Source organism: Cryptotermes secundus, unplaced genomic scaffold, assembly GCF_002891405.2.
Source record: "Cryptotermes secundus unplaced genomic scaffold, Csec_1.0 scaffold401, whole genome shotgun sequence".
Lineage (NCBI taxonomy): Eukaryota > Metazoa > Arthropoda > Insecta > Blattodea > Kalotermitidae > Cryptotermes > Cryptotermes secundus.
The window spans coordinates 975,567-1,044,348 of NW_019731223.1; the positions used below are offsets into that span (position 1 = coordinate 975,567).

Genomic DNA, 68,782 nt, shown 5'->3' on the forward strand with positions numbered 1-68,782 from the left:
GTGTTTCTCACCCTTAACTTCCCACTCTGATATAAATTGTCTGATATAAAAGGTTATGATTATTTATTTTAAACTAATCTGTAAAAGCTTGTTTGCTTTCTGCATTCAATTAGGAAAAAAAAAAAATCAGACATAGTTTGTGTGACAGAAGGAGTTTTTGCCCCCTCCTAAGTATGGTACTGCAATAACACCCTTCCTTATAATCATCAGTGATAATAATTATGACAACTGTAGGCAATGATTGCAAAATATGCAACTATACAACAGCCATTGTTAAGTAACAGCTCCGCAAACAAGCATGTTTCCATGGCAAACAAGAGAATACAGTAATAACAGAAGTAACGTTTCCTATGCAGTCCGTGAACAGATGTTACAAGCAGTAGTAGTCAGAGAACTGCTGAGGTTCAGTCGTTGTGATCTGTTGCTGTTAAGAGGCTGGTAGCTACTGCTGGGGACCATTCAGGAACCCAGAACATCATCTCTGGTCAGCATCCATTTCAATTGACCTCAGTGGTGTGATGAAGTTCTGGGAGGGAACTTTAAACTCCAACTACAAATGGGGTCCACTGATTCCCATGATGGATATTGTAGGCTTCTTATCTCTTTTGTCGGCGTTGTCTGTCCATTTCCACTTTCATCTTTTTTGCTCGTGGAATTACTCGATGGATGGAGATGCAGAACTGTGGTCTTGGCTGTTTCCCCTTTGGCAGCACTCTCTTTGAGGACTGCCGTCAAGTTGTATAGCATCTCTGTGTATGCTCTATACAGAGTGCTATACAGCTATACACCTGAACACATTCAATATATTAAACTGCCTTTTTTTTAACCGAATGCCATTTACTATCATTAACCAATTATAACGCTGATAAATTTTTAATTATGACACGAAAAGGCATAACTAGGACTTTCGACAACTTTATCCCTGTACATATTTTGTAGTTTTGTCATCTCACAATCAAAATCATAATAATTATTTCTAGTTCTGGCAAAACATTCCACTTATTTTTAAAATACGTCCTTCTTTGTAAATTCTGCCATTCTATTTCCTCCTTTGTAAACTCTCTCATTCTATTCCTTTCTTTGCAAACTATGCCATCCTAATCCCTTCCACACTTCAGACTTGTATTCGGGGGGTGCTTCATTTAAATTATCACCTAGGACCTCACTTATCTTGACTGACAATTTCCATGGTCTTCCTCCATTCAGCCACTCAAATGCTGCAATAGCATCTCAATTATGCGACAGTTTCTTCCTTCCAAATCCATTCCAATTCATTATTCATTAATCAGCCTACTACCCAATTATGCAGTGTGCTACTGATGGTGCCATAAAACAAATCACACAGCAAAAAATCCTTCCAGCCATGTATCCTTTACCAACTCTGTTGGAAATATGTATAGCTTACTGCACACCTTCTACTGATTTTCTTTTCTGCTTCACTGTGTATCCGGTCTTATTTTTCACATATAACAAACACATGCATTGTATTTATAAAAAATAACGTGTAATCACACTCTACTCATTAAATATAGGATACATGGTGTAAATGGCAGGAGCCCAAGAATCACATATTTTGTACAAGAAAGGTATGGCTGAGATGCACATTTATACATGGACCTATATAGTACGTACTATAATGCATCATACAATTTACTTATATATAGCGATTTTGATTCTTCACAAAAGGAATACCCTGTTAGAAGTGTAAATTAATAGCCAAAACTGTAAAAAACTAACTGCCCATAATATTTTAATTTATACCTAGCTGCAATTTTACCATAAAATTTTAACACAATAATTTATAAAATTAATTACATCAACAATTATCAGAACAATTTACTTACTGGGAAGTACATGTAAATTAAATAAAATTTAGGAACCATGTAAGTGCTAAAGATGTAACATGAAGATTTAAGTTATCAGTTCTCAATGTAAACAAGTACTGCACACTTTCTGCAGTTTAGCTGCATAAAATATTGATATATCAATGAAGCAGATGTTCAACAAACAACATTATGCAAAGATTTATGAACTATACACACTATATACATTTATATATAAAATTCCACTAAAACAGTCAAAATGAGGAAAAATGTATGTGTAATGAAACTGAATCAAACCATACACACAATACAAAATTAGCCATTACACAAAACAGAAATACTCAAAATACAGTCAATCAACCAACAGCATAAAACTTTTTATGTTACAAAAAACAGTTGTTTGCTTAATGACAGGATATAGAAGTAGGTCCTCATGTAGGAATCTTCTTAGATAGTTAGAGATCTTACCATTGAAATCTCAATATATATATTCAATCCTGCTTTTTGTTTTAAAGAATAGGAATTTTTTTATTACTAACTACAATAGGCAGAATGTACAGACAAGACAATGTGAAAATTTATATTTTCCTACTTCCTCTCTAATATTATATCAAAATGGCGTTTACTACACTGGTATTAAAATTTTTAATAAATTACCACTTGAATTAAAAGAGCTTGTACAGACGCCTAAAATTTTTAAGAGTTCCTTAAGAAGATATCTTGTTTTGCATTGTTTTTATAAACTGGAGGAATTTTGTTGTATAAATGGTTAATACATTTTTCATTTGCTTCATTTTTTTGTAATCATATCCATTTATGTTCTATGTCTGTGTTACGTATACTTCATATTATGTTACCTAGACTTGTTCCAATGATTAATTGGAACATTTGTTCTGATATGTGACACATTCTATATCCAATGGTTTGTGAAGCTACTTCTCAACCTGTACCTGGATCTGCTTAAATTTGAAATAAAAGAACAAGAACAGCATTTAACCTGCATTCTCATTTCAGGTGAATCAAGCCCCACATACATCTCATTCAACAGTGCAGTGCCTGCTCACATCATACATTGGGCCACACTTGAATGACACATCTGCACTAGGATCAATCTTAAAATCTTAATTGGAAAATGGCTAGGTTCACGTTAGTTTTACAGTATCATCTACCTATTGCACTCTTCTATCACAAGTTGAGCACTAATTGGTATTTAACCCTCAAATTACTCCTTCTAAACAACTAGCATGCTGGTTTACATAAGAAACCACCTTCAGTGGGTTGACTACAGAACTCAACATTCACCTAAAATTAAATATCTTCATGAGTGTCCAACATAAATTTGTGTCATATTACCTATGAAACAAAGCTTACTTTAAAAAATTAATGTATGTTCCTAAGAGGTAAGAAAAGTTCACAGACTGCTCAACATACTTGAGAATTAGTGCAGGAAGAAATCAAATATAGGTTGAAATAACCATGTAAAGTAATTCCTCTGGTTGAAACACAAAGAGAACACATACAATACATGTTTAAATATCTACCACCATGAAGCACGGTGCCACATTTAACTCACTGATAACCAACGTGAACTCAAAATACATTTGAGGAAAAGGGTCAAGTGTGTTACCCTATGTTTTGAAATACTGGCATGTTACAAGAGAGTAAACTAGTCATTGTCAAATATTTCAGTTCTCAGGATGCTTATCACTGCAGAAATGTATAAAAAGATATATTTAGGATGAAGTGATCTTATCAAGATACAAGACACAATGACTTGAGTAGCTGCTTCCTAGGCTTAGTGTCAATGGAAATTCTACAGCCACCTGATGAGAAACAGACAGACAAATATTCGCATCTCCAGTTCCAGAAGATGCTGACTGGTTTCCTGAAGCACAAAGTTTCGGAAAACAGACACGACTGTTACCTCCAGTCAATGATTCACTGTGGGCACCAGACCTCATCAAACATAAAGCAGAACCACACTCCAAACCTCCACCACTATGTTTATTGATAGCATTGCCACTTGTGATATTATCTTGCACAGATAATCTGCTGCTACAGTTAATGTCAAAATCATTTTCATAATTGACATCATTTGTACCATAGTGACTATGTTTAATAACAGTGCTGCCAACTCTGCAACCAGTAGGATGTTTCAATACTGGGTTTGTAGACCTGTGGTGGTGGTAATGGTGGAAGTGATGACGATGAAGACTTCGAGAGATGTGGTGGTGGTGATTTGTTCTAATCAGAGGGCGACGATAATTAATCTCAATCAGCATCAACTGATCAAATCGTCATAAGTCAGGAAACCTATGCAAATGAAAACATTACAAATTAGTAATGGAACCTCCAAAAGAACAACATAAATGAGGACCCATAAGAGAATTAATCCAGATTATTAAGTTGGTATTAGCTTGAACATATAGAGTGAAACATGTCTGCAAACCCTGTGCTGTTCCTGTAAATTTATTTTACATACATTCCAGAAGACACTTTCAAAACCTGTGGTAAACTGCACCTGACAACACATTTCTTCATACCTAACACAAAATGACAAATTTTTGTATCACACCAAAATAAAGTAATTACTGAAAATCTTTACAGAAACACCTTAGTCATTCCTGTAGAAGTTATAATAACACAGAAACTGCTTACCAGAATGTTTGGACACACAGAACTATCATTAAATGCATCCACTATCCTTTGAAGCTTATACTGAACATCACTTATTTATATACCATTTCCTCATTATGATGCTTATGAAAATGGTGCCATGTTAATAAAATGCAATGTAACATAAGCTCCTACTACTTTTCCGAGACAATCCTAAAACAAGTTTGGAACAACTTGGAAAGAAAGAAACCTCATAAAAACAAACAAAAATGAATGGGACACATAATGATATGATATATAATTTCCAGCTGAATCATTCAAAATACATGCATCTTGAATAAAATGATACAGTATGACTGCTGTGGGAAGATGCTTGACAACACAAAGCACAGCACATCTCAGCTGTCTCCCTACAAAATATCTAGCTAAAACTTGAGTATTTCTCACAACATCTTGGTCATCAAGCAATTCTCAGATGAATCAATATCATATATTTATACAGGGTGTTCAACAGAGATGGAAACGTACTGCTTGTGATAGTTCACGGCATGAAAGTAGTGGCAACAGTGCAGGATTTCTCCCTACATGCGATGGCACTGGCTTTCAATCAATTTCTATATTTACATAACACTCTGTAACTAAGTACACTAAAAGGCAACAAAACCTCACCACATTTTATAAGACATGGTGGAAGTGAGCCCTTTCTGCCTTCAGGGATTCCTCACACTGTGCAAATAAGCTCTGTGACATTTTCTGAAATGCATTCTCAGAAACTGTAGCAATAAACACATGATATTTTGATCTGGGGAGCTTTGTTGGGACAAGGATTATCTGTCAATTGGGCCCAACTGGGTAGGTTTTACTTGAAGATGGAGACAGAATCCACCAGTCTCCAAAATATTGTTTTAAATAAAAACAGGACAATAGATAATGTCCAGGAACACATTATTTGTCACGTTTACCTCGCTGAAGTACAGTGTCTTTCTGTTGTAAGCTGGTTGAAGAAGGTATTCAATATATTGTTCATGTACTGACCTAAATTCAGTTGGGGGCAACTTTCAAACCTACATTTCTGAAACATCTAAGCATCCACGATAACCTAGGATAACAGTGAGAAGTGAAAGAAGTAACAACCAGACTTTAACCATACAATAGTATATGTGATCTACGCGACAACAAACAAGATATAACATAATCCCCCCCCCCTTCAACATACCAGTTGAAATAGAACATACAATTAATTTTTATGCCATTTATATTTTTAATATTTCTATTTTCACATTTTCATTTTATCCTAATTTTTTTAATCATATCATAACATGAATTGTATACTAAACTGTCGATATATACCTCATATATAAATATATATTTACTAGCAATGCAACCATCAGTTGCAAGAATACGAATCCCTATTATAACCAATTTTAATCCCTTGAGTTATGTTCATGAGCGCCTGATGATGACCTAATTATACGGTCAAAACATGTAGCACAGTTACGTTTATACTAAACACGTATTGTCTTGATTGAATATATTCCCATATTACTTGTGTTGACGGTCATAATACAAGCAATTAAACAAGAGCAATGAAGTCAGACCTTATGACCTGAGAAAGCAGGACCTTCAATCATTACCACACTGATCACAATATGTTTGTTTGCACAAATGACTCATCATATCAGCAAGTTACATAGTGATTACAGATGAAATACCTGCTACATTCACTGTGTTGGTATGTTTCCTTCTCATTTGAACTCTCTGTATTTTAATTTTTTAACTTGTAAGTTATATAAGTTTCTAAGATTTTTTAAAACATGAACTCATGAGTCAGGTTTTAACAAATAATTATTTTAATCTTTCACAAAAGACAAAATTCAATATGCATAAATAAATTAACAAGTATATCAGTGATACACCTTAAAAAGCACATTCAGTAGCATGCTGCCAGAATGTGAATGGAACATATGATGTGAAGATTGTACAAAGTGCATTACAGCAAAATTACTACTTACACAGTGTGAAGTGGGTTCAGGTGAATGATATGCCTTTAAATGAACAGAGTAATAGGAGTACTCTTGTCTTTATAAAAAAAGGTGAAGCACCACAGTGAATATAAAAAGAAACCCCAGTTCTACCCCAGTACAAAAATTCTAATGTCATATGTGAAAGCATGAACAGTAATAAACTTGCTAGTACAATTATATATGTATATATACTGTATCACTTCAAATACAAAATGCCCCCGAATTTAAGACACATTCAGCTTTTGGGGTGTAGGTTTTAGGAAAAAAAATTAGAAAGGTGCACATTACTCAAATTTAACACATGTTTCAATTTTTCAACATGAAAAAATATGTAAAATGTGCTTCTTATATTTGAAGTAATATGATACATATTCATACTACAAAGAATTTAAAGTTAGTGTGCATAATAAAACATGTTACTTTTAATGAAGTACATACAACAGAACCTTTACAGGCTCACAGAAATTCTATCAGAGTGCTGTGCCTTGAAAAGGAAACTAAATCAATTTAAAATAATACTTCATATGTTATCATTCAGAAGCTACAGGCATGTGAGACAGCAGAAATAAAAAAAAAGTGTATAGGTCTTTCTTTTGTAGCGAAAATTTGTCAACGCCATCACATGGAGCACCAAGGAGAAGGGAGAAAAATATTAAAACGAAACTTTGATAAACAAGGTTTTGAATTTATGAAAGGAACCCAATCAGAATTTGGTACAAAGTTTAATTTTCATGTTGGCAGAGATAGATCTTCCGGCTTTATTACCGGAAAGAGCGTGAAAGAATTCAAGGATAACTTCTGAGAGAGAACAAAACTGATGAGCTGAACCACTACCACTCCACATTCATTAAACTACACACAATTCTTTCATGTTCTACTGATTTAAAACAACACTAGCTAACTTTATCATTCCATTTCATGGTCAATTAAAATATTCATCCCTCTTATATCACAGGCTGCTAAATTCCAGTTTCAACACATCAATTACTTGCTTAATCATCTACAATTAGTCCTAGTGACTATAAAAAAAGTCAATTCAGTTTTATGATAATGCTGTAGAGGTAATACTATATGACCATCTTTCTGTTAAAGGACAAATAAACTGGACATGCACATGGCAACTACAAGCATGCATATACATATAATATACACTTCACAGGACAATTCCAATCTCATGCAAAACCCCTCTCCAAAGGCAAGCAAACCTACATGTAAGCAACCAACCTTGTGGTTATATATTCATGCAATTTCAGTCTGCCATGTTCACACACAGATAGAATTCAGAACATTAAAAATATCACCAACCCCAATCACATATTTCTGTTGTACCTGATTTACAGACTATGTCAGCAAAACTGAATATAAAGATTCCAGATGAAAAACCCGAACACATTTAATATAACAATATAAACCTTCAATACAATATCCAGGATATCAATTCAACCAAGTCAATCAGACACCCTCAAAATACTGGTCATTGGGCTGCAATGTACTAACTCCAGTATGTGCTCTTCCACAGCAGTGGGCCATTGTGCTACATGTTCTTGATTATATGGAATAATTATTCTTCCTGTTTCTCATAATTTCTTGTATCATTAAAGGCTTTCCTGTTCAGGATTTGGTACTTTAGAACACATTTACGGCATTCAATAACGACCACCCCACTGTTACGGTCACAGAATCCATAAATGTAATGGATATCTGCTCATTCAGTGGGACTGATCAATTGATACATTTTTCAAAACATGCTTGCTGGTACCACAACAAATGTGATGGCTATCAGCATATTCAGTGAGAGTGGACCAATGATTCATTTCGTTAAAACAGGCAAGAAGATGATAAGATTCTGACCGTCATAATGCAACACCATGTTTGACTCAGTACAGATCAGAAGAAAGGTGGCAAGAAATAACAGAGAATCAGCAGTGGTTATAATCCAATTGCAATTATTACCAGTGTTACCATCTACTGAATTTCAAAGAAGTTAACTGAAACTGTCACCAGGGTTTCCATGTACTGAATCACAAGTGTAGGCATCTGTCATTTTCAGCTTTTATAACACTAGTAACTCCACAATTGTTGGAAATGGGACCAATGTTGTATTAATGTTTATTACTTAACATTACTTCCCAAACTAGGGCAGACCAGCTGTGAAACATCCTGCAAACTGAAGCAACAGAACTAACACAGCAGCTGTGCACAGAACATGAACCTCTGCTACATTAAACAGGGATAAGTCATAATGATCCATCTTGTGCATAGACAATTGCTAGATAAGAGAGGACACAATGAATACCACTGTACAATGCATACTGCAGTAACCAACTTCAAAATGTTTTCTGAACTGTATGAAGAACAAATGTAAAATCTCGGTATCGTGATATTTTAGGAAATAAATTCTTGAGTTTCTTATGACAGGTTTTCTTCTATAGATTATATTCCACACAGAGTTGTATTGTATGTTCCCTGGATCAAGGATTTCTTTGTTATATTGAGGTCTTCATTATATAAACTCTTTTCAATGTCTTTGTCTGCAGGGCAAGCACATTTATGTATGCATTACATAAAGTAAGCATAAGCTTTACATAAAGTTTCTGTATTGGATTTTGGGATGTTTTTTGTTGTCACTCAGCAAAGCAAACTCTCCATTACCAGCATGTATAGGGAATGGGCTGTGTTTGTTGCATGAAAAAATCTATTACAGAAACCCAGTAACAAGTCAAAACAACATACATCCTATTTCCACTTTAATGCTTGCATAGAAGTCTTCCTAGATGTCAAAGCAAACTGAAGAGTGAAAGATTTTGGATACATACATTGTAACATGAAAACAAATTCCATTAGACTCTACTGTAATGGTACCCACATGAGGAAGGATGGGTAGCACCACTAGTAGCAGTTGAGAGAACTATCGCCAGGTGAGCAAACATACATATCATGAATTTGGTTTTGAATAACTTTACATAAGCAGTAAATTCTCTTTTAAACTTCTGCCAGTTGGACAAGAATTCTGAATGCCTGAATACAGGACAACTTACAGTTTACTGTATATACAAAGAATAAGATCTTACCATGACATCAAAATCATACACTGAACTGTCCAAAGCTGTACAAATTAATACAAGTATTATGTAAGATAGCTTACTGAACTGTGCAGGCTACAGAAAAGCCATCAATTCAGTGTGCAATCTCGCTATTATCTACTGTCCCTGACGAACATTATTTGCAGATTTGTCAGGGGGGAAAAATATTTGAAAAAATTGATCCTGACCACACCTATCTGTGAGCCATCTGTATTGAGGCATTTGAGTCTAAGACTTCTTTGGCTAGGTGAGCCTGCTTCCTTCCTGCTTATCTGCCTGACACACTTCCCATGTTAACCCATACCCCTTGTGATAACATGATATGGGGTGATGTGTCAACCAATCATCCTGTTTCGCCCTACACATGGGAGACCAAAATATTTCTGGGGTAAGCGTAACCTAGCATCTTGGACTCTTGCTTCTTTGATAATGTGGCAGATACAGTGAAATTCAGTTCCAAACCCTTTCAGTTGTACTATTTTGTTATTTTTCCAAATTCAGTTTAAACCATTTATGTCCCACCCAAGTCAAGGCAGCATGGGCCTTTGTCATGCTATCAGGTATACACAAGTATAAATGTTTATTTGGTTTATTGCTCAGCAAGGAAAAAATTTCTTGTTCTTGATTTTCTGCATTTAAGGTAAGAGTGATCTTATTTGACTTGATCAAGGAAACTTGAGCTGGCTGTCCTAGGACAATTTATTTATTGTAATTCAAGTTAATTTTGTGCATGTATTTTGCCTGTGTATTAATTTTTTGTACATGTTATGTAACTCTCCTCCTTTTGCATCAAGTAATACTATCCTTACACCTACTCAATTCCATACAAGGCTTTGGGCTTTGTGTGTTGGCAGATACTAACATATCGCCTTCCTTCTCTAGCTTGTATTTGGCTATCCCTGTCCTCGTTGAGAGCACTTAAAACCAAAAATTAAATCAGATGTGACTTGGATGTGCCTCTCCATTCTTCAGGCCAAGTTTACCCCTTAAGGTAAAAACAGAGAGTGGGGTATGTTTCATCTGTTATTATATGCTGATGGATAACCTGTAACTGTGCCTTCAAATAATGGATCCAGAAGGAACTGTGTTACATACCAAAGAAAAAATCTTTGCTCACAAAAAAATGTCACTTCAAGAGTCTAAAATTATGCAAACAATTCACAATATGTAGCACAAATCGACGACTTAAGTATTTCTTTGCATAAGGCATTACTTTGAATTACACTGACCATTATTTGAACAGGGAATTTTAAATCCAGTGGTACTATGGTACTAGTGGGTGGATTTCAACTTGGGAGTAATGGTACCATTATTGCAAAAAAGAAACATTTGGCTAGCTGGACAGTGTGCAATGTACAACCCCCTTCAATACTAAGTGTAAACAAAACAAATGCTGAAGAAATCAGTCTTCTGGGATGTGGTGCCGTGTAGATATTGAGTTAACCAACGTTTTGGAGCAACGTATTGCCTCCATCTTCAGAGTAGATGGAAAGAAGAAATCTGTGAGAGAACCAGCATAAGCAGGTGTAACAGACTTCTTTTTATCTACCCTAAAGATGGAAGCGATACATTCCTCCGAAACATTGCTTAACACAATATCTACACGGCGCCACATCCCAGAAGACTGCTTTCTTCATAGTCACCACTGTGAAAACCTCAAATCTTACAAAACAAATGCTCTTTGCTTTCAACTTGCAATACCCTCCCCTAATCATATGAAAATATTTACTTCATATCATGTGACAAACCACATAACGAAGCTCCTCATTATGCAATTTTCTCCATCTCCATGTTATAAGAAAAATTGCACTTAATATGATGTATTTGACAAATGAGATTCTGAATGAAAACTGATGCACAGGGACTAACTAAATTGCAATTAAGAAACAGAAAAAGTACACTTAGAGAATTAGTGTATCAGAGACAAGACCTCCCTCCACAAATCCAGGACAATGATGACATGACATCCTATCTACAAGGTTAAGAAAGGTAAGGTAACACTGTACCTAAGAGCATGCTTTTCATATGCACAAGGGGCATGTAGGGTATGCTGAACATTTTCTCAGACCTCAGTACTAATTTCATGTTCTGGTTGCCTTTACCTCTGAGGAAAGATCTCCACCATCTGGTACCCATCGGACAGGAGGGTATGTGCATCCCAAAGCCATCCCGAAGATGCTGGTGAAAAGAAAATTTCCCAGCACCTCTAAGGAATTTGAGCCCCAACCATCAAGTTTGTGACCAGTCACAATACTGGGCAAGCTACATTCTCTATTACAACTGCAGAATTCAAATTTTTACAGTGCTGAAATCACCCTTGTCACACATGAGTGTCATTCAGCCATTTCCTTTCGTTCCCCTCAATTATCAAACACAAATGGATATATTTTCATTTTGACTCATTTAACTAAAAAAGCAAATGATGATGATGAAACTGTTACAAACTCATCATCATCATCATCATCATCATCATCACAATCAACAACTCTCAACATGCAAACATATTCCAATGCAAGTGGCAATACATGTCTACTGCAGTCAGTATGATCAGCAGAAGGCACTGTGTGTCATATGGATGTTGAGTTCAGATCCATTGTTACCAGTAAACGTAGTTTCTAACATAAGCAAAGAAGACAACCTCTGCCTGACAAACCAATTTGTCACAATTTTTCTAATACATGAGGATGCATTCTGAAGCTAAAATTGTAAGGAAGACCATGCACTTCTGATGTGTGTGTGTAATACATAAAGCAATCTGTTTACGAGCCAAAAACAACTTATCACTTGTTGCGGTTTGCTATTTAATATACACAAAATGTACTGAATATGCAATTGGAATTACACACATGTACTTGTAAAATGAAATCAGCATTACTAATTGTCCGAATGAGTCATACTGACAGATTTTGTTTCAAGAAATTGATAATCATGAAGGGTTCTTAAGATAAAACAATTTTTATAAAAGCACTGCTTCATATTAATGGCCACATCAACTGTTACAGCTACTGAATTTGGTCAGTTCATCTGCGACACCCTGATGTGAATATGTGGTGTGGACGACTTCATGACAATGTGATAGGGTCTTTCTCTTTATGCAAAGAAACCATTACTGGCAACATTTACACTGACACGGTTGTCATTTATACATGGACAAATGACACTGTACATGAAAATGTAACTCAGTATATTTTCTAACTATATCATCTCATTTCTGTCTTCATGATCAGTGTGCTCTGAATTCTAAATTTGCTAATGAATAGACTGCAAGAAGTCAAGATCACTGGATCCTTCCAAATGAGGATACGTGAAGAACACTGTATATGTTGCGAAAATCCAATTATCTATGACAGATACTGGATGCAGCTGTAATGGCAATCATACTAAACATGCTTTATCTTTACTGTTTGCATCCTGTTGTACATCATGATTTGTGGTATCCTGGCCGTTAACTGCCTGAAGATGGTCCAAAATGTGGATAGAAACATGTCTGTCTATCTTTATTCCTACTGCTTCCTAAAATTCCTACAAAAATCCATCTCAGCACATGGTAAAATTAATATACAATTGCTGGTCTCTAAATGGAAATGAGGGTAAAACTGTAGCAAAGTCCTAAGTCACTGACACTTAAATTATACATACAAAGCGAAGAAACTCCATGCAGTATACAGGCCTGTCACTAATGTCTTAAAAGTAGTGTGAATTAAACAGTAAGTTTATTATTTCCTGTCAAATAATTAAATAAAAATTATATATGTCAGACTTTATAATAAACTGACAAATTTGGGTAAAACTAAAAATTTAAATAGACAAAAACATTCATTAAATATGTAAAGCCAGGCTGTACAGGGGTCTGTAATTGATTCTCTAAAATAATACAAATAAAGTGAGATGATCACAAGGCTTTTTTGTAAGTGTTAATGATATATTAAGTTTAGTACAAATCCTATCAAGTACATGCAGAAACACACTTCTTCACCCAGGATATGGTTGCATCGCAAACAAAGCAGCTTAAAGCCACTCATCGATTAAAGTCCTGCAATAAACACAACCCTTCTGCACTTAAGAACCATGAACTCTTATGTAGGCAGCAACTCTTATTAAGAAAATTACAAGTTTATGGCAGCTTCTCGGTACCTACATACCTTCTCTTTACAAAACAAGCGATTTATGTCTATGTGTATACTATATTATATTTACGCATTCTGTTACATTTCAAACTTCTATATGTATAATATAAACTCTGTCGCAAATGTAACACATTATTGTAGTTCTTGTTCCCCTTCTTTCACACTAAATGTTTCGGCCACAACTGGCCATCATCAGGTGTATCTCACTTCACATAGCTGTCACACTGCACTCAATATTAATATTTAAACTCCAGACTGACAATTGTTCATTGCTCTGTCATCAATTTGTATCTGATATCCGATATTCCAGAATTTGACAAAGGGAATTCTGGAATATCGGATACCGACTGACGACAGAGCAACGAACAATTGACAATCTGGAGTTTAAATATTAATATTGAGTGCAGTGTGACAGCTACATGACGTGAAATACACCTGATGATGGTCAGTTGCGGCCGAAACATGTAGTATGAAAGAAGGGGAACAAGAACTACAATAAAGTGTTAGATTTGCGATGGAGTTTGTATTATACATATAGAAGTATGTGTATACATCTAAAGCAGTTTGCACCTATCTAAAATACCAAAAATTTTAAAGAAGGAACAACACTCAAACTAAGAAATTAAAGTTTACTTATGTAATTAAAAAGAAATAGAAGAAACGGGTCACATCACATCCAAAAACATTACTGCAATACTTGCTGATCATTTCAAAACCCACTGACTCTTGCATGTATTAGCAAGAGTAGAGAGTAAATTCCATAATATTTTGGGGGGTCCTCTATTAGGTCTACATAAGGAAACAAGAGGAAGAATACACAGAATATTAACATTTTTATTTTAGGGTATAATTTTAGTACCTTCTAATTTTAATTAATTACTTTTCCTCATGAACATGTATAGAAAGAACACACACAACTGTTGAAGTATGGTGCAATTCTGTAAATACATTTAAAACTACAATAAAAAATCCACCATATTTATGAGTTACTTAATTCACCACAGATTTTATAATTCTGTGGAAATAATGACATTATACATAAATACAACATTTCTGAATAACAAGTATTTACAACTGTAAGAATGTAATTTTATAAGATTTATCTTTAATTTATCTTAAACAGTTATAGGTGCAAACTGGTAGATACTCCCAGGTTCTGTGCTATCATGCTGTGGATATGATAAAACACAAGCAATGTGTTATAGGACCAGGAGCTTAGCTTCGTCTTGTTTTCCTGAGGTAGTAATGAAATATCCAACTTTTAAGTTAGCATGGTGCCTATAGGGTAGTAAAGAAATTCAACTAATTAGCTTATTAATAACATTTTAAGCAATGAAGACTTGATGTGAATAGATATGAAACTCATAGGAAGGTAGTTATTTTCATGAACCCTACCACAATAATTCATAAGAATGAAATAAAACCAGAAATGGTGTTCAAAATTACTATATTCAGTACAAAAACACAATTCTAAAATGCTCAAACATAGTGAGTTGGGTATACTGTCATGTGTATGAATCATTACAGATGGGATTTGAATGGATAATTTGATTTATTGAACACTTACTGATTGTAAATGCAAGTTACATGTTGCATGTGTACAGGCCATTACCTAGCAACAAGTATATATGCTACAATACTATGTATTATTTTTATGCTAAATACAAGTTATTCACTATTCAATTCACAATCTCTGTTCTTTGAACACACTAACCAATGTCTCTAAAATCTTCCTTAAACCTTCTTTGCTTTACATTCACACACAAGAGCAGTAAGTCAATATTTATGTGCAATAAAGCAGTAATATAATGGATAGAAAGGAACACTAAACTTAAAATACCTTTCCCTACTTTCTTCTACTTTCCTAAACCATTAAAAAGAACATTTAAGAATTCTTTACAATATCAATTTGCTTATATTTTATTTAATATAGTCCCTCACCACAACTTAAATGCAGGCTTTTCCTTTACTTGAATTAAAAGAACTGATATTATTATTAAGATTATCGTCTTCTGTAATGCAGTGCTGAGTAGCTTGACAAATAACTATCAGTGTTTCAAAGGAATATGCTGTCTCTTTTTTCAGGGAACCCAACCTCCAGTCATCTCAAGATGTGGACGCAGCAAGTCCCTCCAAAGTGTACAAGCTATCCCTGTCACAGTCTGTGAAGGCCCACGGGGTTGTGAGACATTGAGGCTCCCACATTTTCTCTAGACAATCAGCTCGGAGATTGTGGTTAGGTTGTCAGCCTTATGCACCAGCTGTCCTTAACAGCCCAGTATGAATACACAATCCTGATTTCGGTGCAACAGCAATTCTTCTGATCTTACTTACCTCCAATATCTACTGTATAAGACACTTAAATAGAGCACACAACAGTTCAAAATGTGTTGTAATCAATATCAGAATCTATAAATCATCCTTCTCTAGTGTAATCTCTATGACAGTATGACACAGTACGTCACAGATATTTTATGCTGACTGAAAATAAACACAAGAGGAAGAATGTAAAATAGAATTTCCTGTGGCAAAGTTATTTCTATGTGCAAATGATCAGATTTCTTCTTTGCCCACTTTCTTGTATGGAAGTAGTTTATCATCATCATCATCATCATCATCATCATATTGCTTTTGTGTGGGTACAGTATGCTGCATTCTTGTTACCACATTTTATAAGTGAATATGCCTACAGATTAATATACACATGACACAATAGGAGAACTACCCATCACCACAGGACACATGGGTGCATAGATGAGCCCATACTCCAAAAACCTGAACTTACAGATGGAAGCATAGCAGTGTCGTCAGCAATTTTAGAGACACCTGACGATGACTGAGGTTGCATGAAACACGTAGTGTGCCTAAGCCACTGACGCAGAAGAGATTTTAATGCTCAAAATTTTTAAAGGTTTAAAAAAGAAAGTTGCATATAAGGTGGATAATAACGGGAATAAATAAGTGATGTGTAACAGGATGCTACAATAAAATATCTCTTCAATGTATTACAATTCCCAATACTGCATGTGCATTATGCTTAGGCAATGCTGGGTAATCACCTAGTTCTTAATAATCTATTCTTAGAACACTGAAATGCTTAACAGATTCCAAAAATTAGAAAAATTTCCTTCAATATTTCATATTCTACAAAGCCTTACAACACTCTTGTGTAATAAGACTCAGACCATACATAACAGCATTTACGCCATTACTCTACGCAACATATAAGACTTTAATTACTACATGATCAAAATTTAGCACCTACAGCATAAATATGGGTCTTTGCATGAGGCTGAGATACAATTATAGTATTTACTGCAACTCCCTCTGGACGATGTTGTATTGGGAAAGAAAAATGTCACATAATCCTTACCACCACAGTAAATTTCAACATTGAAAACAATACATAAAGTTAAGGAAAGTCAATAACCACGATGCAAGTACAAATAATTCTAAAAGCAGCATTTTACTTCATAATGTGATAGAGTGAACTGTAACTATTAACTGAAAATTATTAAGCAAAAATTTCAAATTAAAATAAAATTTGTCTAAAGTGCTAAATTAACTGACATACACATACAGCAAAACTGCAGTTAGAAAAGGTAAGCATTTGATATTACACAAAAATTCCCATCTTGCTCAGAATTACTGAATTTTTGGACTTTATACATCAGCCAGTATTCTAAAAACTAGGATACAACATTCTGGAGACTCGATCTGTTTCTGTCCTCTGGTGAGGGGGGAAACATCTACTCTGCTGGTTCCCTTAGAAAGAGTTAACCTCAATCACTGGACTGGGGTCAGCTCCTTTTAGAGGACTCAACAGAGTAGGTGTCTCTCCCCTCACCTGATGATGGAAACAGATCCAGTTCCCAAAAACTGTTTCCTAGATTTCAGAATACCGGACAATGGACAAAGTCTCAAAAACCAGTAATTCTGAGTGTTATACAGCATTCTCAGAACCCTTTAGAATTGAATTCCCATCTTACCTTGTTGGATCTTCTATATAATGTGCTGGGATTTCAAAGAGCTCAGCCTTGATATCATTCCGAAACGCAAATTCTTGGAATGTGATTTTAGCTGTGACAGTGGGTAGAATAGGAATATCTAGAACAAAACAAAACTATATAAAATTAGTAAATACATATTGTCTGCAGTGATGACATCCTTGTTATATAAATATGCTTCATTCCATTGAAATGAGGTAGGAAGTTGTGTGAAAGTGGTGACCTGAAAAATGGCATGTCTTGAAACACAGTCTTAGAACAGTTCTGCAGTAACCCTGTTTTGTGTGTGTGTGTGTGTGTGTGTGGGGGGGGTGCATGTGGGAATGGGAGTTCACTGTTCCGAAACATCTGCATCCATATTGCAAATGTCAGCCAATAAATCCTCGGAATATTTTGGTGAGAAAGTTATGACATTATTCCTGTGTTCAGTTTCTGGAGGTAAAGTTACAGAATAATATGTGTGGAAGAATTTGCAGCTTCAACAAATAATATCTGAATACAGGATTAAATGTTCAGTTGGAATCAAAGGACAGTACAACTTTTTAAGATTTACTATACTACCATGTACAGCTGACTCAGCCTCTAACAGAAATAAGTACCAGGAATCTTCTTGGGGCTAAAGGAAGGCCAGCATGCTGACAACCTCACTGCCATCTATGAGCCGACTGTCTAGAAAATGTGGGAACCCTGACATCTCACAATCCTATGGGCATATAGAGCTTATTAGAGAGATAGTTTTACCACTTTTCCCCCTGTATGTACCCGTTTAATTAACTATGTATTACTATTTTCTCTGTTCTCAGCTTTTAAATTTCCGTACATTGCTAACATCTTTCTTCCTTTGGGGATACAAAGATGCAAGTACAATAAATAAATAAATAAATATTAATTCTGTGAGACACCAGTATAACAGCATGTATAGGTTACAACCTAAGAAACTGTGTGAAGCTCATAAAGATGCAGCACAAGAAAATTCATGGTGATGTATCACTGGGAGCAGCTCGGCCTTGAATAGGCAAATTCACAGATGAGACATGACTGTATATGAACTCCATCTTTCCCATTATAGCCACCTGCACAAATGAATTCTTCAGTTCTTCTTGAATTGTCTCTCACCACAAACTGAACATGCTGAAATGGCAGTGGTAATTTTTTTACAAGCTCATTAAAATCACTCAGCACATGTCATACATGTCAACAGCTTTCTTTACATTCTGAAATGTCTTACACCGCCACTAACATCAGTACACCCATGCACCAGTGTCATACCTACTTCTACAGCAGCCTTGGATATTATGTGACATGATCAACAAATAGGGCACTTTTAGTCCAACAGCTGACAGCACTTGTGAAAACAGCAGCTCCATTTGTACAGCCCATCTGGGTAGTAAGACAACATCAGCCTAGAGTATTTGCCTTGCCTACTGGTTCTACCATTGTATTTTACACTTTCATTTGTAGCAAAGGCACATGTGAGAATGATTTGCAATAAATATGGACCCAGGCAAAACCTTCATTGCCCAGTTGTGCCATCTGAAGCCCACGTGGCTCACACTCGTGGGTACTCACCATATTGCAACCTCAGCTAGATGGTGCAACCATGAAAGATGGTTGCTTCATGGAAATTTGGTCAGCTGAAAATGAGGACCCCACTACATAATGCAAATGGATATCTATAAATGATTCTACAAATTCACTTCTGTAAGATTTGTTCTTCATGTAGGAGTTCACAGTGAATGCCAGCTGTCAAATTATATACCTCACTGTAAGAGTAAGGGGGTTCAGAATTTAATACAAAAAAAAAATGAGAGCAAGCGAAACCTTCAATTATTACCATACCTGTCACAAATTGTTCACAGTGCAAGTGGCTCATCATCATACTGGCAAGTCACACAGTGACTGCAGAACAAAACATCTGCTGTATTCACAGTGCTGCCAAGTTTCCTTTTCAATTAACTTTCTTACAAAACAGCAACTCTCCATAATATTCAAGGTCTGGCATGTGTCTTCTTCCTAAGGAACTGTAAGAATGTCTTCCTTCAGTGCACATCTTGAAGTTTTCTCTATGTATTATTGTACAACCTCTGTTACAGGCATACACTCACACCCACACCAGAGACTGAACCTCTATTAAATTACTGAAGAGTCCACCTCCTAGGATGTGATGCTAAGAAGTCTGGTAGAAGTTCATCCACTGAAACCCACCTCCACATGTACTTTAGTTCCCACCACCACCCATCCACTGAGCAACATAAGCAAGCAATGCTTTGCACCATGGTGCTTAGGGACAGAGCTCTGTGCAATGGGGACAGCCTACAAGATGTATTAGATTCTCTCAAGGTCACTTTCAGACAGAACAGCTTCCACTGGTCAATCAAGGGTGACCCAGGTTTGAAGGCACCACGAATACACAGGATCACTCATATGATCAGGTACACACTGAGCACAGAGGCCATTGATACCAAGATCAACGAGTGTATCAGTAACCACCTGGAAAAATCAGTTGTGCTGGGACATAGCATTCACAGTATCCACCTGGGATACTGTATCCAGCTCCAGAGCACCAGTATCTTCTCTACCAAATCTGGATCCATGGATTGCATCATCAGGCAGGCAAATGAGACTGAGCTCCATCCCAGAAACATAAAGAGGGAGGATGGCTTCTGCCTAAGCAAGTCATTGAAACTTCTCATATACCCCACAAAAAACACAGAAATCTCCTTAAGGGTTATCATGAAGGGATTCTCCAACCAGGATGTCAAGACCTCCTTCTATTCAAACTGACCACTAGAGTCTCATTCCTTTCCTCTTCTGCTTTTCATTCCCCTATACACAATCCCTCCAGGCCCAATTAATCATCTCTCTTCTCCTGCTGACATAGTGCTGTCCTTCTTCCATTCTATGTCTGTACTCTGCCTTCAGTTCTGGAGAGCGCCACGTGTCCTCCTGTCCATGACAGGGCTCTCTTTCCTCCTTTGCATTCTCTTTGTCCCTTTCCATACTCCACCTAATGTCCTCCTTACTCTCTGTGCCTACCTGCATCTACCACTGGTCATTTGAGATTCATTTCTCCCATCTCCCTCTAGGGATGAAAAACAGCCCTTATAAGGTCTCCCATTCCTTCTCTCTTTCCCATTTTCTTACCTTGCTCTGGGCTTCTACCCTGGCCTGTACCATTACTTTCATGCTTGGCATACTTGGCATACTCTGCTTGCTTGGCTTACTTTTTGACTCTGAAGATGAAGCCAGTACGTTACTCCAAACTCTTAGTGAACTTCTACCAGAATATGCAGCGTCATATTCCAGAAGACAGTGTACTCTTTACAGTCACCACTGTGAGAAACTAAAATTTCATGTGTAGAATTACTGTTTATAAATTATATATAGCAGTATAGCAGATGATTAAACATATGATGTTGAGTCAAATGAAAAATGTAAAAAATTTTTAAAATTTAATTTACTGAATGAAAGCAGCACACAACTATATCATGTTTCTACATAGTCTCCAATTCATTCAATACAGGTCCTCCAGCATTTACAGTTTGTATGGATTCCTCTAGAAAAAAATTCTTGTGGTTGTCTGCACAAGCACTCATGCACCGCCTGCTGTACCTCTTCATCAGAACAGAGCTTCTTTCCTTCCATCGCCTCTTTGAGTGGTCCAAACATGTGGTAATCACTTTGGGCTAGGTCTGGTGGGTATGGTGGAAGTGGAAGACACTCAAAGTGCAAGTCTCAGATTGTTGCATCTGTTGCACGGGCAGTATGGGGCCGAGCATTGTCATGTTCCAAAAGGACACCTCTAGTAAAAAGTCCACGTCTCTTTGATCTGACTGCTGGTTGAAGATGATTCTTCAAGAGATCTGAATATGAGGCATGTAGTGCTCCAAGAGTACGCCTTGTTCATCCCAAAAGAGTCAGCATAATCTTCCCTGCAGATGACTGCGTCCGGAACTTCTTGGATTTTGGTGAGGAGGAATAACACCATTCCTTGCTCATTCTTTTGTTTGCGGTTGATGGTAGTGCACCCAAGTTTCATCGCCAGTAACGATTCTCGAAAAGAAGCCATCACCTTCTGCTTCAAAGCACCGCAGAAGTTCTTCACAGGCGTCAACATGTTGTTTCAATTCTGGAGTCAGCTGCCATGGCATCCACCTTGCAGACACTTTGTGAGACTGGAGCACATCATGAATGACATGATGTGCTGATCCGTGACTCATGTTAAGAATTTCGGCTAATTCATCCACTGACACTCTGTGATCCTCCATCACTAGGCCTTCAACTGCTGCAATAGACTCAGGGGTCACAAATCTGTGCACCTGGCCTGGGCAAGGAGCATCTGCCACAGACGTCATTCTCTTTATAGCATTGGTAACATGTCTGCCAACTTATAGGACAATGGTGTGATATTTCAAATTTTTATCTCAGTTTTACGGTTTTCATTTGACTCACCTATGTATTTGTGGGGACCACTGGGTGGTATAAAGCAAAGATACATCAAGATACAAAACATTTATGCATGTGGTACACAAAATTAACTGAACATTTTGCAATAAACATCTCAAACATATCAAAGAATAATTTTGTAGGTATACTATTTCTGTTGTCTAGTAAGCATTCTGACTTTCATGCGATTTTTTACAGCAACACCATACAAGTCACTAAACATGTCACAGCCATCAAAGTATGCTAACTGGTAAAATTAAAAATATAGAACTTTTGCTTACCTATCTTGACTGGAAAGCCTGGAGGTAGTTTCATAAGAACAAACTCCCTCAGCTTACTAAAATGTTTGAAAGGAGCAATCACTTCCAGCACATTCAGTAACATATCCACAGAGAGTGGGAAGTCAGGACTCTGAAAGTTTACATAACATACTTTCATCAGCGGCTGACATATTCATCACACAGACACAAAAAACACGCAAGGAAAGGTCATTCAAATATCAGCAACCATGTATGCTGAAAAGGTTTTTTTCCCAGTGTTTCATGATAATTTTTAACTCTCGCATGGGCATGTATTACATGGTGGAGAAAAACCAACTGATTATTTCATGAATAATTTCAAATGTTATCAGAAAATGTACTGTGGAACATAAAACTGTTCAAGGAAGTAAATTCCATGACAGTGGCTGGTAAGGATGTGAAACTCCCTTTCAACAGATTACACATTCAGGAGTAAGACAGTTTTCATAATTGCAATCAAGACTTCTGTGACAAAGAGCAAGCTAAACGTTTTCATCCTCATTATCTTCATTTGTAGCCACTGGGTTTAAGCAATTAAAAATTCAAAAAATGAGCCAGCAATCACTATCAGATGGATGACATCAGAAGGTGTTGTAGGCAACAGTCTATAGAAAGAGATGTAAATGCAGCAGGGAGATTGTTAACGGGAAGTTGAGGAGCTTCAAACTTGCTGTATTACACTTGGGATAGAAAACCCTCACATAATGAATATGGAACACATCTGCATCATGGATTGTTAATTTTCTATACTAAATCTGCCTCACTGATTTTGTAAGGTGACATTAACCTTCCTGTAACATTCAGTTACCCCTTTTGTGTCAAAATGGGAGGAGACTACAAATCATACTCACACTGGTTTGCTTGGGGCTCTTAACCCAGCTGTCTCTCTCCCTGTAGCCATACCACATTTGCCTATGCTTGGACTTACCCACGTTTCTAAAGTTATTCAAAAACAAATGTACATTACTCCTATGTTCACCCGTCATGCAGTAGTCTCCCAGCCACCATAAGCAGCACCACTGATCATCCTCCTTCATGGAGATGCTATTATAGTAAAATATGTGTACATATTACAGTATCAAGCAAATAAAAGATTGATGTAACTGGCAAATCTCAATCCCCATATATGGTGGACAATGGACAGTGTACCATACTAACAATAAGCCATTACATATAAAATAGAACTCACTAAAACACAACACAGTGTAATCTCAAAATGAAAATATCTACAAAATATAATTTATTAAAAAATACGATTTCCAAAACTGTCTACTAGCAAAACCAGCAGAAGCTTCAAAGTTAAATATAAAGAACACACACACTATAAAGCACAGCAATGATAAGCTGATCTATGCAAAGTATATAGTGGACACACAACATGCATATGGGAAAAGAGAACAAATTAATGAAAGAAAAAGAAGAAACAACCTGATACATTCTTCAGTGCTATACCCTATATAAATACAACAAAGAAGTTGCAATTAGTGAATAACATGTAAGTGATGATACTGAATTACTTCATTCAATAACATAATGCTATGACTTTACAATGGTTGACATTTGTAAGTTACAAATATCCAGATGATGATAGTCTTACATATCTGTCACAGAAGCAATAGTAATACTCTTCACAAACAGGCAAGAAACATCTTAGCAACTACATATACATAATGCCTGTAAATCTATGTGACCAAATGAAATGGTGAACACAAAATAAGAATAATAGGATAAGACTCACGAGTGGCCATGACTGAGTCAGCAAGAACAACATATCTGAGTGAAAGTGTCGTCACTTGGAAGTAATTTAATCCAAGTTTCACACAGACAATACATCGTTAAGAACTGAGCAAATGAGAGATCATGCTATTCAATGAGGTTTGAAAGTTGTAGGACCATAGCAGGCATTTTACTTAGTTTAAATGTTGTTATGGCAGGTGTTGGGAATCGTGGACTCAGCGCAACGTGATAACGCATGCGTTGCAGGTAAACCATTCCCTGTGATGACATAACAGCATAGGCTAGGGGCAACAGGCCAATATACACTTCCCTGCAGTGACGCAACAGCAGAGGAGCTGTGCTAGGCAATGAGATGGTAAACACTTCCCCGCTGTGACATAACAGTGGGCGCTGCTGCTAGGGCAACAGGGAACAGTATAAGACGCTAGCTGAGGACCGAGCGGAGGGAGAGTGTGCCAACAGAAGACAGTGGTAGCCAACAGTGAGTTGTGTTGAGAGAAGCAGTGTATGTCCAGTGTGTATTGAGAGAAGACAGTGGAAGCTGACAGAAAACAGTGTGTGTGTGTGTTGACAGAAGCCAGTGGCTAGCCAGCACAGAGAGTTCGACAGTTTTACATTCTAGTGAGAGTTGTTAATACGAAACGAGTGACATTTGTGTTATAGTTATGTTGAATTGTAGTTATGGCATTGAGTCATAAAGTGATGTCATAAGACTACTCCTCGAGGTCTTGCTTCACGACAACTCTGAAGGTTACTTAACACATAAACTACAGTCATCTATATCTGCTTTAACTAGTCTTTGCTCAAGTAACAGATCTCAATAATGGCTAGGCCTATACAATGCCTTCACTATCTGTTTCCTGGCAATGGATTTTAACACAGAAGCTATCACTTCAAATCACTAGGAAGTCTTCTTGCCATTTCTTGTTCAGTCACTTTGGTATGACGACCCTCCAGAACTCCACCCAATTCTCCAGTCCTAATTCTCTCTCTCTCAAATTCATTGTACAACTGGAATCTCCTGGTCCAAATTCGCTACTGAATTGCCAGTTATTCTGGACCCTCATTATATAGCTGCAGCACAGATCACACAGAAAACCTCTTCTTTTATTGTAGAGATGAATATATTATGCAACTGCCTAGCACCAGTAGAAAAGTAAAGTAAAAAGTAAAGCCATCCCTGTAACAGGCCATGAAGGCCCACAGAGTTGTGAGATGTTGAGGGTCCCACATTATCTAGACAATCGGCTCAAAGATGGCGGTAAGGTTGTCAGTCTTATGCACCGGCCGCGCTTTACTCCCCAGGAAAATTATTTATTTAATTCCTGGTACTCATTTCTGTTAGAGGCTGAGTGAACCCCAGGGCCATAGTGCGGCCAGAAGGATTAGGTCAACTGAAAAAATCCAATGACCTCGTTGGTATTTGAACCCACGACCTTCCGAATTGTAGCATAGTGCCTTAACCACTATGCTACTGCGTGCACCTGCCTAGCACCAGTCTCAACACATATTGTTATAACAGTAGACTCCTTCTTATTGTCATGCAATAACAGGGGAAGGCGTTTACTGGCCACTTCATTGAAACAGCAGTTCTTCTATTGTTGCCTGCATATTTGTTGCCACGAGAATGTGTTTAGCGACCCGTTGCCTGGCAGTGCATCGTAATATCTCAGTAACGATCTTTTAGGGAATGGAAAAGTCACCCCTGTACTTAATTGAGCACACCATGAAGGCATATGAGACAGCGGAGACTCAACTAACACATGCTTACATTGGCACTAGACATAGTTAAGTAGTCAGCTTCATGCCTCATTAATTTACTCCTCAGGAAAGAATACCAGCATCCTTTGCATAGGATACTGCATGGAAAAGAAGAACACCTACTCGTGCTGAGAGCTGAACCCTAATTCCCCACAGATTCAGCTCACAGCCTAATCCTATAATGAACGGTATACAGAAAAGCTCTAGAGAGAGAAAATCAAAGAAGTACAGCACAGAAAATTTCAGAGTTGCAGAATGACAAATGAATTGTCTATAGGGGTGTCAAAATGTCTATGTGCATGTGTGTATCTCTGTATTTATTCTTGCATGTGTGCGCAAGAATATGGTATTTATGTATGACTTTCTCTACTTTCTACATAAATACAAGAATGATCTAAAAGAGGGAAGCCAAAAACAAGTAATGTGGGACATAAACCAAAGCATATAATAACACACATTTCTTTTCACTTACCATAGCAACAGTAGCCTTGAAAGCTTTACTGGTTTCTTTGTACACTAGATTTCGTCCTAATGTTGGATGGTTTCCTGGTTCACTTCCTATGTACTCCTCCCATGATACTTTGCTCTCAGGAGGGGGTGACAATGACAGCCTCCTTACAGGCTGCAATCCAACAATGAAAGTTCAAAAACTTAGAAGAGTAATCTCTCAAATGATTACTTAGAATGGTATCACAGCTTTCAAATCTATCATACATAATGCACAAAATTCCACTAACACAAAGCCCACCATTAATTGGCAACAGAAACTTATCACATTCCAAGAGTGGCTAACTCCATGGCATAGGTTTTGCATCAGCAGTCAATAATGATTTAACCCTTCAAGAAACTCCTTATTTAAAACCTGATACCGCCACAAAACCCTAACAATGAGATGCAGGCTTCAAGGTCTCTTTGAGCAAATGACAAATGGCATGCAAGTAGTGAATTTATCTGCATGGAAGATAACCTGAAATCTATGACAACCTCCCACTAAGAAACATATCTGCACATAAATTGAGACTTCCTATATTAATTTCACAAAACTGTTAAAAGCAAATATGTGAAAGATAGTAAACACATGAAAACATAAATCATCATCTCCTTTCTCACATTTTCTGTCTTCACCATTTCCACCTTCATCTCTCCGTGTGGAATTATAGCTTCCGATTCAGAACTCCAGTGTTTCTTTGGACAAATTCACTGTACCTCATTAACTACTACCATTGAAACTATACATGTCCCATTTTCTCACTTCATATGCTGCCAGCATGGTCAGAATTTGCTGCATTTTAGAAACTTAACCCACTAAAAGCCTAAACTGTATAAAAAATTAACACATTGAAGAGTTCTATCTTCTGGAATAGAATAATACTATGCGGTCTGGCAAACATCAAATAACTTTTCAGAGCATACCATGGCCTCCATTTTCAGGGTCAAGAATAAGATAAGCAAGACACTGCATAAAGCAGAGACTCAAATCCATCAAACAACATATTTTCATATGCATATATATCTCCAAAAATGAGAGGCAGAGGAATCTAATGCTCCATTTGGGTAAATATGACACTGAATCACAATACAGATTTCATGTTAGGGTTAGACTCTTGTTCACTAAATAAGGATACAATGCTAAACATAAAACACTAAATTGGGAAACATTATTAGTAAGTGGCTTTGGCTGGTATCATAAAATATGAACATGAAATTGAAGATATCTTGGATCAAGAAATCTTATATCGGGATTCTACTGAATACACATGGTAAGGTAACATTGTCCCTGTGCTTAACCAATTAAGTACTATGCCATGAAGGTGTATGGGGAGTGGATGTATAGATCCACATTTTCTTGACCTCAGCACTAGCTGGATGTGAGTGGTCAGCTTCACACCCCAGTCTCTTTACCCCCAGGGAAACAGCCCAGAGTACCCAGTGAATAGGAGATTGAGTGGGCCCCAGAGCCGGTCTCGAAGACATGCAGAAGAGAAAATTTTTGACCCTACCACTACTTCAACTCTGACCCCTGGGTCATCCAGCCTGTAGCCAGCCATTATACTGACTATACTGAATAAGTACACCCAATGAGAATTAACAAAATGCAGTTAAAGGAAGAAACTGTAATGCAGTCACAACAACTATACTTGTACCTCTCCATTATTATCGAAACCTTGTGTGTTGCCTTTGGTAAAGCTTTCCATAATGGCTTTGTTCTTTTGGAGGTCCTCTTCTGATAGATGTTCTCGTCGTTTCCTTGACTCAAGGAGCATACCATTGATGACATAAAATTCTGAATGGAATGGCCCAACCATTTCCTGCAAAGTTTACAGTATTCTTTTTCAAAACTGAAATAATCAGGTTTGTAATGATGTTGAACAACATGCATTACATACAATTTTGTATCTTATGCTGGGAAAATGGACATGATATTTTACAGTCATTTTCTTAAGATCATACTGCTAGTAAAAGAAATGTGTGCTTCACTAGGGAAACATCCACAACACCCACCATCTGAAAACAGTATCTACTGCAACAGCCATTATAACAGTCCAAGGTCTGTGGATGAATAGCTGAAAATAAAGACACTCTTCTCTGGTCATGCTTTCTCAAACATGAATGCCAACAAGGTTGGCCAAGGACAGCCCCCCCAAAAAAACTGGGAAAAGTGAAAGCATCTTCTTCCAAAAGAGGAATAACAGTATAATGGTAAAACAAAAGGTTGCTACCACAAGACCTTTTACAACTGAAATGAACAATGTGACATCAAAATTCCCAACAAGATACAACTTCAAAGCCAAGCTGTCCTCAGCTACACAGAGCACATGAATGGATTGGGCAGAATTAATCACATCACAGCATCCTATCAATTTATGAAGCAAACAAAAAGTGTTTTAAAAGGTGTTTTCCAGATCCATTGGGTGGTAAACATCAATTTGTACCTATAATATAGGACTCTTCAGGAGCAGCAGCAGAAGTCACCACACTCTGACAAACATTATCAACAGTGCCAAGCTGAGGAACACTGATGAACAGAAAGGTGACTTCGGGAAACATAAGGAAGAGGAACTGTGGACGACCATGCCAGGAACCACCAGAGTAGCTAAACCAGAAACAGCACTCATCAGGAAGTAGGAAAAGGGTTCAATGAGGTGTCTGTGTGCTGCAAGGAAACTGAACAGAGAAATAATATGCTACTGTAAAACAAGCATAACATACACCCATCCTTTCCACATAACTCCTGCTCTGAAGTATTATCACACCCTGCAAAATAACTAAATTTGTATTTTACCAACTAATTTCTTCATTCTTTATATGCACACAGAAAGCATGAAACCATAAACTCACATATTAAAGCATGGAACCATAAACTCATATATTTAAGCATGAAACCATTAATTCACATATTTATTTTATAACAGTATTTCACAACTTTAATTTTAGACCTAAAAATAGTAAGGATTAATCATATCACACTAACATTTAACTTTGTAGTGCAATCATGACTACAAATACTCTCTGTGCTCCATAGTACATACCATTTCATACCATTCATTAATATTAGAATTTGAATCATATATTTAGGTTCCGGGGCCCATCCCACGAGACTCCCCTTTCAGAATTTTATACTAGGCTGAGTTGTAGTTTACCTCCTGAATGCATCCAAACAGTTCAATCTATTCCTAATACACAATATTAGGTGAAATTTCTCAGTCATGTTTCACCATTCCCAATTGAACCACAGTGACTATCAAACTTTTAATTAATTGTATAAATCACAATCACCAAAGGAAGAGAATGGTCCCTATATCAAACTTTTTTATTCAAATAAAATATAAGAATATAGGCCTATTATATACAGAATGTCCAGCCTCAAATGTCAATAAAATAAAATATTATATATGAGAAATGACAGCAGACATTAAGCTGTAAGTATTTTTGTGCAGTGTGGTAACTCTCCAAGTATTTTTTTCCTCCCTGCTTGGTCAAGTCACCTTCTATGCGCATGCCTGTTCGGAGCAGCTCCATCTTGTTTTGTTTCTGTTGAAGAGAAGATGCACTCCCTGTGGCAGAAAGTGGATTGCATTCTATGGTTGGCAGAGTTTAAATCATACACCCATGTTTGATGCAAGTTTAATCAGGTGGACCTGAACCAAGCAGCATCGATTTACAGATCTCTGATGCAATGGGATGAGCATCTGAAAGAGATGGAGTGTCTTGTGACAAAACAGACCTCTTTATCACATGGTGTTCCATGACAATGTCAAATGCATATGTAAAACACTTCCAAGGAACCCTCACAAGTCTGTTCACTATGCAAGTTTAGAATTAGACCTGCATCATTCAACTGTGCATGATTATTGGCACAAGAGAGTAAAACTGCATGCTTACAAGCTTCAGTTGGTCCAGAAAACGAGTACAGATCAGGATTAAAAAAAACTGTCTGCTTCAGAAATGCTTTCCTACAATGAGCTCTGCCTCAACAGAATATGAATGGCTAACAGATACAGTTCCTATCTGCAGAGGAGCAACAATCCTCATGAAGTTATTGAACATGAGCATGATTCACGAGAGCTCAACATGTGGTGACCTGTGACGAAAAATAAAACTTTGGACCTCTTATTTTTTTATGAAACTACAGTGACTAATGAAAAGTTGCTAGCTACCACAGAGGACACTACTTTGCGTCAGATTCCAGCAGAAACAGTTTTGCAGTTAAATGGTGACCCAAATCACTCCTCCTCATGTGTCTGTGCCTCTCTAGACAAGGAGTCTCCTGATCACTGGTTACAAAGAGGAAGTCCACTTCCCTGGCCCCTCATTCTCCAGATCTCACTCCTTCAGGTTTCTGCTTTGAGGGGGGGGGGATTGTAAAAGACAATGTTTATTAAAAAAAGACATATGAGACATGTGAAAGTACTGTTGGGGCTCACACTGTCTTACCAACGATGTTCTCACCAATACCTGGTAAGAAAGTTAATATCAGTTGAAGTGTGTCACATCTCTAATGGTGCGCCTAAGCACGTAAGAAGTTTGGTGAGGTGAGGTGCAGAATCTGAAAATGTATCAGTTACTCCAAAATGCTTAGTGACGAAAGCTACATAATATTAAATTTTACTGACATTTAGGGCTGGACACCCTACATATATAAGTAAGGTTATGTTTTCTGAATAGATTAATACCATGAGTACAAAAGTGATGAATATTTAAACTTATTTATATAATGGGACAGGAGATGTTTTTAATAATTTGTGCCTAGTACAGAATACATGCTGACAATGTTACATATCAGGTTCATTGCTGAGCCCGTTCCTTTCTTTATTTTCAACTATGTCAACATCCAACATCCCTAGTTCACACATACAGGTCATACACAGCAGTAGCAGTAAAAATCTGTCTTACATAACAATGCAAGCTCTTTTCCAGTCATAATTCAAAACGATGATAAATTTCATGTTGCAGAATCCTTTTTCATGGAAAATGAAGAATTAAGCTACAACAGTTAATTTTGTTGTTCAAATGTAAAGCTCAATTCAATTACTGATTCAGGGCTTCCAAAAGCAAAATTCTTTTATTCAAAAATCTGTCTTAATAATTTTCAAATATCTCTTTTGGACAGTAATAACAAACTTTCACACAAAGGAATATTCTGCAGGCCTATGGCAGAAATTATTTCAAGCAATTTGGCATTGTCTTCGTTAACATTTTTTAAGTGCTGCATCACTGTCGGGAACATTCAGCACTTGAAATTTTTGGATCCTTGGATAGATATATTCTGCAGCTGAAATGCATTACCACCTTTTTCTTGTAGTTTCTGTTTTTTTCCTTATAAAATCAAGTTTGGTTTATTAAGGACTGAGATGTCACCAGCTAAGTAAATTGTAAAATTGACCATGCCACTACAAATGATGCGATACAAAATCCAAAGGGGTTATTTCTTGCCCCTGTTACTGAAGAAGTTCTTCAGGTTAGTAGTAAACTAAAAACGAAAATCTCAGTGGGTTATGATGAGATCCCAGATATGATAGTTAAATAATGTATCCAAACCACAAAAAAGCCTTTGACTTTTATATTTAATCTGTCACTAAATTCTGGCATCTTTCCAAATCAAATGAAGATTGCAAAAGTTTGATCTATTTTTAAAAAAGGTCAGAAACAAAATATTGCAAATTATAGACCAATCTCAATTTCGTCTGTTTTTTTTAAATTCTTGAAACAATGATGTACAATAGAGTTGTAAATTTCTTAAATAAATTCAATCTGATATCAAATGCTCAAAATGGTTTTAGATAAAATAAATCCACATTTACATCAATTCAAACTTTCGTTGGAGAAATTCAGAAAACTCTAGATAATAAACAACTGGCCTTTGGTATGTTTTTGAATCTATCAAAGGCTTTTGATGTCATTAATCATAACTTGCTGCTCACAAAGTTGGAACCATATGGACTGAGAGGAATATCTAATGCATGGATGAGATTGTATCTTACAGACGGATCACAGTTAGTTGAAATTCACTATATGGATCAAAAGACTACTAAAGACAGTTACCTCTTCCCTTAAAGCAATTAAATATGGTGTACCTCAAGGTTCTGTTTAGGGACCCCTTTCATTCCTATTATTTATAAATTTGCTGACAATACAAATATATTGATTACTGGAAAAAATATCTTATCATTAAATGAAAAAATTCAAAATGTAAAGAATCAATTAGAAAATTGGTTTTATGAAAATCGTTTAATAATAAACACGGATAAGTCAAAGGTTATATTTTTTTCAGGGAAGTAGATCTATTCCAAGTACCAGAGCCCTTTCTTATATAAATAATAAGGAGGTGGTTTGTTCAGTGGATGTAAAATTTTTGGGTATTTGCATTACCGAAGATTTACGTTGGGCAACCCACACCCAATATGTGGGTCAAAAACTTAGCGAGACTATCTATTTGATAAAATCCCTACGGGACTCAGTGAGCCAAACTGTTTTAAGAAGTGTGCATCTTGCAAAATTTGAGTCCGTGTTGAAATACGGTATTATTTTTTGTGGTGGGGTGCAAAAGGACTCTGAAACTCTATTTAAACTGCAGAAAAAATATGTAAGGGTGGTAAAAGGTGTTAAAAATAAAGTTTCCTGTAGAAATTTGTTCCATGAATTAAAGATTTTAACTGTTACTTCCTTATATATTTTTCAGATCCTATGTTTTATAATGAAAATTAAGATTTATACCACTCAGTATTCTGATGTTCATGGCTATAACACTATTCATAAACGCAATTTGTATGTACAATTTTGTAATACTGAGTGTAGCAAGAGAGGGGTGATTAGTATGGGAACCAAAATATTTAATGGCCTTCCAACTGAATTAAAGAATGTAATAAATTTTAATGTTCTTAAGAAGAAACTTAAGAATCATTTGTTGTGTAATGCCTTCTATTATCTTCAAGAATTTTTTAATAATTGTTGACATGGACTGCTTGTTGATAAATCTATTTTTATGTCTTTTTTGGAGTATTTACTACTATTAATAATTGCAGACATAGACTGCTTGTTAATAAATCTGTCTATATGTTTAAAATATTTATTGTTATGTCTCATTTGGTGTATTTATTATTCTTAAATTAAGTTAAAAAAGTACTTTGAAATGTATTGCTATATTATAGTGATAAATCACTGTGTGAATGTTATGTTATTTTTGACGTGAAGTTGTTATTATTTTATATGTCCAATTGTAATTCTCTACAGCTATGGATGAAATAAATAATAATAAAAAGTATGCCAACTTTATTATCCAACAGTTATCAGAGAAATTCACTACTCTCCCTAATATTGTATTTAAGCATCCTGTTGTATTTCTATAACATTCACATAGAATATTTATATCACAGTTCTGTCAACAATGCAACCACTTTATTCCTTAGAATTTTCACTTTTTATGTGTTTCGGCCCCTAAACAGTTTTGGCAAATTAAAGTATGTGACGATGACTGGTTGGGGCCGAAACATGTAAAAAGTGAAAATTCTAAGGAATAAAGTGGTTGCATTGTTGACAGAACAGTAACATAAATATTCTATGTGAATATTACTCTCTTTAAACCTAGAAAATGTTAATATATTTCAGTGTTTCTAAATTCTAGTTAGTACACCCCTTGTGACAACAAACAACCTTCAATACAATGAAGTAAATGTGCATGATTTGCTTAAATTTCAGAACATAGTATTTTAAAACCCCTGATTTTCACAAAGCACAAAACAATGACCCCAAACATCAAAATAACTGGTTGCCTCAAATAATCATTCAACAATGCTACTATGTCTTTCTATCACATGTCCAGCACCACAGCTGGTAATTCCTTCCAAATTAAGATCAGTTTAACTTACGCTATTCAATATGGATTCTTCTGTTGTGAATGCTAATCAAGTTGAGTTTCATGGTAAATTTAAACAATTCAGCAAATCTTCCATAAAATCGCCTTGCCATACATGTCTCACATGCTGTATAACTTGAGATATCAGTGCTCTCATCAAGTTGGAGAGCAATATCAGTATGAGGCTGAACCAAGCACTGGGCACTGTTTATAAATGTTCTGCAACAGCAGGCCCTGTGTCAAGATACTGTGTTATCACTAAGAGGCATAATTTTTAATTTTTCATAAATTTATCAACGAAAATTGTACACACCATATCCATACAAGCTGGAAAAATATTTTTTTCAGAAATTGTACACGCCATTCATTTCTCTTTTGCTACATGATACACAACCGCATATGGTGACAGAGTGGGATCATACAGATTTGTCTAGTAGCAATGCTTTAGATGTGTATGTTTGGTTTGATCCTTGATCAGGACACCAACTGTCCTGACTGAGATTTACTGTGGTTTACCTCAGCGCCTCCTGCTAAATGCTGGAATACAATAGTGATCAGGCCAGCACCACCTCCTTTCAAACCTTTTCCAATTCAAGATTTTAGAAATCATTCTACCAATCAACACTATACTAGCTACTAAAACCATCATAAAATAACCCATAGGAAAAACGCAGTGGGGCTTTACCAAAAAGAAGCTTTAATATGACAATACTACATTGGTAACTTTTAAATCTTGTTTCCTTCTCTGAGTATACTCAAGAGGTATATCACTAATTTCAGCAAGAGCTGTCTCTAAATGTCTTTAATTCTGATGTTTTAAACTATTCTTGGCAAGAGCTCTTACATATCATGCACTAAAGCTTGGCATTTTTGTTTTATCTGTCCAACCAACAAAACCATGTTTGAAACATCTTCATTAAACACAGCCTTATGTTCATTTCTCGGCCCACTCTCTTGAGAGTACCATTCTGTGTATTCTCCATTTCAACTTTCGAACTAGCGGACTTATTTCCCTTTTAGTATAAAAAAATAACATCAGACACATTAATCCCTGAGATTAGAGCAACACTGAAACCCTTTAATTTACGGTCCTGAAATGAGCTTGAGAAACTGAGAGAGAAAATAAAGCTCTCAAAGGAAAAGAGTGTAAATTATTATGAATGGAAAAGCATGAGACATGGTCAATGAAGGATGTTCAAAATTGTTACACCAAAGCAAACAAACCAAACTGCAATGATTACAGGATCAGGGACAAATAAATTGAGACATGAAGCTAGAAGATATTTCTGGAACAAAACTGGGTGATATCTGAAAGATAAAATTAATTCGCTTGTAACACACAGCAAAATATCAGAGATTTATATTGAGGTGTAATTAATTTAAGAAGGGTTACCAATCTAAAACTAACTTTCAAGAGATGAAAAGAGAGGTCTGCTTGCAGATTTCCATAACATTTTGTACAGGGGGAAGAATTATTCTTCTCTGCTACTGATTGTACATAGGTCTAGTGATGTCAGACAGACAAAAATACATACAGCTAAACCATTCATGTCTCATGCTTGTCCTTTCGAGGTACATACTGCTACTGAAAAGTTGAATAGGTATAAAATGCAAGGTACTGACAAAATTCTGACAGATCTGATCCAAGCAGGAGGTGAAGCATTGTGTTCGAAGATCCATAACCTCATTAATTCCATTTGGAATAAGGAAAAATTACCTCAGCAGTGGAAGAAGTCAATTACTTTGCCTATTTATAAGGAGGGTGATAAAACTGACTGTAGATATTACTGAGACATATCACTGTTACTAATTTCATAAAAAACTTTATGCATTATCCTTCCTTCAAGGTTAACTCCATATTGGCCAATTACCACCTAAACCTATCCTCCGACAAGATGGGGTGCCACCACATTTCTGCCACCATGTTAGGAATCAACTGGACAGAGACGTCTGGGAGATGGATCAACAGAGGTGGACCAATTGCTTGGCTTCCTAGATCGCCACATTTAACACAGCTGGATTTTTTCTTGTGGGGTTATCTGAAGAACACTGTCTTATCAGGTTAAGATCAACAACCTTCAACAGGTGAATGCCCACATAAGGGACACTGTGGTATTGGTAACACCAAACATGCTTCAAGTAATGCGGAGAACAAGATTAAATATAGTCTGGATATTTGTTGTGCCACCAAGGGAGCCCACATTGAAATTTACTGAGAAAGTTGTATACTAAGAAAAAACTTTGATAGCTTCCCTATGTAATGGTGTAACCCATAAATGTGTATAATAAATGTTTTCTGAGATATAATTATTTTATTTTTGATACCTTTCATCCAGACACTCTGTATAGGTATTGGTGTGATGTAAATTGCTTCATGTGTTATGTCACTCAAGTCTGATCAATAATTCAATGTGTTTATTCTCACCCATATCCACGTGCAGCAAAGTATTCGTTGAATGTGGGTTAAACTGTGCATGCACAGCAAATTATGATCAGAATGAGTGATCAGTGTTTGTGGGTTGGCGAGTGGGACTTTTCTTGTAAAGAACAGCTCCTAATTATCAGTCAATTGTGAACAGAAGAGGTTATGAGCATGTAAGAAAATACTTAAAGTCTTAAGTTCAGATACTAATGTTAATTATGACAATAGTGTTAAATAATTCTTCCTTATTTTCATATGCCCATGATACCAACTTCAAAGCAGAAAGAATACTGTAGTACCTGCAGTATTATTTAAACATTAGTGTCATATCATATTACATGTGCAAAAAGAAGTTTGGGAATGGGTTTATAGTTACATATTTCAATCCTTTTTGGATATGAGTGCCCATTCTAATGAGGATTTTTATGAATTTTATATATATATTCATAATATCAACACTGTACTGCACTTTCTATTTTATATTTTTATCTCTGACAGTAAAAAGAAAAGTAAAGTAAAGTAAAGCTATCCTTGTAACAGGCTGTGAAGGCCCATAGGGTTGTGAGACGTTGAGGGTCCCACATTATCTAGACAATCGGCTCAAAGATGGCGGTAAGGTTGTCAGGCTTACGCGCCATCCGCTCTTTATTCCCCAAAAAAATGATTCAATTAATTCCTGGTACTCATTTCTGTTAGAGGCTGAGTCGACCCCAGGGCCATAGTGCGGCTGGAAGGTTTAGGTCAACTGAAAAAAATCCAATGACCTCATTGGAACTTGAACCCACAATCTTCCAGCTTGCAGCATAGTGCCTCAACCAACTACGCTACCGCGTGCCCCTTTATCTCTGACAGTTGAGGGCAAATTTACTTTTTTTTAAAGAAGTCACAGTTTTAATTATATGCCACCATTTAATGTGGGCTGTGGGATTCAAATCTGATAAAATAAGGGTTAAGCAGTAAGTTTTAATCACACAAGTCTAACATAAATATATCCTTATAAGAGAGATGACGATCAGTATATGCTACTATACCTTTCTATCCTCCCTGAATATCCATCCTGTCTGTGCCCTTGTGAAAGTTATGGACTTCGTAGACATCTGTGCTGCCATGATATCACTGCTCATTAGGATATCCACTTCATCCTCTATTTCTACCTCTGTTTCCTAAAGAACATAAATGTTAAAAATGTTTAATAATGAATTCAGTCATTCTTTACCCCGGCTACTCTACTGAGACCATGCCCTGCAAAAATAACCTCACTGTAATATCACAAATTTTAAACACTGAGAACGTTATTATATGAGGGTAAAAATGGGTGAAGCTGTATGTGACACACAACGTAACACTTGTGCAACCTCTTACGTAACCGCTGATAACCGAAGACCTACGCTGTATCTTATATTGAAGGTTATATGTAAATGAAAGAATAGAGACTGGTCTATCCAAAAATAATATTTATTTTATTCCCAAAATAAAATTGTACATTGTCCAAACAATTACCCAAAACATGTAATAATTTTCCTAATTTTACAGACTTTCAACTGACTGTTATGGCTAAACAATAGGTGGTGGATCAGACATATTGCAAGTTAAATGCAAGCTTCTCAAAAATGCAATCCGTTTTGGTGCATCTCTAGTACCTTTTCAGTATTTCCTGGATTCTGCATTCGGTTTCCGTCTTCTGACTTCTGTCCTGGTTATATCTGTCAGGCGGCCGTGGTAGTAGACAGTCCCCCGTAGGGTTCCATTCCACTCTTTAGAGATCGCATCACATAAGGAACCATTGTAATTACCATGGTAACCATACCTGCCTAGTGAACTGTTTTCACAGAAATACGTGTTCAGTGCTATGTGTTGGAGTTTGAACATGTTTAACCAACCCTTACTTAGGAATTGCAGACTTCACTGTGGGAATGATATATCTGTTGGGCGGCTGTGATAGCAGCCCAGCAGGGTTCCAGCCTGCACTTCTGAGATCATGTCACATCAGGAACCACTGTAATTACCATGGTAACTGTAACTGCTTAGTGAACTGTTGTTGCAGAAAGCATGTTGGGTACTATGCGTTGGAGGTGTACACATTTAGCCATCCGTTACTCAGCAATGGGTGACTTCACTGTGGGAACAATGTTTACGCAGCCATTGGCTGATACATATAGTAATACTTCAATAAAACTTCAATTTTAATGTACAAAATTCATTTATACCAATAAAAATCCCAATTCAATGTTAATCCTGGAAACCAAGTTTCCCCAATCATTTTTATTAGAAAATCTAACAGTTGAAACAGACTACAATTTGTAACAGTGCAAGTTTAACATTTACGTAGTAATAAAAATGGACAAAAACTAAGCACACTCTTTCTTATGATTAGAAGCCAAACCAACTAATTTTGAGTTTTAAGTCTGCAGTGTATTATCTTATTAAACTCTTTCCATGATGCTATTTTTTATACGAGGAACCTGGTTCTGTTAGAGCATTCCCATGCTAATGTACAATTTCTAATGTTAAAAAAATACTTAAAATTAATTATTCAGACATGGCTAGGACACCTCTCATGTATCTCAAACACAAAAACAAATCCAGTCTATAAGGGTCAGTTTTTATGATATACCTTATTCATCAACAAGGAAAGGGTTAATATTTTATGTGTGCCTTGCACTTTAAATATGGAGAACTGATAATTCTTTTACTTGGCCATGTATTTTGCTCACATTTTTCTAATTTTCCACTGCATCATATATCACATACAGCACAGGGTAAGTCTTGCACACTAACATTAACACTTGTAAGTAAGATAACCACTGCAACAATGACATAGATCTACCTTATTTCAGAAGCAACATATGCCAAATATGTGACAAGAGACAGTTACTGAGAAGTTTTGAGAAGTTCCATGATCACGGGCAGATAATTAGTGACACATTACCTCGTATCGTACACGCTGAAAAAGCTCAGCCTTGTTGTCCAGGACTGTTAAGGAAAGATTAGGTTTCCGATCTCCATTGAATAGGAATGAGATATCACCACGCTCCCACCTCATATCATTGAAGTCGACCAGTGTGGTATCAAGGCGAATAGATGATCCACGTTTGTGAATTCTACAAATGTCTGACGGAAGAATCCTTGATACTAGTGGTACTGCAATAGAAGATTAAAATTCTATAATAATTATATGAAGTTAATACTGGTATTTGTACAAGCTTGGGAAGTTACTTTTCACACATCTAGAACTGTTAAAAATACACATTTATCTGGTGCAATTACGTTCATGTTCAAGTACTGGAATATCCACAAAAAAGCTACAACAGATATTCTTCAGTGAATTACAACAACATATTCGTTATTAAAACCATCACAACACAACTATATTAAGGTCAGTGCCAAGTGTGGCTCTGCTACATGTTTCGGCTACTGAAAGCCATCATCAGGCAAATACATGGCCAACATATATATATACCACTGAACTGCAGTACTAGTAAAATTGTATACAATAATATTAATTACATTAAAATACTTGGCATAAAAGTAAAATAAACTAGACTATATAAAATGAAAGTTATAGTATAAAACAAGATTAAAATTCTTCAAGTGATGCTTTACATCACCGAGTCAGTTGTTGGTTTTTGCTATTTTGTTGTGTTCACACGGACAAATTGGAGTATTCTGTATTTTTTTTTGTGTATATATTATACACTGTTTTGGAGACTCGTGATGTAGATGTAGTAATATAATGTTAATTATTTAGTCAGTGCCTCATTTAACAAAGTATTGTCCGTTCTGGAGGGAATGTAAACAATGTCGTTCTTTTATGCTTCCAACGAGTACATAAAGAGGGGAGCAGCTGCTAACAGCAACTCAGGAAAATAAGCTGGAAAGAAGAGGAATAATGGAACTGGAGCTTTTAGTATGTTTACAGTGGAAGTATGTATAAAGTGGAATCTCCATTTAATGTTCACCAGTTTAGGAATTTTCCCTATGTATGGCCATATGTGCAAGGCCTCATGTATGTGGAGTTCTGTAGTGTTTGTCGTAACACCTACTCATAGTTTATGTTGTGCTTGGTTTTATACCCTGTCTTGTGTTGGTTCTGTTTTTCTACTGACTGAGCCCAAGTGACTAGGATTTTTATCTGAGGATGGAGACAGAGTCCAGTCTACAAAATGTTATTTTTAAATAAAAAAAAAGACAAAAAGCCAATAACTATTAATATAGCACTTTCACGAACGTTTAGATCTTATGTAATATTTTGTTTTATGTAAGTGGGATCTGTGTTTGTATGAAACTCATGAATTTTCATGACCCTTAGGGTTTCCTTACAAGCAAATTTTACTCTTGGGTGTGCACATGTGCACACAAGTGTGAGAGAGAGACTGTAGGTGGGGATTTTGATATTCTGATTCTTTTAGAAAGGGTCCATAGGTATCAATTTGCATATAAATTTCACACAATAGCCATTATCTCAAGCATGAGTTCATACAATGAAATAATGCATAGAGAGTAGTAATGCTCACCCCAACTTTGGAAGTCCCATTTGAGTTCCATGTAAAAATCACCCATCTGATTGAGAGCTGATACAAGGTTTGGTCTCCTTTCCTCCATTTGTTCTCTTGCCTGCTGTTTTAGTTTGCGCACAAGTGATGAAACTGTAGATTTAGAAAATACGAAATATTATAAACGTAATATTCCACTGGAGTAGAATATACCATTGTTCAGCTTCTGGTAAAACAACAATCATTAGTCATAAAAGAAATGTATTACATCTATATATTACACAGTATACACTATCAATAACTACACACTAAACTTGTCTTTTTACTTTTAATTTTTAATCTTGAGCTTTACATTTATATTCTGATTTGCATTACTCATATATGTCACTTTAAGGGGCAGCATGTGATACAGTTAGATCTGTGTCATGCATCAGCAATACTGATACTCTCAAATCAATTTTGTTTTGCCTGTTTTCACTTTATCAGGTAGTATGTGATAATTTATGGACAATTCATCTGAGAGCAAAAGCAAAAAGAAATTATATTACGAAAGAAAATCATTACAATTACAGTGGGTGAAAAAACTACAAATTTGCGTAAAGGTCCATTTAAGAGATCAGAGATCTTATCTCTTCCATGTGAGTATATATTTTCATTAACGATCTTCATTGTACATAGCCAAGAACACTTTCAGACTAATTCAGCTGTTGACAGTCTTAACACAAAGAACAACCATCTTCATAACAGACTGTCAACTTCTCGTGTTTTCAGTAGAGTGCATATTATGCCAGCACCAAGATTTTCAACAATCTACCATCTAGTCTCAAAAGTGTTATGAATGAAAAGGCCCAAATGGAGGAGGAGGAGGAGGAGAGGTAGTGAAATACACACCGATTTTGTTCTGTTGATGAATTCGTCATCCAAAAATGACAATCTACTGTGGAAAATGCTGGTGTTGCCGTACATGCATGGATCTATTTGAAGCATCTGAACACCTTATACGAACCCTCTGTTTAACTCATGTTTTTATTTTTTATGTGAAAGCTTCAGCTGTATTAAACATATGTTTCATGTTTTTACGGCATATTCCACATCCTAAAGTCGTTTTTGACTTACTCTGAATGCAATATATGCAAGCATACATGTATGACTATCTTGTATGCGCCAATCCAGAATGTTTACAAAACCAGTAAGTATAAATCCTTCTAAACATAGTGTGACATGTTACGCAACGGAGGACCCCTACCTCCCCAGTGGCACGTGGCGGTAACGTAGCGCTCCCTCCCCCCCTCCGCGGTGACATAAGACGGCGCGAGGTAACAGCGTTGCTAGGCACCACTTCCTACTGTGACGTGGCGGGTGACCCTAGCAACAGTGAACGGAATAAAAGCCGGCTGAGCAGCAAGCGAGAGTCAGTGTGTTATCAACAGTTCTCAAGGTAGCAGCCTGCAAGTGTGCGATAACTAAGAAGTCAGCGAGTGGAAGACTTATTGTGTGCTTTCGAGATTTAGTGAGTGCTGTAGTACAGTTATATTTGGAGTGTGTAATTCAGGGAGATTTGTATAGCTCCCGCGTTATTAGTACGTGAAGACTTTGGTTGTAGGGTTTGAAAGTGTGGAAACCCGCAACTGTGTTATAATTAATTGTAGCCGTTTCTTGTAGATTGTTGAACAAACCAATTAACGATCTCTATGGCGTATTCTGTAACGAAACACGTTACAATATCATTCAAAAAATGCTTACTTGTCTGTCTGTCACCATAACTGATAGCTTCAGCGAGGGGACTCCAACCTGCAAGATTCTTGACTTTGACAGGCGCTCCGTGTGCAAGTAATAAATGGACACATTCTGAAAAAAGTAGCACATTCACTTCCTACATTACATACTGGTATGTGTACAGCGGACTAACAGAGTTGTTTTAAACACAAAGAAATATATTGAGATGTCATATTAGAAATATTATGAGTAATATTATCATCAACTGTTGAGTCAAGTTCCTTCTTCAAAAAAAAAATCAATCCAATGAACAATATAAACAGAATTCTACTAGTCAGGCTTCAAATCCTACAGTTACAGGATACAGCAAATTCCTGCAATATAGAAACCCAAACATAAGAACATGATACCAGGGTAATTCAGTGAAACACAAATGTTGTCTAAAAACTGGTTTACTGAAAAATCACAAAACTTCAACTGTTTTCCCGCATAGTCTCCCTTAACATTTATTCACTTTTACGTCTTATTACTAGGGTTCATATTTTAATGGTAAAGAACTGTTCAGCTTGGTGCCAGAGCAAATCTTTTTTACTTCATCATTATTCACAAGATGCTTTCCATATAACGCTTTTTTGACAAAAAAAAATCACAGTGAGGTAGTGCTTCCCAGCCCACTTCCATAATATTTTCGTTAATTACGTGCTATGAGGACAGGCATTAACCACCAGCAAAACAACTCCTACTTGGAGTACAGGATGCCTGTGGAGTGACAGGGGCTTGATTTTGTTCTTTACGATATCAGAATAACAACTAATGATAGAATTTTGACCCTCCAAATAACTGCAACACCAGGCCCTAACATATCTAAAAAAATCATAAGCATAACCTTACAAACAGTTAGTCTTGTTTTGAATTTCTTTTCTGCCACTGACTGTGGTTGTTTCCATTTCATACTTTCTCTCTCTGACTTAGGATCAAAATGGAGAACCAAGTTTCATCTCAAGCTATAGTATGGGCAAAACAAGCCTCGTTTTCAATTAAATGGCGATTTTTCAGTAACTGGAAAAATTCTGAGTCTGTCAGCCTTATGGTCAGCTGTCAATGCCCTTGGTACCACCTGTACACATCTTTATTTTTTTTTTTAATTCAGCTCATTTTGAGTGACTCAACATACTGACCAGACACTTGCCAAAAACATCTCTACAGTTTGCCTCAAATTTGCCCAGTGATTTCCTCAAATCATTTGCTCAGTACGATCTTGGAGCTGGTGAGTGGAGACTTTAACTGGTATGCCTGAACACCGTTCATCACTGACATTGCTACAAACATCTTTAACCCTTGGATCCAGTTCTACATGCTTCTGCAATTTATGCAGCCACTACTATACTGATCCACCACAAGACTGTAGTCATGTGAGGTGGGCACAGGGGGATGGGAGTGTCTGCAGGCACCTATCTTTCAGGAAACTTCAATACTCCTCCCCCTTCTCCCAGATTGTTCCAAAGTACATAGGTTATAACATGTATAAAACCATGGCTGCAGGGCCAGAAGACGGTTCAGACACAGCCTTAGTTGAGCGTGGACAGCCAGGGTGGCCGTGTGTTGAAGTAGATGTGAAACAGTGGAACTGCAGTAAATGACAAGTTAGTTCTGTGCAAGATGGAAGACGTGGATAGTGCAGCAGCATACAGAGAAAAAGCAATTGACAAGAAAGAAGACACGTCAAGATCAAAAGTGATGAATCCATTGGCGAGGCCATAACTGTCTCAAACGAAACTGAATGTTACAATACATTTACAAGTGAAACACCTTCAGAAGTAAAAGATCTAATTACAAATCTTCTAATGAAGCCATCATCATTAAAACTAATGCTGTGTGTGAATCACTAACAAACAATTGATACAGGGACAGGCAGGTTGCAGACTGCATGATTAACAATGTTGCTAACTTTTACCACAGAATTACATCCACCTCTAAGAGATCCTCAGGGAAAAAATAATTTCAGGTTAACCTTGAACCATCTTTGTATCCAGCATTTATGATAGATTAGGCAATTATCTGTATCATCAACATATCAAATCATGTGATAAGAAGTTAATCTTTCTTCTTACAAAATCTGTATGCAATAAGAAGTATGCATAAATGATACACAAATTAATAGCTTTATACTTGTAAACAGTCCCTACTCTCTGTCAATGGTGGCTGGCCAATATCAAAGTGTATTTGTTTCAAGAAAAACACACAATTCTGCCTCCCTAATTGTTTATACAAAATATGACTGCAAACTACCGAAAGCACTCAAACTCACTCACACCACAACATTTTCTTTGCTGCATCCTGTGGTGTGAAATCTTGACTACACCGACTATTTGTCCCATTTTCTAAATTGGGACAATTACCTCAAGTGATGAACTCTGAAGCGGATCTCAGACTGTCAACATCTTTCCAGCAACATGAAGCTAGCTCATTATGATGACTGGATCATTTCAAACCAGTATCCAAGTTGCTTTGGATATTAACAGAACTGGGATCCTTGCTCACTTAATCTCAACTCACATGACTATGTTCTGTAAGGACATGTGAAAAATCAGAGCTATGCAAAGAACTCCTCACCATGGATGAACCAAAAAAATGCTACGATTGAGTCAGTAAACAGGTCACAAATGGATATACAATGTAGAACATGTGATATTCAAACGTGGAAATAACATACTCATATCTTCCACCAACACTGATACACTTGTCCCATCGCTTTCCCAGTGCATCAAAACCCGCAGCATTGAGATCTTTTGACTGCTGCCTCAGTCACTTCCACACCTGGTCAAGCATCATTTGCGATTTTCAAACATACTTCAGAGAACTTCTTGACACAGATGTGAACCGCTTTGCATGACAAACAACTCCCACCATAAACATGGAACATTCCTGTATGAATATCCTTTGCACTGAGTCCTTTTGCCCACAAAAAACACACAACAGAATGCTGCTCTCCAGTAGGACACACCTCAAGCATGATTGCCATTTTGACTACTGAAATCAACCTCTGAACATGCGCAGGTGCATCTCTACCTAGACTGAAATGACGCTAGACTAAGCTGCTACCAACTGATATTAATAAAAACCTTCTTATGTCCATTACAGGTGTTTTACTTCAATTTGTGACCTATTTACTGACTCTCCTTCATATCATTGATGCTATGAGAACATAACTGTCAAAATGTAGTAAGTGGCTGTACAAAATTTCATAGTGGTGACTGCACAACAGGAAGGTGAAAACACTGAAAATGTGTTCACATAGAAAAAATACCTGACTTTGGATAGTATTTAACATACTTTTCAATAAAAATACCTTTCTTTGGAAACAATCAGCATTTTAAAATTTGAGTGTCTTCTGAAAAATAATGTACAATGTCAGTAAGAACTGCACAAAAATTACTACTGATTCAAATAATGAAAAATTACCTTTCCTGCCCAGCATAACTGCCAAATGTAATGCTGTGTTACCTGAAAAGAAATATGAAAAACAGTCAACACATAAGATAATGCATGCATTTATGGTATGCATGTAAACTTTAACAAATTCGCCCTGACCATTCTAACGCTCTTCTCTGCAGATACAGAGAACCAACATGTTACAAGACAAGCCATTTCCTTTTCTGTTCCTTCTCAATGTCCTTACCATATGGAGTTTAGTAAATTTCATGCAACAAAATGTTGCAAATTAGCAGCTTAACATTTTTGTGTACAAACCAAGTTGGATGCAAGAAAATGCACATGAAGTCTACTGATATACATGACGATATATACAAAATGTTCATTTAGTAAGTATCCCCAAATGCACATGCAACCATATGCACAGAACCTCCCTAATGTTTTCATGACTTGCCTGGCCTTCATCATTCAGTTGTCTTTAACACTAATGGCACCAACATGACTGCACTGCTTGCAACATGCACCAAAGAAAAGCAGTGAGCAGTGATTCAACTTTCATGGGCTGAAGTTCTAAGAATGCGATAATGTACTGAAGATTATCAGCACAATATAGTGACAGTATTCTGCTGCGGTGACGCATGTACAAATGGACAGACACGTTCAAAAATAGCAGAATAAGTGTCACTGATGAACAGTCAGTATGCACATCAACTGCTAAAGGGGACAGTGAACAAGTCCACAAACAAATCCTTGATAACATTGTGCCCATCAATAATACGGCAAACAAATGCAGATTAATCATGGTTCTGCCTTAATCATCCACCACAGGCTTCAGTTCCATTAGGTTTGTGAGGCTGATTCCAAAACAAATCGCAGAACAGAGGCATAATCAATTTAAGATCTCTGACTCTGAACTGGTATCTTAAGGCAACTGAATAAGTACATAAATACACCATATATGAGTAAATACGACTGTCCAAAAAGTATCCGACCTTGGGCCAGGAAAACAAAGTTCTGTATCTGGGTACTTACAATACCTAATCCCCTTCAAAGTAGGGCCCTTGTGACTCCACACACTTAGCCCAGTGGTCCTTCCATCGTTAGAAGCAATTCTGGAAGGCTTCTTCTGGAATGGCGTGCAGCTGCGTCGTCATGTTCTGTATGATGTCCTCGTGGCTGTCAAAACAGGAGCCTTTTAGCAGTGTCTTCTATCTCAGGAATAGCCAGAAATCACATGGAGCCATGCCAGGAAAGTAGGGAGCCTGGCGAACCTGCGGAATGCCGTGCTTGGCCAGGAAACCCTGGATCAGGTGTGATGAATGAGCTGGGGCATTGTCATGATGCAGCTGCCAGTTGCGTGCATCCCACAGCTCCAGTCTCTTGCGCCGAACTGCATCACAAAGATGGCGGAGGACTTCTTCGTAGTACTCCTTATTGATAGTTTGGCCTAGTGGTGCATACTCATGATGCACAACACCACGGTAATAAAAAAAAACAGTATCACCTTCATATTGCTCTGAACCTGTCATACTTTTTGGGGGCCTCAGGGATACTGGATGCTTCCATTGTGACACCTGAACCTTGGTTTCCAGATCATATCTATACACCCACAACTCATCACCAGTGATCAGTCTTCAGGAACTCAGGATCCCTGCTGGCGCACTCCAGCATGTCCTGCGCGACCTCAAGACAGAGTTGTTGCTGCTCCGGCAAAAGCAGCGTGAACACAAATTTTGCTGCCACCCTTCGCATGCCCAAAACCTCAGTTAAAATTGTGTTTGCAGAACCTCTGCTGATCCCAACCTCATCAGCAACTTCCTGGATGGTCAAACGAAGATCCTCCATGATCAGTGTCCATACTTTTTCAATGACATCAGCATTTCAGCTTGTTGACGGTCTCCCGGAACGCTGGTCAGTGTCCACCAACATACAGCCATCTTTAAATCAGTTGAACCACTCTTTAATTTGAGTGACCCCCATTGCATCATCGCCAAAAGCCTGCTGAATTTTTCAGATTGTTTCCGCATGGGTATCCCCACGTTTCTGACAAAACTTGATGCAGTATCACTGTGCCAAGCATTCTGTCATCTTGAGTGAAACGAGAACACAACGAACACATGTTACACCACTTTGCTATCTGGCAGCCACAGATGCATCCGGAGGTGTTGCAAGTCAGCAAAAAAATCACGCATGCACATGAAAGTCGCTTCTACCATTATGCTCAGTTTCCCCACCCTTTGGTCATTACTTACAGCGGCAAAAAATAAAGTCAGATACTTTTTGGACAGCGGTGTATAACTAAATATCCCCTCCAAACGCCAACATTTGAAGGATGGAGAACAGGGCAATGGTCCACCTACACCAAGGTGTGAGGCATCATGTGGAGGGCTGCATGGCACTGGGATGGAAATTAACCAGTGTCATTAACAATTCCCTCAGGGCACCTGGTCACAGCCCACAGTATTTATGCATTCCAGCCATACGGAGTGCTGGTGGTCGTGACTTTCTTGATCCGTTTTACTCATGGGACTGTATATGGCTAGCAGGGAAAAATAGCCTTAAAGACTCTAAAAGAAAGGGGGACTCCCTTACAGGGAAATCAACACAAGAAATTCTACAGCATGGGGCTGGATGCTCTGGTATACCATCTAGGGGCACTGGCACAACCAATGAACACTTTTTCAGCCAAAGGCAGGGATGTACCAGTACAGGCATACCTGCCTGCAGCAACATCAAAGACCTCTCTCTCAGGAGCCTGCAGTTCTAGCACACCTGCAGAAGGAAAAGGTCTGAGACACTCAGCCTCATGAGTAGGCAGGCTCTATCTAACAAAGACAAAATTGTCAGGATGTGCTAGGTGGAAGCTGAAAAAAGGGTAAGCCAAGCAGGAACTAGTGACACCCAACAACCAGTCAATGTGGCCAAGGCCTGAGGGTAGTAGCCCTACAGAAAGGGTTAGACCTCCAAAAAGGCCCAGGGATTCTAGGAGACAAGGGGTATAAAAAGAGGCTCTGAACAACTTCAAGGAAAACTATCCTGAAGATAAGCTGACATGCTAAACAAGATCATATCCTCAAAGAACTGGGAAGGTTGTTTGGTGGGACTCCAAAAGAAGAGCTGCCATACATAAGGTCCTTCAGGCTGGAGGAAGACATACTCATGTATGTGTGTGCTGACCAACAATCTGGCTGATGACTCATCAGGGCCACTGACAATCACGGGTTGGGATCAGGAGCTAGGCTGAAGACTACAGATGCCAGGAACATCCCCATGCCTGTCAAGGTAGCTCTCAGAAAGAAGGACAAGATTGACAAGGGTTCTGATGAGCTACTGAAAAGGACCTCAAGCCAGGGCTTCATACTGAGCACTGGAGGGTACCAAATATGCTGCCTGAGCTGAAAGGCCAAAGGTTTATCCTTCTTTTAGACCAGGATTCCTATAAAGTCATCAAACAAACCAGATATAAGATTTTCATGGGACTCACTCAGGGGACTATTATGATCCTGATGCAAAGACCAAGCATGAAGAAAAGGCTGCAATGAGGCCAGCATCCCTAGGATCTGTCGTTGACAAGGGATGGATTACTACATCCACCCCACCCCCCTCCGAGGCTAAGATCACTGAATGAAGGAGGGCAATAGGGATGGTGGAGGGCATGCCTCCAACTGTGAAACCTGCTCCAATGGACCTGGGGGCCCCTTTGGAGGGAACTCAGTCTGCTGAGAGAGTAGAAGAAAAATGAAACTAACATGATGGAATTCATTCACATTAACTTACACCGCAGCAAAGCAGCTATGGCAGTCCTATGCCAGCAGCTTGGTGTAGGAATGACAAATGGGAATGGTTGATGTGCCACTTATTCAGGAACCTTGCATATATATATATGTATGTGAGCCAAATTAGAGGTTTAACTAGCTCAGAGGGAATAATTTGTTTCCATCGCATCCAAGGTTAATGCAAGGTCCTGTGTTCACGTCACGAAATGTATTAATGCCCTACTATTGCTGGTGCTCTGTTCTATGGACACAACAAGGGTGAGGACGACATACATACATGGAGGAAGTTATGAGGAACTCATCATCACCTCAGCATACCTTCTGTATGATTCATATGAACCACCAAGAGGCAAGGAACTGTGGGACGTCATCTACTACTGCTGCAGCAGGAAAAGCAACACGTCCTTGGATGCCATGCACACCACATATTATGGGGGAGCACTGGTACCAATCCCAGAGGAGAAAGATTCATGGAGTATCTGCTGAGTCCAACCCTGAATATTCTTAATCACGGTAACATGCCTACCTTTGTGTTTGGTGGCATGGAGCATAGCGGGAGAATCACTGTGAGTTGATGGGATGTTTCTGCAGGGGCAGGAAGGAAGAAGCAAATATGAAGAGAGCATATCTTAGAAGGCAGGTGTGTATAGACAGGGACTGTGGATAGGTTGGGGATTGTCTGTGGGGATGGAGGAGGAAAGCAACCAGTATGCAGAAGTATCAGCCATTCCTCCATCTGGCACACATGGCTGTGGCAGGAAACTCAATCAACCAGGGGCACCAGACATACTCTGAGGACACCACAGCATTCGCCACAATACATCAACAGAGTTGTGCTTCAATTAAGTGGGAAAAAAGTTTATAAATTAGCTCTGTAAATAATATCAAACTCTCAACATGGAGCATAAAAAGTGAGTAAACGAGCCTCATAATAACAATAACAACAATCAAACCTTATCACAAATGTATTTTATGTAACACGTCTACTGAGTCTAATTAACACCTGATTACTAATTTATTTTCACACTGCATGTCCCATAGTAGGTCATCAGCTGGAACATACAAATCCCCCCTCACAAAGCCCAGCAATACTTAATTCAAGTCATGAGAATTTTAACACAATCTAGGAGTCTCAGTTAATGAGTTATTTATGAATGGCTATTATAATACATTATGAAAGCAAAACATATATGATCTGACTGCCTGAATAACCTGACATATGCAAATTAGCTTTCTTAATGTGAGCTCATCAAAGAGAGCAGAAATGGGTCAGATTTGCCATAGCATTATACTAAACTTAATACCAATTACTTTGAAACAGCCCCAAATTGACACATCAGCTGCCAGTCTATGCTGATGATGTTAATCTACTGTGTGATAATATAAATACCATAAAGAAAAACACAGGATCCTTAATTGATGCTAGTAAAGAGGTTGGTCTATAAGTAAACACAGAGAAAACTATGTACATGTTGCTGCCTCACCAACAGAATGCAGTGCATCATGATACAAAGACAGCTAGATCCCTTCAAAATGTGGCACAGTTCAAATATATGGGAACAACAGTAACAAATCAAAATTTGATTCTGGAAAGTATTAAGAAGACACTGAATTCAAGTAATGCTTGCTACTATTCAGTCCATAACCTTGTGTCTTCTCATCCACTGTTTAAAAACATAAAAATTTGAATACACACAACTATAATTTTGCCTGTGGTTCTGTATGGGTGTGACACTTGGTCTCTGATATTAAGGGAGGAAAATAAACTGGAAACGTTAGATAAAAGGCTGCAGAGGAGAATATTTGGACCAGAGAGGGATGAAGTGGCACGAGGTTGGAGTAAACTGAATAATAAGGAGCTTCATAACTTGTATTCATCACCTAATATAATTAGAATGATCAAGACATGGAAGATAAGGTAGTTAGGGCATGTAGCACGCAATGTGGAAGAGAGGCATTCATACAAGGTTTTTGTAAGAAAGCCAAAATGAAAGATACCACTAGGATGACTTAGATATGGGTGGGACAATAATATTAAAACGGATCTTAGAGGATGGGAGGTATGGACTGATCCAACTCGGGGTAGGGATCAGTGAGGGACTCTTGTGAACATGGTAATGAACCACTCGGTTCCATAAAATGTTAGGAAATTCTTTAGAAGCTGTACAACTGGAGGCTCCTCAAGAAGAGCTCAGCACCATGAAGTTAGTTTATAGTAACACAGGTGAACAACATACCCAAAGCTAAATTATACTGACAACTATTAACAGAAACACCATAACACGATCATACCATGTTTATCTTTCTTTGAAACGTCATTTAATCGCAGTAAGCTTGAAAGTCTTCGCACATCACCACTGAAAACACATTCATGTAGTGGACAACATTCACCATCTTCCGCCATCTTTTCATGTTTAATACGTTAGTCAAATTCAACATTCAGTGATTTAGTGTTTGGCAAAGGAATATACAATTGATTAAATTCATAGACTACATATTCTTACACTAATATCAACAATATCTGAATGGTTCATTTAATAATTAGTTATCAGTGTCACATGATAATTAAATAACTTACATTATTAGCATATCTGTGTTCATTGAAAGTGGATCTATACGCATAATCACGTCAACCATATCATTTACAAGTCACCCACCAGAGTGCACAATCAGCATTAAACTGCATCTCTTAAATTTCGTACACTACACTAGACTACACTTTATAGTCTCAAAAGACGGTGGTGGAGGGGAGTAAAGTACAATTGAAAAGGCAGGACAGCAGTAGTTTCTGGTGGCTCAAACATCGGCAACTTAAAAGCTCCTGTTATACAACTATTACCTGAATGAACAGGATTGTTTAACCAAGGTGGGAGCTAGGAATTTGCCCCAAATTGAGACATTCCACTAGGAAAAACAAAAGCATGTACCCGTAAGTATGGAGGCCTGAATTTTAAATTGAATTGAATTGAATTGAATTTATTTACATTCTATAAATCCTAAGTAGGTTAGTACCTTTGGATACAGAACAAGTCAAAAGGTTACATACATAAGTACATGCAATTTTAGGCAATACATTCCGTCCAAATTTCTCACACGGTTAACCAAACGGCCTCGAGCGATAACAGAGACCGTGGTGTCTAACGAGCAATACGATTTCAAAAAACAAATATCAAGCCTGCAGTCAGTCGCAATCGGTCGCAATTCTTCCAGATGACACGAGCAGACCTAAGAGCAAAGGTTACGCCACTTTCATAGGCTGTTGGACAGTCATGGTAGTGAAGAAACTGATGAAGATCTCTGACTGCAGCCAGCCTGATAGGAATAAGAATATCAAATGAAATCAGGGAAACAGAAGGAGTCGAAAGGTTACTGCTGGGTAAACCGACATCCCATTTCAGGGGGATTGTCCCGCTTTTTATGAAGGTGTCCCGTTGTCCCAACAAGGATAAGACGGGACGCCAAATAGTCTCGTTTTCAATAGTGCTGTTTTGTTTAAAACTGATACAGATATTTCGTTATGGCATTCAAACAAATGCTTGAGCTTAGATGCTTAGAATAAAAATTACCTTCTTATTTTAATACATCTTTGCGTGTATTTCTGTAGGCTTTATTTTTATTTGTGAAATAAATCTGAGCAATAACAGAGCGACAACAGGGGGAAACAATCTATGCCTAAACGAATGACAATGATTCTCAATGAACTCAAGGTTTGCAAAAATCCTTCAGCTACTTTATCCAAAGTAAAAGATAGTATTCTACAAATAAACATAGGAAAAAAATAAATAGCTTCCAGGAAATGTGGGGAAATGCAGTATATAACAGAATTAGTAGTAGTCGGAAACAGTTAAAAGCCGGTGCTACAAGTGTCGGACATCACTCTGCACACTAGTGGGAAAGTTTTCGCATCGGGTCACGTTTTCATCACGCTGAATAATCCTACAGCATGAGCATGGTGAACAGTTGTCTCCAAACTTATATAGTTCCACGCTGCTATCAACTGGTTGGGTGTGCATACGCACCGTCCTCAGTTCTTGTCGAATATCCAATTAATCACTAAATACACTGCATTCAATCAATGAGGAAACTTCGCAACACCGCTGACCGGGCCCAACATACTCGCAGATTGCTGCTATAACTTCTGATAGCATAATGAGTCATTAGCGCTGATAAACGCGTACCTTCCGGTGGCGTGATCTTGTCACCGCAGTTAAGCTGCGTTAACAGTCAGTCTGTATTAGAGATTTCGATAGGCGGTCGACATTTATACTGAAATTAAGTTCGCTATTGAACAGCGTGTTTATTATCGAAACCTTTGCAAGGAAAAAAGCTCACAGAAAATGTATCCGTAAGTTTCGTCGTAAATATCCTGATTCGTCAGATCCCACAAAGTCGCGTGTATTTAAGCTTGTCAAAAAGTGGCAGACCACAAGTTCAGTGTGCGACATAAAGATGCTGACTGAAGAAAAAGTTCGGGATATTGAGGCACGACTACAGATCGATCCTCGAAAAATCGTTAAGACTCTTAGCACAGGAAACCGGTGTTTCGCTATGATCTGCTTTCACAACCACAAAATTAATCAAATTTCGCCCGTATAAAATGACAGCTGTGCACGACCCGAAGGAACCAGATTATGTAGCAACTGGCTACCGCAAAATGTGCAGGATGGAATCGTGGATAAACAGCTTTTGTTCATGACTGATGAAGCGTGGTTTCACGTTAGTAGTCATGTCAGTGCACAAAATGTAAGAATATGGAGCGATGAAAATCCTCATGCTATGCAGCACATGTGGTGTGTTGTAAGTCCGCGGCGAATCATTGGTCCCCTATTTTTCCACGAAACCGTGAACTCAAACCGCTATGTTAATGATATACCTAATCCATTCTTCAATCAACTGACTGCTGAAGAAAGACAATATGAGTATTTTCAGCAAGACAACACTACAGCACATACGGCTAATGGATCCATGGTCGCAATATGGGAAGTGTTTAAAGGCAGAATAATCGGCAGGGAACTGTGGCCTCCCAAGATCCGCAGATCTCAGTTTTTGCAAATTTTATCTTTGGGGCAACCTAAAGGGAAAAGTCTACCAGAATAATCCTTGCTCCACTGAAGCTCTGCAGAATGAAATAACACGAGTATTTGGTTGAATTACCGTGGACCAACTTCGGAGAGTGTCGCATAATTTATTTATGCGATGCGAGGCATGTTTGCAAGCAGAAGGGGGTCACTTTCAGCACCTGTTATAAAGTAAGGTTAGTTTGTGTTATCTTTTTACAGTATTCTTATATGTGTGTGTGTATGTACAGAAACTGATGCGAGGGAATAGTCGCGGAAGAAACATCCCACCCAGACTACGCTAGCGAGAGCGCGCACGTTTATCAGCGCTAATGACTCGTTCCGCTATCGGCAGTTACAGCAGCAATCTGTGAGGAATGCTGGGCCCATTCAGCGGTGTTGGGAAGCTCTCCTTGATTGAACGCCCTGTATTATGGGTATTACCTCAACGTGTGAGGCTCACGTATTGGTAATACTGATGATAAAGTGTCTTTTAAGTGTGCAGCTGAAATGGCATGATATACATACCAAGTTTCATGATGAATTGGTTGAGGTATTCGAGTAATATTAAGTGTATTACCTCAACAATTTGAGCAGGTATAGTGTTGGTATTACTGATCGAAGGGTATATGAAGTACGCAATTGAAATGGTTTCATGTGACATTATATATACCCTAAGCTTCATTTAGAGGCTGTTAAGCACTATTAAGGTTTTGCCACTCAAAACTGGAAGCTGTAATTTTGGTATTATTGATGAGATGGGTGTAGGTGTAGGTATACATGCCAAGCTTCATAAAAATTGGTTCAACCATTCAAAAGTTAATATGGAGGGAGGGTCATACAGAAGACGTGATAAGCCTATTTTTATTTTTTCAACATAAGCAGGCTAAAAAGGGTCTAATACATATGTATACCACTCCCTCTCCAAGTGCCATAATGATTCAAGAGGTGTACAAAACTTTCAAGCTACACTTCTACCATATCTAAAGACTGTACAATGTGTGCATCAAAGTGAACAGTTTCTGCTGTCTACTAGACAAAAGGCTAACTTGGTTGCACAGTTGGCCTGTACATAACTGGGAATATTCCAGTGTCTCAGTGGTAACTGAATAATTGTCATTCATTCTGAAATCAGTTCCAGTGAGCTGACCCACCTCATAAATACTGGTACATTTCTAATAGCAATTAAGAACTATGGCTCTTAACAGTAAGAGCGGTTATATTGATCCTGTCTATTGAGCATTTGAGAAAGTAGTGCTCATTCAAGTAGGCTGCTTCATGTTTAATATCACCCCCCCCCCCCACCTTTAATAAAATGGTGCCCTATGCCTAATTTTCCTAATTCTTGGCCAAACTACAAGAAAGCTAAAGTGTCATGTAATATTCCATTTTCAGATAAATCAACATGGTCAAGATGCAAACATGATTTAGATACATCTACCATAACATACCAAAATGACTGAAATATACTTCCAGAATTTTTTCAGGTCATATAATTTTCTTACTTAAATCTTTCAATCTTAGAGGTATATTAATATCCTAGTTTAGAAAATTGTGAAATTAAAGTCTTGATAATATAGTGAATTTAATTTATTAAATTTTTCTAATACAGCAATAAGGATAACAAAATTTATTTTGACTTTTCTAGTATATGCCATTTTGATCTAACAGTTCATAAAGACTCAAAACTCTCATAAGTTTGTATCTTTTTATACAGTAGCTCAGTGACAACTTGGAAAGTGGTGTGCAAGAACTTATCTTGAGATTCATATATAGAACATAAACAATATTAGCTTCAGAAAGTTACACAAAATCAAGAAATGTTACCATGTTTATACTATGCATGTGCAAGAATGATTTTAGTTTGAGGCAAGAATTTGGTAACCCCTCAAGAATCTACATGAGAATGAAAAAATTCCCCCAAAGACCAATGGCTTCCCTGTAATAATTTATAGCATTAGCCACTTTTTCACTTTAGTACCATATTTATCCAAATGGAAGATGTTTCCAATGTAAGATGACCCAACATGTGCACAGAAAACAATTAATTTTATTAATTTCATACTAATTACTACAGACATGTGAAAGAAAATAAATATTAAAGACACATGCATATACATGAAGTCTACCGAGTTTCCTTCTTGAAGTCACTAGCCTTTACTCTACTTCACCAGTCTTGCTCTGTTTACCATTCCTATCACGTCTCAGTTTCAGTGTCTTCACAATTAGCATTTTCTGTTTCACATTCATACGTTCACTGCCAACATCCCAATTTCATTCTCACTCTCCATTCCACCACTTACATGGCAGATCTGACTATCCCTACTAGACTGATCGATTTCAATGGTCTTGATCCAGTGGCACAGCAGTTCCACACTGGAAGTCATTATTTTCTTGCATGGCATCAGAACATGGTCTCCCGCCAAGACCCATTCAGAATACAACTGTTTCAACTGATCCTTAAAAGTTTATTCACTATACCATGTATTTAAGATGTCATTCCTCCAGCTATGACAAGGTCAGCATTTATTGCATAATTCAGAAATCCAGTGCTAAATGATCTTTAAATGCACCCATCACAAACAGCCCTTGTAATCTCAAAAATACTCTCCATCTGCTGCAGACATGCCCATCAGTTCACTGTCAGTCTGATACCTGATTATTAGTCCCATAGGCAGCAAGCCTCGGGCAGTTTTCAATTCAGTATCACATGTGGTAGTAGTTACATGCTGTCTCCCAACTCTCCCAACTCTGTCAACATTACAATCACATCTTTTACAGCCTGGTAGCGAAGGTCTTAACTGTAAAGTAAACCTGTTCCTCCACGTTATTCCCACACACCATCCTCAGCTCACCTAAAAATTTCAGCCTTTCAGTAAGTACTGATGTGACAAGGGACTGACATTCCACTGTGTCCTTGAGTCCCTGCAAGTGAGAACTTTTGGGTACAAGTGACAAATTTTCCACCTTTGGATGTTTACCTTAAGAAACACTACTTTCTAGCCGCTTCATAGATTTTTTTCTGCATATTTAATCACTACAGCCTCAAAGAATGATTCACAACTGTAATGCCCTACATCTTTCAACACATTCCCTTTCACACCAGTTCTGTTAGCACAGAATCTTTAACATGAGTGGGTAAATTACATTTTTATTTCATAATTCTGATGGTACTTCAGACAGCATCCTGGAAGCTTCTGATTTTAAAACATACATACCTACCACTCTCTCTCTCTCTCTCTGCCCCCCCCCCCCGACTCAGATAGCATGCCAATGCAAACCGTGAACATACTAAAAGCTTAAACAGATTAAAAGCATCTAATGTATAGACAAAATCAGACAGTCACTGGCTTCCACTGCAAGAGCCTGGGTTTGATCCCAGGTCAGGTCATTTGGGATTTGTGGTGGGAAAAGTGGGTCAGGGCAGATTTTCTTCAAATACTTCTGTTTCTGCTACAAATTCTTATTCCACAACTGCTTCATATTCATTAATCGTCCTATCATAAATGCTATATACTGTCAATACTGACAAAATTGTCAAATAACAGAATTGGGGAAGAGAGAGAGAGAGAGAGAGACTCTGAAATGTAAAGTAAAAGCAGTTACCAGAAAAGTCTCAAAATTTAAAAATGTATAAGTAACATATGAATCAAAATTAAGAATTCTGTTCTCTTGATTCAATCTTGAAAAATTGGGCCTCGAATATGCTTTATTTATGTGCTCCAGGTAAGTTTCTTTAAATTCTGGTCAAATGAATAAGGTATTTTTTTCAATCTGTTTAAATGCCTGCACATTATATCAATTTTCAATATTTTTCATTTCTTATATACATGTATTCAAATTACAGTTGAAACAATTACTTCAAGTCTTTGAGATTCCAAAAAAAAAAAAAGTCAACAATAACAAAATGCAATTTTGTCAAGGAGTGACACAGCACTAACACTCTTTTCATTACAATCCCATGCATCATTAGTGCTGCTCAGTGCATACAGTGCAAAGTCACTCTTCAACTACATTACTGTGGGTAACATATTTTAACAATGGAACCAACAAAATTAATAATTACTTTTCTCTTCAAATACAAGTAAAGCAAAGCTATCCCTGTATCAGGCCATGAAGGCCCATAGGGTTTTGAGACGTTGAGGGTCCCACACTATCTAAACAATTGACTCATAGATGGCGGTAAGTTTGCCAGCCTTACGTGCCTGCCACTCTTTACTCCCCGGAAAAATTATTTACTTAATTCCTGGTACTCATTTCTGTTAGAGGCTGAGTAAACCCCAGGGCCTAGTGTGGCTGGAAGGATTACGTCAACTGAAAAAATTCAATGACCTCATCAGAACTTGAACCCACGACCTTCCGGCTTGCAGCATAGCCCCTCAACCAACTACCCTACCGAATTAAAAAAAAAAAATGTAACTAAACTGGGTTTTGTAGAAGGATGCTCTGTGCGCTGCAAATTTTCAAATATAACATTAAAATAACAATTTTTTTACAAGATTTCATTTGCACTGGGTTTACAGTTGTACTCACTGTTCCTCTCTCCTATTTTAACATTAACAGTAGTTAACAACTCAGTCTCCTCCATAAACACAAAAGTAAGAAACTATACTGAGCATGTGACCAAGTTCCAAAGAATACTGTGAGATAAATTTAACACAGTCCAGCTGAATCAAAAAGAAAATTGTTAGGGAGAGACCTGCTGGAACACATTCTTGCAACATGAATGTGCTAATACAAATTTATTCAGCTACCAAAAATTTCAACAATGGTATGGTTCCCATTACCAGGATAAATTAAGAATTATATCACATGTTTTGTTGTATTTTCTATGTATAACTAGGTTTACAAAACACAGGTTCACATTATACATACTTTCAGAATGCACCATGTTATAGGGGGATTGTTGCGTGTATATACTCAATTTACATGTAGACTTTTAGAAGGACAAAATAAGGTTCTAATGCCAAATTGAATATTCTATGTGCACATATATATATAAAGATGCCAACTTCTGGAAACATTCAATAACCACAGAATGGAACACACATCAGAATTTTGTAAAGCACAGAAATTAAAGATTTCAAGCTTTCATGAAGCTAACATAAAGGTAAAGCTGTCCCAGTGCTTAATTATTTAAGCACTATTCCATGAAGACATGGGGGGGGGGGTGTACAGTTTCACCTTTCTTGACGTTGGCACTAGATGGAGGTAAGTGGTTAGCTTCACACCCCAGTTTCTTAAACCGGGGAAATTGGCCCCAGTACCCATTGGATAGGAGGCTGAGTGGCCCCCGAGCCTGTTTGGTTGCTGTGGAGAAGAGAAAATCTTGCACTGCTGATCACTGAATCCAGGCCATCCAACTTGTAGCCCGCTGCTACACCGAGTTATCCCAACTCCCTTATGAAGCTAAGTTAACAAAATCATCTCAGGCCATCAGTCATGTCAGTTGGTTAAAAAGAAATACAGTTCACATACCTATGAAAAAAAGACATCCATATACTCAGACCTATAGAGACAAACTAGGCCTAAAAGTCACAGGGATATACTGCATCCCATACAAGTGTGACAAGGTGCATGTTAAGCAGACAGGTATAACTGAGACTAGGTGTAAGGAACATGAGGCACATAACCCTGGTAAAGCCACACATCTGAAACAAAACACACCATCAACTTCAGCAATTCTGCCATTCTGGATAAAGTACCAGGTTAAAACGACCTCTTAATTTAAACAGGCTATTGAGCTGAGGCTCTACCCCAGAAACTTCAACAGGGACGAGGGTTTCAATCTCTATTGGTTCTGGTATCTGGTGACTAATATGAGAAGTATTGAGGCAAACCAATCCAGAAGCAAGACAAGCACACTTATGACTCCACCCACTGGATCCAACCCAGTTTTGCATGAGTCACAGGTTGATAAATAGATGGGACAGTTTGGATCTTATTTCACATCAGACCCTGCCAATGGACACAGAAATGGTCCCTGAAATGTTGGTAATTTTTATCCAAGTGACCTGGCTGATAGCCCAAGCGTTTATTTACAGAAAACAAACTACAGTAAATAGTGTAGTCATATTATACTTGAGCAGTTATAAGACAGGATTTTTAAATTAAGTATCCTTAAAAATGTACGCTTCATTTACATAATTATTTTCCATCCTCCTGCAGCTGCACTGTACTACTCATGACCTTCCTAATCACAATTTACTACACAAAATTTGAACTAACACCAACTTGTTTATGCATAGATTATTCAAATAGTACCACACCTGTGTAAAAAACCACTGGCAGTATCTAAAATAATGTCCTTTAAGCAAACAAAATGAAATTCAGTAACTTGAATACCATAGTTCTGTGGAACTGTTATCAGCTGAAAGAAAATATCTGTAAGTACCATCATGTTAATAAACATAAAATATATGTTTTGTGTGGTATTCTAATGTTTTATTTCCTTTATTTACGGAATTTAAATGAGTTAAATAGTTGCATTATTCCTGCTCGTCTCTATCTCAGCCCAGTCATTAGAGCAGTTCATGCTACTGGAAACTTACCTTAAATACCATCTTTCATGTTTAGTGCTTGTTAATTAAAACTGTACTTCAGAGAAAATAAGACAAAACTGACATGAAAACTAAATTAATAATTTGATAATTAGGGTCTACCTTTTTCAAATTAATGTTGCATAAAAAACTATTTACATCTTAACTGATATCAATATACAACCATCTTTCTTAATTCATAACAGGCACATATCCAATGTAATCATCTTTCAGATGGAACTGAAAAATGGTTTTAATTTATCTGGAAACACAAAACTGAAGAAATCTGAAATATTTTCAATTTTTTAATACAAATTCAGCAACATTACTGTCATATTGAAACAAGATATAATGAAGAGTACTGTCTTTTGGAATGTAACACTGTGTGGTATGTTGAAAGTAAACTGATGTTTTGGAGGAACATATCGGCTCTGCTTGCCACCTGCTTTCACGCTGGTTTCTTGCTCAGCTTATTTTTTGACCATGAAGATGGAGGTGATATATTCCTCCAAAATGTCGGTTAACTTTCAGTGGAAGACAATGTGTGGTCTGTTCAAAAAGTTTCAGAACTTTTGAAATAGCACATCAACTTGACGTCTTAGCAATGTTAAGATACATTGTGCTGCCTAGTGACGTGCTTCCTAATTATCATCCTTTTTGCCATGTTATCCTGCTGTGATTAGTCATCACCCTAGAGCTATCTGTTCACATGCCTGTAGTGTGTCTTGTGATATGCGAGATGGCTGCTATTCATGTGCAGTGTATTAACATTAAATTTTGCTTCAAACTATGGAAAACGTTTATGGAGACTCATGAAATAATGAAAAACGTTTGCGGTGATCTGTGCATGAGCCCCGTTTGGCACAGCCCTCAACATCATGTGACGATGGTCATGTTGCGCATGCTCATGAAATTGTGCATTCTAACTGTCGTTTAACAGTGTGGGAAATAGCAGAAGGGCGAAACATATCGATAGGATCATGTCATGACATTCTTATGACAAAATTGGAAATGCATTGGGTAGTTTAATTAAAGTCTGTCCCACAACTTCTGACACAGGATCAGAGAGACAATGATGTTGCCATCTGTCAGGAACTTCTGGATCGCGCCAGCAAGGATGACAACTTTGTGAAAAGAATTATAACCAGAAATGAAACATGGATTTTTGGATACAATGTGGAAATGAAAATGCAGACTTCACAATGGGTTCAAAAAAAATTCGCTGACAGAAAAAGGCGTGGCAGGTCCGTCTTTTTTGACATTGAGGGTGTTGTGCATCATGAATTCTTACATCAAGGGCAAACAGTGGATCGCTGCTATTAACTCAAAGTGCTGAAACGTCTAAGAGAAAATGTCAGGAGAAAAAGGCCTCAGTTGTGGAAAACAACCCCTGATTCCTCCATCATGCATTCATGACCTACTGGCCAACACAAACACAACTGCGCTTCCTCAGCCACCCTACTCACCTGACCTGGCTCTAGCACACTTTTTCGTATTTTCCAAACTGAAATCCACTTTGAAAGGATGACGATTTCAAATGATTCAACAGATTACAAAAAATTCAGATGGAGCTACATGCAATCCCAAACAAAGACATACCAGGACTGTTTCCAGAAGTGGCAACAGCGTTGTGAGCAGTGCATCAATGCAGGAGGGGAGTACTTTGAAAGCAATAAGGCTCACTCAGATGCAGGCACATCCGAAAGAAGTGTGTGTGTGTGTGTGTGTGGGGGGGGGGGAACAGTTCTGAAACTTTTTGAACAGACCATGTACTGTTCATAACCACTGCGGTGAGAATCTTGAACCCTACTGGATCATAAACATGTTAACAATTACAAGTTCTGCTACCAGTGTCATATGGTGTTAGAAAAATCAGCAGCTGCATTAACGTGATATTCATCCAATTCTATTAATACTCTGGAAGAACGGGAAGAGGAAGGACACTAGGTACTGGTCTGATGTATGTGACACAAGCCTCTGCTTGGAATGCTTTTGAGATTACCACACCAAGCCCAATTTCTAAGGTAACACAAGAATGTTTTTCATAATTTTTGTAAGTCCACGGTGCCAGAAGTAATTTTGAAACAGTGTACATCAATATTCCGATTCTGTATACTTTTCTTAACATAGTGGGGGGAGGAAAAAAAAAACACAAACCCCTCCAAATTTGTTACAGTTCAAGATGTTGCATTTTCACGTTCTAATACTCCATTACCCTCCATCCTCAGGAATGCAATGTTATGCAGTGCTGAGGGGTTCATGAATTTTTACTGCAAGCAACTACACACCAAAATTTCTGGGTGAGGGGGAAACAATTCAGACTAATCCAGTTCCTATAATTGATGTTTTTTTGTTAAGGACAAAATCAGAAGCTTTGTATTCAAATTAGTACATAAAGATTGGTGTATTATCAGATCGTTCAAAATCTGAACCAAAGATCCTTTTTTTTTTAAACATCCCCACACTAATTATGGGTCCTGATGAAGCCTTTATATATCAGATGCAAGTAAATAAAGTATATATAGTGGAAACTATAAGCATATAGATATTACAGATCATCCTCTTTAGTAACAATTCAAGAAGAAAATATTCTTAAAGATTTGAGTATTACAAGAATGGTGACATTAAATTTAGGCCTACCACATAAACCCTGTCACTCTTAACTTTCAGCATTACAGTGAAGATAATATATAATCATATTTTTAAATTTACAAACAAGAAACAAATTATTAACTTTGTATATAAAACAAATACACACTTAACAAAATTATATACACATTCAGTTTGTAACAAAAACATATTTAAATTCAAAAGCATACCTCACACACTTTACCACATTCAGTTTCCATGTTCTACAGTACTTCAAATATGGAATGAAATGGTCTTGAACCACCATCCTTATCAACTGTTGAGAAATATACAGATCTCATAGAATGAATTCATTAATTTATAATGATTACAAATCTTTATAATTATTTCTCCTTTAGTAGTAACATATTTTTACCTATGACATCAGAGCCCAGAAACCAATTTATAAAAGCCTTTACACTGAATGCAACATGGGTATGTACTGCTATACTGTATGGTGCAGGTAGATTTAAATTTGTTACTTTCTACCACCATTAAAGGGATTTTCAATATGAAACAGATTCTGAGGAAATTCTATCTTAAGAAAATGGCACTAATATGTTTACAGTGCCAAAGCAAATTTTTCACAAATGAGTAAGACATATATTTAAATACTCAAAATTATAGTTAGGAAATATTCTGATGACATAATTTTAATAACATACCTTCTCGTACAACAGTACTATTAAAATCTGGTAACAATGACCCAGCAGAAAACTCAGAATTCTTTTCTGCGTACCCAATTGAAGCTCACTGCTATGAATAACACTGCTTTATAAAACATGAAGAATTATATTACAACCTATTAATACAAATTTAAAATACCAGTTACGTAAAAGATAGATAAGAACTTTTTTAAAAAATGAGACATTGTGAGATTTCAGATGACTATGACGAATAATGTGGACTGAAACTTGACACCATTTAGCCTGGTAGATATTTACCAGTGTTTCAGAAGAATGTGATGACTCCATCTCCATCCTACCTTAGGTAGAGGCAGCATATTCCTCTACAAAGTGCCACATCCTGGAAGACAGTATTTTCCTAATGAGATATTGTAAAACAAACACACTGTATCGAGTATATGTCGGATATATCAGAAGTATGTCATACTTCAATGAACTTTAAATTTAAGTCAGGCAGAAACAGCCCCACTGGAGGAATGTAGCATTGAATAGAGAAGAACAGCAAGGAATCCTGAGGAAGGCCAGGGCTCACAAAGGGCTGTCGTGCCAGTGATGATGATGATGATGATGACAAACAGCCCCAGCTATTGACAGGTCTTTAAAACCAATTGCCCTAATTCCAAAACTAAAAACTGTTCTCAAAACTGATACAGTATGAAGTTGTTTTGAAACTGCTGAAATGCTTCCTTAAAAGGGTTAGGTATTAAGCACAGGCAGTATTAAGGACAGTACATATATTACCACAGAACTTGGCCAATGAATGTCCCCACACTACAACAGATTCTGTTAGGCATTATAAGATCACTGTTCCACAGTCCACAAGATCAGTGTTTGTCTGACGTTTCACTTTTAGTTTGATCAATATCTGATCTGCTGATCTGGTACCATACTTAATTTCCTACAAACATGATGGTTAACTGCAGAGAAAATGAAACAGATGCATATTGAACAAATTTTCAATAACAGATTGCTTAATACTACTCACAAATATATGAAATTTTATGTGCGGGTAGGTTACTTTAAATACAGGTTCCTGCTCTTTTTTCATAGAACATAACCAAATTTAAGGAAAGGGGGCCAAACAAACAAACAAACAAACAAACATACAAACACTTCATTATTTTATGTCATGAAAATTCTTTTGAGTGTCTTTTAAGATATTTTCTCTAGCTGCCTTCTTTTAGATTAAAAATTCACATTCTACGGTTCAATATATGCCTCCTTAAATGCAAAATGGTTGGTGTGATGATTTATATAAACAAAGAGAATGTATACTGAATATGGCTTGAATTATCTATCTTTACATGTATACTGGCTAACTCGTTTACAGCTTCACCTGACCAGATTATACAATTCTAATTACAAACACTATAAGTGTTAAAATATTTAAATTGTTCCCATTTATGCAGATGAAAAAACATTTCTTTCACTTTTAAAGGTCACATTAATTTATGCAATTGAGTCTCTGGAAAATATTTTCATTAATTCTGTTCCACCAACTTTTCATTTAGTTTTGCTAACTTCTATAAACTGTATTAGCTCATTTATTTCTACAATGGCTCTTATTTAATCATCACATAATCTCAATTTCCCCTCATAAATAGCTACTGTGTTAATTGAAGTGTAAGATGCGGCAGTATAAAATGGACACCAATCGAGCCTTGCTGTTGTGAACATCATTCAAGAAAGTAAAGACTTTCAATGAGTTGGGTCAAATTACACTGATAATACAACTGATATAACTTTCTCCCATACTTCAGGTTTCATACTATGTCTTCCACATGTCAGAGTAGTATATGGATAATGGTTAATTTCAGCTTCCGCATGTCAGAGTAAACTTATGGATAATGGTTCATTTCAAACTTTTCTGTAATTTGACATAGGTAACATTTTCTTGAATTTCCTTGTGTAATTTTGCATTGCATGACACTATGTTAAACACGTAAGCCAAGATTTTGGGCTGAATTCCAAAACTTTTCCTCAAGAAAATAATTATTCTGATGACTTCTTTCTTTGTTTTAATGTCATTCAAGTAATATATTCTGATGTGGTATATAACTGTGTGGTGTCAATTTCATAAGAGTCCTATGATTCCCCAATGTTGTACCGGACATATGATGACATCAGAAGGCCATGGCAGCAGCATTTTGAGTTGTGCATTCACCAACGGTCATTCTATACATAGCCATTTCTGATATTCCATGATAATGCACAAAAGCTGCTGCAATCACTAGCACATGGAATATCTGGTGACTCTGAAACTGGTTTCAAAGAAACATTAATTAGTAACAGCTTCAAATTAAAATCAATTCTTATCAACCATACTAAATCTAAATACTGATTTCTGTATCATATATATATACTTCATTCAATCCATTATCTCTTCACAAACAACTAATGTAAGTAAGCATTTCTGAACTAATCATGTGTTCTTAGTACAGAATGTCACCTTCACTCCCACAGAAGCAATGAACTTCAGTCCTGTGCATGAATACAAAAAACTACAATGTTCTACAGTACTGAATATTTTCTTCCAAATGTATAGTGGTCTGGAAGGCGAAGCACATGGATGGTCTGACTAACAGACATGACCACTTCATAAGATGATGGTTAATGTGATGTAAAAATTTGACTGCATTTCATAAAAACAGAATTTTTATAGACAATTACATTTTTGAGATTTGGTACAATTATTAATTTCATCATTCACAAGAAAAGTAGTTTTGCTAGTTTTCATGCCAGATGATGATTTAACATCTTCTGAGGTGATAATTTTTTTCATAATGCACTCTTATCAAATTTTGATATGTAAGACAAGCCTTTTCAATTTAAAAAAGTTGAAAAACATCATCAAAATAATAGTACATGTGATTGAAGCTTTTCACTAATTCATATACTGAAAACTGAATTTAAGAATAACATCATTTTGGCCTTTTGTCACTATAAAGACAGCAACACTCACTACACAGGAAAACTTTTGAAAAAAGCCTCAAACAAGGTGCTTGTTTCTCAACATTAAGCAGTCCTTGATCTAACAGAACTGTTAAAGAAACACTGCAATATTTGTTTCCACTGATGTGATCCATAAACTTATTAATTCTATTTGGATTAAATAAGAATTGCCACAGCAGTGTAAGAATTTACTGCTCTGCTTAAAAGGATGATCAAGAAACTTACTGTCATAATTAGTGAGGCATATCACTGTTATAAACTACATAAAAAACTTTATCCAGCAATCTTCTCTCAAGGTTAAATCTGTATGCAGCCAAGATTATTCATGACCATCACTATGGATTTTAACATAACAGACAATGATAAGATATTATGCAATCATTGGGTACTGGACAAAAAAACTGGAATATGATGGGAAAGTATATTAGCTATATATATAAGGTTCAAGAAAGTCTCATGAATCGGTTAGGATGGAACTATTGTACAACAACTTAGGCAAATTAAATTTTTTCTAAAAAATATATATATATACACACACACACACACACACACATATATTTGTATAATCAACAAATAAGCAATTAACTCATCACTGCATTTGTGTCAATTGAGTTTATTAACTATGTTAAAATTACAATATTATATTTAAGCATCCTGTTGCACTCCATACGATAAATGATATAAACTCCGTCTTAAGTGCAAACAATATATTTTGTGTCTTTGATCTTGCTCCCTACACTACATGTTTCGGCCTCAGACGGCCATCATCAGGTGTATAACACTCACGTCGCTGTCACACTGCACC

The 68,782-nt window shown here is 37.1% G+C and overlaps 2 protein-coding genes and 1 long non-coding RNA gene across 10 annotated transcripts in view; 1 reads left to right on the forward strand and 2 right to left on the reverse strand.

Annotated features, from left to right (window-relative positions):
- Positions 1-1,234: 1,234 nt before the first annotated feature.
- On the reverse strand, positions 1,235-52,764 carry LOC111866511 (ankyrin repeat domain-containing protein 13C). 3 transcript variants are annotated; one of them, XM_023855524.2, is made up of 11 exons: positions 52,694-52,764; positions 46,370-46,411; positions 42,935-43,039; positions 41,213-41,344; positions 39,628-39,839; positions 37,730-37,861; positions 28,068-28,232; positions 26,396-26,545; positions 22,408-22,537; positions 17,663-17,780; positions 1,235-4,136 (listed from the first exon to the last, which is right to left on the reverse strand). In XM_023855524.2, exons 2-11 carry the CDS (start codon positions 46,383-46,385, stop codon positions 4,121-4,123), a joined length of 1,176 nt encoding a protein of 391 aa, XP_023711292.1. In that variant the 5' UTR covers positions 46,386-46,411; positions 52,694-52,764; the 3' UTR covers positions 1,235-4,120. The 3 variants fall into 3 exon arrangements, with proteins under 3 accessions (XP_023711292.1, XP_023711289.1, XP_023711291.1); XM_023855521.2 differs by lacking the exon at positions 52,694-52,764 and adding an exon at positions 52,408-52,539; XM_023855523.2 differs by lacking the exons at positions 1,235-4,136; positions 17,663-17,780; positions 52,694-52,764 and adding exons at positions 19,506-19,701; positions 52,408-52,539.
- LOC111866512 lies at positions 52,762-59,064 on the forward strand. Its single transcript, XR_002843162.2, has 2 exons — positions 52,762-53,044; positions 55,424-59,064. It is a non-coding gene; the product is annotated as an uncharacterized LOC111866512 (long non-coding RNA).
- Positions 59,065-64,155: 5,091 nt separating this feature from the next.
- Positions 64,156-68,782, reverse strand: part of LOC111866507 (adiponectin receptor protein) — a 24,762-nt gene continuing 20,135 nt past the window's right edge. For all 6 annotated transcript variants that reach the window (XM_023855505.2, XM_023855507.2, XM_023855509.2 and 3 more), the window contains one exon: positions 64,156-67,286. In XM_023855505.2, coding sequence (XP_023711273.1) covers positions 67,149-67,286 — 138 coding nt within the window. In that variant the 3' untranslated portion in view covers positions 64,156-67,148. The remainder of the gene's footprint in view (positions 67,287-68,782) is intronic.

Excerpts from the sequence above, each read along its gene's own strand:
- LOC111866511 (XM_023855521.2), bottom strand. The coding sequence starts at position 52,519 with ATGGCGGAAGATGGTGAATGTTGTCCACTACATGAATGTGTTTTCAGT. Across the intron at positions 28,233-37,729 it reads TATTCAGGGAGGATAGAAAG|GAAATGGTTGGGCCATTCCA; the intron begins GTATAGTAGCAT and ends TAAACTTTGCAG. Across the intron at positions 26,546-28,067 it reads GTTTCGATAATAATGGAGAG|CCTGTAAGGAGGCTGTCATT; the intron begins GTACAAGTATAG and ends GTTGGATTGCAG.